The following is a 72,089-nucleotide window of genomic DNA, read 5'->3' as shown; positions in this document are numbered from 1 at the left end:
AATTCTGTGTCCCTGAGTAACAATTCTGTGGCCCTAAGTAACGGTTCTGTGGCCCTCAGTAACAATTCTGTGTCCCTGAGTAACAATTCTGTGGCCCTAAGTAACAGTTCTGTGGCCCTCAGTAACAATTCTGTGTCTGTCCCTGAGTAACAATTCTGTGGCCCTAACTAACGTTTCTGTGGCCCTAAGTAACAGTTCTGTGGCCCTCAGTAACAATTCTGTGTCCCTGAGTAACATTTCTGTGGCCCTAAGTAACAATTCTGTGGCCCTCAGTAACAATTCTGTGTCTGTCCCTGAGTAACAATTCTGTGGCCCTAACTAACGTTTCTGTGGCCCTAAGTAACAGTTCTGTGGCCCTCAGTAACAATTCTGTGTCTGTCCCTGAGTAACAATTCTGTGGCCCTAACTAACGTTTCTGTGGCCCTAAGTAACAGTTCTGTGGCCCTCAGTAACAATTCTGTGTCTGTCCCTGAGTAACAATTCTGTGGCCCTAACTAACGTTTCTGTGGCCCTAAGTAACAGTTCTGTGGCCCTCAGTAACAATTCTGTCTGTCCCTGAGTAACGTTTCTGTGGCCCTAAGTAACAATTCTGTGGCCCTAAGTAACAATTCTGTGTCTGTCCCTGAGTAACAATTCTGTGGCCCTAACTAACGTTTCTGTAGCCCTAAGTAACAGTTCTGTGGCCCTCAGTAACAATTCTGTGTCTGTCCCTGAGTAACAATTCTGTGGCCCTAACTAACGTTTCTGTGGCCCTAAGTAACAATTCTCTGTCACTCAGTAACAATTCTGTCTGTCCCTGAGTAACAATTCTGTGGCCCTAACTAACGTTTCTGTGGCCCTAAGTAACAGTTCTGTGGCCCTCAGTAACAATTCTGTGTCCCTGAGTAACGTTTCTGTGGCCCTAAGTAACAATTCTGTGGCCCTCAGTAACAATTCTGTGTCTGTCCCTGAGTAACAATTCTGTGGCCCTAACTAACGTTTCTGTGGCCCTAAGTAACAGTTCTGTGGCCCTCAGTAACAATTCTGTGTCTGTCCCTGAGTAACAATTCTGTGGCCCTAACTAACGTTTCTGTGGCCCTAAGTAACAGTTCTGTGGCCCTCAGTAACAATTCTGTGTCTGTCCCTGAGTAACAATTCTGTGGCCCTAACTAATGTTTCTGTGGCCCTAAGTAACAATTCTCTGGCACTCAGTAACAATTCTGTCTGTCCCTGAGTAACAATTCTGTGGCCCTAACTAGCGTTTCTTTGGCCCTAAGTAACGATTCTGTGGCCCTCATTAACAATTCTGTGTCCCTAAGTAATGCTTCTCTGTCCCTAAGTAACGTTTCTCTGTCCCCAAGTAACGTTTCTGTGGCCCTAACTCTGTCCCTAATACAGAGCGGTCTGCCTCTCTTGAATGACTGGAGGCAAATGAAGAATTCTAAAATGTCCGCTATTTATAGCTCGACCATTACACAGTGCTGGCTGGCTGGCTGCTGATTGGCTAATGCGATCACATGTCATTAAGGAATGCATTATGGGTCAGCGCGCCTTGTCTGCGCGCCTTCCCAGACATCCCCGCTCCGTCGCCGCACATGTCCGCCGCCATTTTAGGAAAATTTTCCAATATTCGACTCGAATTCCACTTCGCCTACTTCGATTCGCTCATCTCTAATCTTCAGCACCACAGTAAAGGCATGGACCAAGTTTTAGGCTACACGACCGCTCTTGTGGTGTGTTTGGCCTAACTACATAGGTTCTTCACATGCCAGTACAGTTGCAGAGGTAGGTTGATCAAGGGATTTCTGGAAAACAGAAGCTAAACAACCCACTGGGGGGTGATGGGGACCAGCCCTGGAAGCGGACATAGATTTGGATACTAAGAGCAAAAAAGTCATCCAGGGTGGTGGGTATGATTCTGCCAGCTGGTTTGTCCTTAATATGGTCTGTTAGACCCTTCCAAAAGGTTGCAGAAAGGGCCTCATTATTCCATGCCAGTTCTGAAGCTAAGGTGTGAAACGGAACTGCATATTGACCAACAGTCATACTACCTTGCTGAAGCTGAAGAAGAGCTCCCGCAGCAGATGACGTCCTGCCGAGCACATCAAAGGTCTTACAGAAAGCCTGCTGGAAGGCTGAAAGACTGGAGATAGTAAGATCTTGACGCTCCCACAGTGGCGAGGCCCAAGCCAGAGTTTCACCAGAAGGAGGAAAATCATGAAACGATCAGTAGGAAAATGGTGGGCTGCTAGCTCAAAATAAATTGAGCACTAATTGATGAAGCCCTGACAAGCTTTAGGATCACCAGAGAAGTGAGGCGGTGGAGGCAGCTGGAGTTTTTAAGGACTGTGTCCCATTGGAGGAACAGCGGGAGTCAGAGCAGCAGGAACTGGAACAGGAGCCGAAACAGAGGGTGAGGAATTGGACACAACCTGCAGCTGATCCAAATGGGAGGAAAGTTCCTTCAGACACTGCCTAATTCATTCTTGATAGGCCTGCTAGTCATCGACTTTCTGCGTCAAACACTGAAGTTGTTCCAGAAGAGGCTGTGGTTTCGTCGAGGTGCTCGTTGCCTGAGTAAACTGTTAAGTGTCTGTGGTAGTGAGCCCTTGTAGATCACCATCCCCAGATCAGTCTAAGCCCCAGCTTGCTTCTTCACCTGAGCCACTGTACACGAGTAGTCAGACACAGGATACAGGAGTAGCAACAAATGGTAGCTCAGAGAACTAAGAAGTTGCTCAGGAAAAGTGGCCTAGACTGAGCGTGTCTTATATAGACAAGCAAACTAGGAGGTGGGCCACAAAGTGATGGAAGGGAAGGAAATAAAACCCAGAGAATAGCAGATGACGCCCATAGGTGAACAAAGACAAACATACATGTGAAGGGAATCAGGGTAGGAAAAGCACTGCAGCAAGGAGGTAAGAATACACAAACAAGAAACCGCAGGCCAACTTGTGACACCCTCTAGTGATACTACAGAATTCTATTCACTTTTCCCACTGCCTTGCCATACTTTTTACTCATTTTGCAAATCTGTTTCCTCTGTAGTTCTGGCCAACACTGTACTCCCAACAGTCTACTCTATCAAGGGTTTTTTTTTTACACTATTTTACTTTTAAAAACACTGCAGCCACATGTGCTCAGAAGCAAAATGGCCCCTGGGAGACACCGTCATTTATTGTGTTTGTGTTATAGGAAACACAACAAGAGAAAAATATCAGAAAAGAGTCAGGAAATTGCAACCAAACACATTGAGGATTGCACATGTACTACGATGGAAAACAAGAAAAAAGGAAAACATTAGTCATAACAAATACAAAAATAAAATGGTAAAATTAGTAAATTAAAAATAATACAGAGGAACTTCTGCAGTCCTGTAACCATGGCTACCTTGTGACCCCATAATTCCAAGTACTGAATCAAAATTGCATAAAAGTAAAAACCAATAAATTGTTCGACGGGGACTGGATGTACCAAAATGCACTGACCCTCAATAATAACTGAGAGCTGCCAGAAATTCAAGTCTTGCTAGTGACAATAAAAAAGAACAATAAAAAATGCTAGAATATAAAGGAAACAAAACTCAAAGCAATTACAGTCCTGCCTGCACTGAGCATCAAACCTATGGAAGTGAAAAATTTACAAAAATACCTAAGAATACCAATCAATAGAAAGCACAACATACTGTATACAGTAAAATCATATACAGTTGCAAGAAAAAGTATGTGAACCCCTTGGGATTACATGGAGTTTTGCATGAATTGGGCATAAAATGTGCTCTGAACATCATCTAAGTCACAACAATAGAAGAACACAGTCTGCTGAACATAATACTACACAAACATTAGATGTTGCCATGGTTTAATTGCACATAACATGTAAACATTCACAGTGCAGGGAGGAAAAAGTATGTAAACCAGTCCTGGAGGCAGCAAAGCAGCCCCAAACCATGATGCTCCCTCCGCCATGTTTTACAGTGGGGATGAGGTTTTGATGTTGGTGTGTTGTGCCTTTTTTTCTCCACACATAGTGTTGTGTGTTCTTCCCAAACAACTCAATCTTGGTTTCATCTGTCCACAGTATATTTTGCCAGTAGTGCTGTGGAACATCCAGGTGCTCTTTTGCAAACTTCAAACGTGCTGCAATCTTCTTTTTGGACAGCAATGGCTTCCTCCGTGGTGTCCTCCCATGTACTCCATTCTTGTTTAATGTTCATTAAACAGCTCATGGGGGGAGATCTCTGATGGGGAGCACAGTCTCTGATGGGTGTGCTGCTTCTGATGGAGTGCGGCTTCGAAAGAGTGCGAAGCAGTTAAACACAGCAGTCTAATTATGCCTTCTCTACTTTCACAGGTAAATGCATCTCTCCTACCTCCACTCCTAACTCAAACGCATTGACTCCTGCTGTTTTCCCCCTGGGTAAATGCATCTCTCCTACCTCCACTCCTAACTCAAAATCGCTTTCACTCCTGTTATATTCAGAACAAATGGTGTATTTATATTTGTGTGTATGTTGAGCAGTCCTCACCTCCAGTTGCACCCAGTTTACAACTGTAGCCTGGTTCCTATGAGACATCCCCCACTATTCATGTGAGCCTTATCAGCTTCTAATTGGGGTGGAGTTGAATGCTCATTTGAGCATCTCCCTATAAATTTAGATCAGCTCATGGGGGGAGATCTCTGATGGGGGGCACAGTCTCTGATGGAGTGCGACTTCGAAAGAGTGCGAAGCAGTTAAACACAGCAGTTGAACTTAAGCAGCAGAAAGACACAACAACAGCAAGAAACTCTACTGCATGCTGGACAGACTGCAAGCAAACACCCTGGGAAACATCTCTTACATGCCTGAGTCCCACTCTGTGTACCTTTATATAATACACTCCTCTTCATACTACTATCCTCTGTTCCCAAATCTCATTTCTTTACCCCTCTGCTCCACCCCAAAACTTGCACATCTCCCCTTCATTGCTATCATCTCCCTACTACTGCTCTCATCACCCCCCAAAATGCCTCTTCTACTCCTTCTCATTTTCCTCTCCTCCATTCCCAAAATCCATTCACTATATCCCTCTGCTCCTCCTAAACATTTGTATATTGTGTCCTCACTGCTTCCTTCGCCCCTCTACGGCACCCACCACCTCCTCCTATTATTCCGCTCCCCACTGACCCGAACACCTCCACTAGGAGTTTCTCACGCTCCTGCACATCCCGCTCCCATGCCACCTTTCTCATTCTTCTCCTCCTCCTAGCCGCGGGAGACATCTCCTCGAATCCTGGCCCTCCAGCACCTCCCTCACCCGCACAACACCCTCCCGCCTCCATGTCCTACCGCAACCCCCGCAACCTAGTATCTGTCCCCCTGCCCCCTAAAATCTCCCCCCCGTTTTCATATGCACTCCTGAACGCCCGATCGGTGTGCAACAAGCTTACCGCCATCCACGACCTCTTTGTTTCCCGCTCCCTCAACCTCCTGGCGATCACAGAAACCTGGATCCAGCCCACTGACTCTACCTCCCCTGCTGCACTCTCCTATGGAGGTCTCACCTGGACCCACTCACCCAGACCTAACGGTCGTAAAGGTGGTGGGGTTGGTCTGCTCCTGTCACCGCAGAGCACCTTCCGAGTCCTCCCAAACCCCCCCTCCCTATCCTTCTCCTCCTTCGAGGCCCACTGCGTCCGACTATTCTCCCCAACCCCCCTGCAGATTGCTGTGATATACCGGCCTCCTGGATCCCTATCCCACTTCCTGGATGACTTTTCCTCCTGGCTACCCTTCTTCCTCTCCTCTGAGCTACCCACCATCATCCTTGGGGATTTCAACATCCCTGTCAACCTCGACAACCCGGACACAGCCCGTCTCCTCCACTTAACCTCCTCCTTTGCACTTGCACAGTGCATACAATCCACCACCCACTCCGACGGTAATATCCTTGATCTTGTCTTCTCCAACCGCTGCGCTCCCCACAACCTCACTAACACCCCCTTCCCTCTCTCTGACCACAACCTGATCACCTTCTCTATCTCCTCGTCCTCCAACGCCTACCCCTCCAAATGTCACACTACTACCAGCCGTAACCTCCGCAACCTTAACCCTGCCCCCCTCCACTCTGCAGCTGATCAACTCCACGACCGCACCCTCCCCCTGTCCTGCCCCGACTTGGCTATGACTGCCTACAACAACGCGCTGTCAGCAGCCCTTGACTCACTAGCGCCTTTAACCACACGCAACATCAGACTCCGACCGCTCCAGCCCTGGCAGACTGATCACACCAAAACCCTCAAACGACGCAGTCGTGCCCTGGAGCGACTATGGTGCAAAACAAAATCCCAACAAGCTTTCACCTGCTACAAATCTGCCTTCCGCACCTACACCTCCTCCCTCCACGCAGCCAAACAAGCCTACTTCCTGACCCTCATCAAGGCCCTCTCCTCCAATCCTCGCCGACTCTTCTCCACCTTCAACTCTCTACTCTCTCCACCCCCACCTCCACCCAGCACCTCACTCACCGCCCTTGAGATTGCCAATCACTTCAAAAACAAGATTGACACAATTCGCAAGGACATTGCCGCAACTCACACCCCCTCTCAACCCGTCCCCTCTCACACAGCTACCCCCTCATCCCCCCTCCCCCTCGACATTACCCGCAGGGACTTCGTCACTGCTCAAACTCCCTCCAACCCCGTTCCCCCTAACTCAGCTACCCCCTCATCACCCCTCTCCCACGGCCCCACCACTGCTCTGACCTCCACTCCCACCCCACCCTACATTCCTCATACTGAAGCTCCCCCAACACTCCACACCTTTGACCTTACTACCATCGAGGAAGTCTCCAAGATCCTCTCTGATGCCCGCCTCACCACCTGCCCCCTCGACCCTATCCCCTCACAATTCCTACGACCTCCCTCCCCCTCCATCCTACGCTCCCTCACCCACATCTTTAATCTCTCCCTCTCCTCCGGCACTTTCCACTCCCCACTGAAGCATGCACACATCACCCCCTTACTTAAAAAGCCCTCCCTGGACCCCAATGACCCGAACAACGTCAGACCCATCTCCCTGCTCCCATTTACATCTAAACTCCTCGAGCGCCTCGTCTACACCCGCCTATGCTCTCACCTCAACGACAACAACCTCCTCGATCCCCTACAGTCTGGCTTCCGCCCCCTACACTCCACCGAAACCGCCTTACTCAAACTCTCCAACGACCTTCTAACCGCCAAAGCTAATGGCCACTATTCAGTGCTCCTACTCCTTGACCTCTCTGCGGCCTTCGACACAGTTGACCACCCCCTCCTCCTCAAAATACTACACTCCCTCGGCCTCAGAGATTCTGCTCTCTCCTGGCTCTCATCCTACCTGTCACAACGCTCTTTCAGCGTTACCTATAATGCTACCACCTCCCCCTCACTCCCCCTCTCTGTTGGGATCCCTCAAGGCTCTGTCCTTGGGCCCCTTCTCTTCTCCATCTACACCTCCTCCCTTGGCCAACTCATACACTCTCACGGCTTCAACTACCACCTCTATGCCGACGACACACAAATCTATCTCTCAACCCCCCACCTCACCCCCTCGGTCTCTGCCCAAATCACACACCTACTAAGCGACATATCAGATTGGATGTCGTTCCACTTCCTTAAACTGAATCTCTCCTTGTCTTCCCCCCAGCCCGAACCCCACCCCCCATTGACTTCTACATCACATCCAACAACGCCAATATCAAACCCGCTCTGCAGGCCAGAGTACTTGGTGTCATTCTGGACTCCAATCTATCCTTCCAGCCCCAAGTCCAATCTTTAACAAACTCGTGCAGACTCCACCTCCGCAACATCGCCAAAATCCGCACGTTCCTAACCCCAGAAACCACTAAGCAGCTCATCCACTCCCTCATCATATCACGACTCGACTACTGCAACTCCCTCCTCACTGGCCTGCCTCGCCGCTGGCTATCCCCGCTTCAGTCGATCCTGAATACGGCTGCCAGACTCATTCACCTTTCCAACCGCTCCATTTCCGCCACCCCCCTCTGCCAATCCCTCCACTGGCTTCCGATTGCGCAACGGATCAAATTTAAAATCCTAACACTGACGTACAAAGCTGTCCACCATACTGCCCCAAACTACATCACTGACCTAATATCCAAGTACCGCCCAGCACGCACACTCCGCTCCTCACAAGACCTCCTTCTCTCTAGTTCCCTGGTCTCCTCCTCCCATGCCCGCCTCCAGGACTTCTCCAGGGTGTCACCCATCCTCTGGAACTCCCTTCCCCAACCCATCAGATTATCACCTACTCTCCTCTCCTTTAGGCGCACCCTGAAAACCCATCTCTTCAGGGAAGCCTACCTCACCCCCTGCTAACTTGCTGACCTCCTCCACTCTCCCTACCACTCCATCCCCCACAGCTATCTCCTCCTGTACCACTATCCCATCCCTTCTAGATTGTAAGCTCGAAAGAGCAGGGCCCTCGATCCCCTCATGTTTTGCATTGTATTGGTATTGTTCTGTCACATGTTCTGTCCCCCTTTGTAATGTACAGCGCTGAGTGAACTATTGGCGCTTTATAAGTACTGTATAATAATAATAATGTTTTCCTTATTGTAGATGTGTCAACAAAAATGTTAGCATGTGCCAGAGATTTCTGTAGGTCTTTAGCTGACACTCTGGGATTCTTCTTTACCTCATGCAGCATTCTGCGCTGTGCTCTTGCAGTCATTTTTACAGGATGACCACGCCTAGGGAGAGTAGCAACAGTGCTAAACTTTCTCCATTTGTAGACAGTCTGTCTTACCGTGGACACATGAACATCAAGGCTTTTGGAGATACTTTTGTAACCCTTTCCAGCTTCATGCAAGTCAACAATTCTTGATCGTAGGTCTTCTGAGAGCTCTATTCTGCAAGGCATGGTTCACATCAGACAGTGCTTCTTGAAACCAGTAAACCCAAAACAGGTGTGTGTTTTTTAAGGGCAGGACAGCTGACAGCAACACATCCAATATCATCACACTGATTGGAGTCAAGGTTGACTCACTCCTGGCTCCAATTAGCTCTGGGAGAAGTCATTAAGCTAGGGCCTCACATACTTTTTCCTCCCTGCACTGTGAATGTTTACATGTTATGTGCAATTAAACCATGGCAACATCTAATGTTTGTGTAGTATTATGTTCAGCAGACTGTGTTCTTCTATTGTTGTGACTTAGATGACGTTCAGAGCACATTTTATGCCCAATTCATGCAAAACTACACGTAATCCCAAGGGGTTCACATACTTTTTCTTGCAACTGTAATAAGCAACACTGTTTCTAATACGAGCAAAGTATGGTAAATAGCTAGAACAAACAACTGGACTATAAATGCAAACTGAGCACAATGATGGTATACTGGCAATGCTGCTAATATATCATATTGGAAAGACATAAGCTCAATTCCTGTTGAGTCTACAGGACAGGAAGTAAAGGGAAATCTCCCTAATGGGATGCAGATGGCAAAAAAATAAATAAAATTATCAATATTATTGGGCAATTTCCCGTGGATCACCCCATTTTGGGATGCTTTACTGAACAGGATTGTGGGCGATTGACTTCCCTACGTGTCGCAAATTACTGTGCCGTCTATGCTGCCAGGTTCCTACAAACAAATCAAAAAGAGCTTGATTAGACATTTCATTATTGCCGCTCAATCTATAATAGCCAGACATTGGCGACAAACCGAACCACCATTACTGGCTGAATGGGCTTGTGAAATGGAGAGAATTGACCAAGTTGAACACATGATAGCCTGGCAAGAAGACAGAACGGAGTCATACTCACTCACATGGACGGTGTGGTCCCATTTTCACTATTCCTCTAATTTCACATCCTTCATATCGGGTGGGGATAGGGTGTCTGGCTACTTCCGTGATCTCCTTCTTGTATCCCTCTTTTTTTTTATTTTCTTTCTCTTACCCTTGCCTTCTATATCTATCCATGCTTCTTCTACCTCATCGGCCATTGTGACTACGCACTACTCAGGAGAAATTTTATGGGGGGGGGGTCACCCCTCATTTGTAACTGATAACCCTCTGTGGTTTCTTCCAAGTATGATCCTGAATATCCCTCTCCTTCTCAAGATTATGATATTTGGAATTTTTGGATGTGTGCTATACTACTGTACTGCTGTACTCTTCATGCCTGTTCTGTTGTCACTTGGTTATAATACTCTTTTTCGGCCTGTATGTTCTGAAACCTCAATCAACAGATTAAACATAATAATAATAACAGTAATAATATTTTAGTGTTAACCCTCCCCAACACTATCCATTATAGATAAAAAGTTTTGGCTTTAGATAAACTTAAATGTTCCAATTCTCACTCAAGCACTAAGCTGTCAAATTGGGGACAGGATTGGACTGTTTATAGCTTCCATTCATATTATAGATTCTTGGATGTTCTTTTCCAACAAGATCTATGATATCCCTTTCATTTTACTTGTTATTACTTGGTTTCATCTTTTCAATGAATGCTAGGTACCAGCTTAGGTTATTTTATTATCTTCACTGAAAATAAGAGTCAATTTATACCTGCATTTCAAAGTCTAAGAGCCAAATCCCTGGTGGCTCAGCTACCTTTTTACCTTTACAAAGAGGGACTGTTGTTAAAAAGACTGCATTATATAAAACCAGGCCCATTCAAGGGTCTATTTTTGTAATTTGGTAATGGTAATACGATGGTTCCTCAAATGCTATCCAAACGTTAAAGCCTAAGTTTATATATTTTTTTAAATCAGCACAAGGGACCGTACTTACATTGAATGAGAAGTATCCCTTGTGCTGGTGGCTGCTCTCTTAATGAAATCTTCAGTCCTCTGCCCCCTCCATACCCTTGCAGCAGTAATCTTCTTGTGCTGTGGGGGTTAATACCAACCGACGGACCTGTCATATGTATTTGTCAAAAGTGTCAACTATGCTTGCCTTTTGTGCCCCCTCCTCGTTTCATAGAATCTGTACTATAGCTTTTTGCAATTAAAAATATTCTATGTATGGAGGAGGTGGAACTTTCCTTCAGCCCCTTATCCTCCATTTATAGATCAGGAAATATGAGTACATACCGTATATTTATTTCTTTATGTATTTATGTATTTATTTATGGTACTTCTATAGCGCCGTCAATTTCCGCAGCACTCTACATATATATTGTACATTCACATCAGTCCCTAACCCTCAAGGGGCGTACAATCTAAGACGCTTGTCCTTAGCAAAGGGCTTTACGAACAGCATCGACTCCTATGAATTACCCAAAGGGAACCATGACATTCCAACTACTAGTTTTGACTCTCCTAGCAGAGAGGAGACTGTCAGGGCAGGAGCTGAGGAATGGACAGGCAGGCCTAACAATGTAACACACTGGCTGACGACAACCACCACCCACAGACCGAAGTCCCTCAGGGCGCGGAGTCTAAGTCCCAGGCTGCCCTTCACCATGGCCCCTGATGGTGGGGATGGACACCTCAGTTGCGGTAATGGCCGCTGCCAATGGCGTGTAGCTGGTGGAAAGGACAAAAGAGTAGTCAGGCAGGCCGGGTCGACAACAACGTGACAAAACGGTACAGGACAGCAGACGAGAATCACAGGTCACGAGCCAGGTTCAGCAACAGAGGGTCAGATCAAAGGAGAACGCAAAGAATAGTCGAGTCACAAGCCGAGTCAGATTCCAGGAGAGTCATGAGAGTCAGAACAGAGTAATAGCAACACAAAGACACAAGACACAAGTGCAAAGAGCATGTGCGGACCACAGGCTTATATGTCATCAGCCACACCCCTCTGGGGGATGGACCTCAGAGACCTGAAGGCATAAAGGATTCCCACCATGCTCAGCAGAAATCCAAGATGGTTGCCAGCACATGGAGTAACATAACCTCAGGGAAAAGGTAGGACCTTGACAGAGACTATGATTTTGTTATTTCATAAACTGAAGCATACATTGGAAAAAGAGATGTCACAGTGGCTCTGAGGAAGAGGCAAGTCCTCGAAACGCGTCAGCCTATTGGATGTCTACATTCCCCATTACGGACTGTTACTCAGCGCGGTGTTGACCCAGCTGTTCTTTTATGATGTGCCTTGACTTTATTCTCGTTTGTGAGTACAACACCTATTTTATTTCTTATTAAACATGTTTTATGGTAATGCACTAGGCCTGTGAGCCCTCTCTTTGTTCTTTCCTCATTCACAATCTAAGGTATGTCTGACTTCAAAATATACTTTGGTTCAAATGGTATTACACTATGTGATATTTTTTCTTGTTGGTGGCAACACATTCCCCCTGGAAGCCCTGGACCGCAGTCCCCACAGGCAGTGGAGGGTTACTTCCCATTGAGCTCATATGTAGAGATGAGCGAATCGAACTTGGCGAAGTGGAATTCGTTTCGAATATTAGGAAAAATTCGAATTTGAATATTCGAATCCGAATATTAGCAAACTTCGGATGCGCGAATTGAATTTTTCCCGATCGGCCGATTATCATCCCTTCTACAGCCGGCAAAAAGTGTCCCTGCAGAGAGCTCCGCTATTTCTTACAGTTCTCTGACAGTTCCTTCACATTTACAGCGGTTGAAACATTGTATCTATTTGTTTCCATTTAGGATACAGATGTTTTTATTCGGAAACAAATAGATACAATGTTTCAACCGCTGTAAATGTGAAGGAACTGTCAGAGAACTGTCAGAAATAGCGGAGCTCTCTGCAGATACACTTTTTGCTGTACTGGAATTCTTCTTCTTTTCATTCTTCTTCTTCTTTTCATTCTTCTTCTTCTTTTCATTCTTCTTCTTTTCATTCTTCTTCTTCTTCTTTTCATTCTTCTTTTCATTCTTCTTCTTCTTCTTTTCATTCTTCTTCTTCTTCTTCTTTTCATTCTTCTTTTCATTCTTCTCATTCTTCTTTTCATTCTTCTTTTCATTCTTCTTCTCATTCTTCTTTTCATTCTTCTTCTTCTTCTTTTCATTCTTCTTCTTCTTTTCATTCTTATTTTCATTCTTCTTTTCATTCTTCTTCTTCTTCTTTTCATTCTTCTTCTTCTTTTCATTCCTCCTCTTCTTTTCATTCTTCTTCTTCTTCTTTTCATTCTTCTTTTCATTCTTCTTTTCATTCTTCTTCTTCTTCTTTTCATTCTTCTTTTCATTCTTCTTCTTCTTCTTTTCATTCTTCTTTTCATTCTTCTCATTCTTCTTTTCATTCTTCTTTTCATTCTTCTTTTCATTCTTCTTCTCATTCTTCTTTTCATTCTTCTTCTTCTTCTTTTCATTCTTCTTTTCATTCTTCTTCTTCTTTTCATTCTTCTTCTTCTTCTTTTCATTCTTCTTTTCATTCTTCTTCTTCTTCTTTTCATTCTTATTCTTCTTCTTTTCATTCTTCTTTTCATTCTTCTTCTTCTTCTTTTCATTCTTCTTTTCATTCTTCTCATTCTTCTTTTCATTCTTCTTTTCATTCTTCTTTTCATTCTTCTTCTCATTCTTCTTTTCATTCTTCTTCTTCTTCTTCTTCTTTTCATTCTTCTTCTTCTTCTTTTCATTCTTCTGCTTCTTCTTTTCATTCTTCTTCTTCTTCTTTTCATTCTTCTTTTCATTCTTCTCATTCTTCTTTTCATTCTTCTTCTCATTCTTCTTTTCATTCTTCTTCTTCTTCTTTTCATTCTTCTTCTTCTTCTTCTTTTCATTCTTCTTTTCATTCTTCTCATTCTTCTTTTCATTCTTCTTCTTCTTCTTTTCATTCTTCTTCTTCTTTTCATTCTTCTTCTTTTCATTCTTCTTTTCATTCTTCTTTTCATTCTTCTTCTTCTTCTTTTCATTCTTCTTCTTCTTCTTTTCATTCTTCTTCTTCTTCTTCTTCTTCTTCGTCGTGCCCCGTGACTGCCCAAATGAGTGAAGTGTGCGGTGATTCTAAGATCGATGGCACTCATCTGCATGTCATACTGACTGACAGTATTATTTCTCTTCCCCAGCAGACTCCAAGGGCATTTAAATTAAAGGTACAGTGTTCTGCACTAATATAAAGGCTCTCTGAAGCCTAGAAACCCTTTTAATAAGTTAAATTCGCAGCGAATAAATTCGCATCGAATCGAATTTCTTCCGCAAATTCGGCGAATCAGCCGAATCAAATTTTTGAATAATTCGCTCATCTCTACTCATATGCCTATCTTGAGAAAAACAAGAATAATGTTCTAGTGAGTCCTTATGCTTGCTGAAGGGGATCATGGTTACATAGTTAGTCTGGCTGAAAAAATACAAACGTCCATCCAGTTCAACCATAGAAAAAACAAAAGTTATAATCCTACACCCACAGCTGATCCAGAGGAAGGCAAAAAAAAAACAGCAAAGCATGATCCAATTTGCTCTTGCTGGGAAAGAAAATTATTTCCTGATCCCCCGAGAGGCAATCAGATATTCCCTGGATCAATGTCACCTATAAATGTTATATCCAGTTATATTCTGTGTATCTAAGGTTGGTTGGAAGCAGGGGCGGACTGACAACTCATGGGGCCCCTGGGCAATAGGGGATCATGGGGCCCCTGTGTCCTTGCCCAAACTCAAAAAAGCCTATGAAAAAGGTACCAGGGGCATCTCATGGGGCCCCCTACTGACCCCGGGCCCTAGAGCAGTGCCCGAGTTTCCAAATGGTCAGTCCACCCCTGGTTGGAAGTAATTGTGCTCCACCAAGAGAGTGTTAATAGGGTGGATTATGTGCATGGAACATTGATTGCACTGAAGTAATACATTCTTATAAGTATTTTGAAGCATTTGGAGGTTCACTGAAGAATGTGCATGGGCATATGGACACAGATTATGATTTAAGCTCTTATAAGTACTTTTGTGGACTCAAATATTAACCACTTCAGTAAAGAACACCTTCACCCCCTTCCTGTCCAGGCCAATTTTCAGCTTTCAGATTTGTCATACTTTGAATGACAATTACTCAGTCATGCCACACTGTATCCAAATGAAATTTTTATTTTTTTTTGGTATTTAATCACCACTGATTTTTCTTTTTTTTGCTATATAAATGAAAAAAATACTGAAAATTAAAAAAAAACATGTTTTCTTTGCTTCTGTTAAAATTTTGCAAATCTTTCTTCATAAACGTAGGCCAAAATATATTCGGCTACATTTCTTTGGCAAAAATAATCCAAATCAGTGTATATTATTTAGTTTAATCTGTTCTTTTAACATGTGCAAATACAACAATGCTCGTAGACAAAAGTTGGAATGTACCAATAGGGTACGAATATGTCAAAATATTCAGGAACTACATATCACAGGTACACACAACACGCACAAATACACAATTATTCACATATAAAACCAAAAGTATGTATCCCAGCGCCAAAAAAAGAAAGAAAAAACTATATGATTATGCAGCTGTGCACCAGTGAAAAACACCTATAATAAACAACACAAAAACAGTGCAAAATCTAAAATTAAAATAACACAAATAAATAAACACTAAATTGATAATAAGTGTCCATGAAAATATATATATATATATATATATATATATATATATAAGTCCTTATTCCCATCAAAACCAATAAAAAAATCAAAAAAATCAAAAATCTTCCAAATGTGCTTCCACCTATCCACCACGTGAGAAATAATGTTGACCGCACTCACCAGATGGAGGTGAGTAGTGAGCCTTATAGGATATAAGGGATCCTATAACGCCTCCAAAGGAACTCAAATCTCCTTCTTCACCTTGCTATGGTTTGGAACGCACGCCGGCTTATGCGGTTCAAGCGGCCATCTTGGAGGTGGAAGGTTGTTCATCCTCTGCAGTGACTATAGAAGCGTGAGATCCCTATATCTACATTCTGGAAATTGGTTATCTTGAAGCCATTGAGGCTATTAAACAAGGCTTTTAATTTTATTTAAACATGCGAGTGGCCTTATTCTATCTTTATATTTTATATGGAGTGGCAGTATTACACGATGTAGTTTTTTTCTCTGCACACCATTGAGGAATCCATGGAGGAATAGAGTGGAGACGAGGGCTATACCATAGCAGGGTGAAGAAGGAGATTTGAGTTCCTTTGGAGGGGTTATAGGATCCCTTATATCCTATAAGGCTCACTACTCACCTCCATCTGGTGAGTGCGGTTAACATTATTTCTCACGTGGTGTATAGGTGGAAGCACATTTGGAAGATTTTTGATTTTTTTGATTTTTTTATTGGTTTTGATGGGAATAAGGAGTTATATATATTTTTTTTTCACGGACACTTATTATAAATTATTCACATATGATAAGTGAGTAAACCACAGTCTACAAGATATCAGAACACAGACTAGGAACATCTGCTGTATGTTATACAAGTAAAAAACAAAACATATCCCTGCAGTAATATACAGTAGCAGGAGGGGACCCCCCCCTCCCTACAGATACCTAAAAAAAAGGGGGGGGCATGGGATGGGTTTAGAGGAAGAGTGGAAAAACCACAGATGTTGACAGAGCCAATGGAAAAGCAATACCATTCCCTGGGAGGATCCCAGAGTGACCCATGAGGCAGATAATGACTGCTGAGAGGGACAGGCGGGGTGCTGTACGTAGCTTCCTGAAAACATCACGACACCCTGCCTCAGCACTTTTCTCAAGAATCCTCAGTCCTGATCAGGGGCGGACTGACAACTCATGGGGCCCCCGGGCAATAGGGGATCATGGGGACCCTGTGTCCTTGCCCAAACTCAAAAAAGCCTATGAAAAAGGTGCCAGGGGCATCTCATGGGGCCCCCTATTGACCCCAGGCCCTCGGGCAGTGCCCGAGTTTCCAAATGGTCAGTCCGCCTCTGGTCCTGATGTAAACAGTTGGCTGGCTCTTGGGAGACGTTAGGCAAATATCAAAATACCTTGATGGGTGGGTGCAGGGGAGGACTGACAACTCATGGGGCCCCCAGGCAATAGGGTATCATGGGGCCCCTGTGTCCTTGCCCAAACTCAAAAAAGCCTATGAAAAAGGTACCAGGGGCATCTCATGGGGCCCCCTACTGACCCCAGGCCCTAGGGCAGTGCCCGAGATTCCAAATGGTCAGTCCGCCCCTGGGTGGGTGTCAATTTGGAAGAGTGGACATTCCTAGGCAGACTTTATTTACATGCAGACCGCACTAGGTAACACCCAAATGTGATGCTCCATAATTGAAAGAACTAAAATACAATGAATAAAAGGGGTGGGCCAGGAACAGTTTGGTTGGGAATGAAAGGACTAAATGATGCCAGGAATTAAAGCTGGTTCTGCCTTGCTGCAGCTGCTAATGCACATGCACATTATGAGAAGCTCACAGTGTGCAGTGAATTCAGAGGAAGCAATTTTAGTCCAGGAGAGGAGCCGGTACAACTACGCAAAGCTGAAGAGACGTCTGGAGTTCAGCTTATGAGTCAAATGGTATTGCTGAATACAAAATGTTTACTTGTAGTGCTGTTGAAAATAAATGGTGCAGCGCTAACTACAAAAGTGAATAAAAATGAATAAAAATAAATGTGTATCCATATATTAATAAAGTGCTAATAAATCAACAAACCAAAGGAGGAAGTCACAAGACCACGTGGCGTAACGCGTAGGTAACACCGACACGCAGCTTCCGGTACGAGTGACGCACTTCCGGTGGAGGATGCCATCTTAGCATACCCAGTACACCCAGGAAGTACCACATGGATGCAGCATACCCACATACAACAGGAGGAAGGGAATGCATTTTCATGTGAGTGTACTTCTTATGTTTAAATAAAGATTGCATTATTAATAATACTACACTATGGAGGATCTTTTTATTACTCACTGGGATTCTGAGTAATATACCCTACAGAGTATCCTTATAAAAGGCAGAGGAGGAAGCATTTGAAGGCTGAAGAGGAGACCGTTTATGATCCTTGGCTTTCTGGAGAGGTATTAGTCGGAGATATAAAGGGTCCAGAGTGATCCTGAATACTTGTTGGGCCTTTTTGGGTCACAGGAAGGAGGTGAGGAGGCACTGCAGCTGGAGTGGATTTAACCTCCCTGGCGGTCTGATTATTTCAGATTTTTGGTGCTGAAAGCGGTACCATTATTTTGCATGGAAATATGTAGTTTTTTTATTGTAGGCTGTAATTTTTAGGAATAACTCACTGAAATCTGTCCGAACAAGAGTCTAGTAAACACCCCGGGTATGATAAAATTTGAAACACGAAATCATAAATTATAATTTAATAAATAATCATAAAAAAATAATAATATAATAATAAATTTAATTCAATAATATAATCAAACCGAAAACACTGAAATGTGAAATAGAGCGCCAAGTTCGCACATCGCTGAGCAAAGTCGCAGAATCGTTTTCAGTGTCTGATGAGGAATTTCCCCCACGAATCATTATCACTCAATTCTGCAAGTGGTTCTGATTTACTATCGCTGTTCTCTAGCTGATCTAAACCCGCTTTTGACCTAAAGGGACGCTTTTTGGACGCCATGGACGTTTCTCAGTTTCCAGGCAGAAAGAACATTAAAAATGCAGGCAGGGCGCCGGACAAAGCACTCGGGACAAAATGTATGTGAAATGGGTTGAAACAGGAATGTTTTACTATGAAAAATGTGTTTTGAAAAAAATGACATTTTTTTTTATCTTCAAATTTCCCGCCACCGCCGGCGGCGCCCGTACGTCCCGACGTCACAGGGACCGGAACACGGAAGCCGGATGCCGGCATCGGCCGGAGGAGATGGCCGGGGAAGCTGCAGGGGACGCATCGCGGGAGCGAAGGACAAGGTAAGTGCTGCAGGGACCCCCTATGCAGCGCCGCATGGTAAGCCCGAGTGTAGCTCGGGGTTACCGCTTTTGGCACTGACATTTTACCCCGAGCTACACTCGGGAATACCGTTAGGGAGGTTAAAGTGTGCTGACACTTGCACAAAGTGTTCACGTTTAACACATTACATGGTTTTTTTATCACATTTTATCAGCACTTGCTACTTTATGGACTTATTAGTACTTGCTTCAAAAGGTTTTTTGATTATTACCAAGGACACTTAACACCAGTTTATTTCATTATATATTGTGTGTGTTCATCACTATTTTTAGGTGACCCATACACTAGTATTGTCCACTTTTGTGTTATCCTGGTTCTGATTAGCACTTTATTGCTATATGCATATTTTTGGTTTGTTGATTTATTAGCACTTTATTAATATATGGATACACATTTATTTTTATTCACTTTTGTAGTTAGCTCGGCACCATTTATTTTAATTTTTATTGTTCTGTTGGTATTATCATTGGGTGTTGGCCGCTATTGGTTAGGGTATTTCCGTAACAGTGCAGGAGGATTTTTAGTTTTTCTTTTAATCTACTATTGTTGTAGCCACATTTTTGGCTCCTAAGTCTTAAGCATACATATCAAAAGAGTATGCGCTAAAAATAAAAAAAAAATATATATATACATATGTATATCACCGTATATTAAGTGTCCAAAATAAATATTAAGTGTCCAAAATAAATATATATATTAATATCCAAATCAAGTAATCTTCTGTGACTTCATAACACTGTGAAAAATCCACCACCAAATGAATTAAATAAACTCACCAGAGGCATTAAATATTTATTTAATTCATTTGGTGGTGGATTTTTCACAGTGTTATGAAGTCACAGAAGATTACTTGCTTTGGATATTAATATATATATTTATTTTGGACACTTAATATTTATTTTGGACACTTAATATTTATTTTGGACACTTAATATATGGTGATATACATATGTATATATATATATATATTTTATTTTTAGCGCATACTCTTTTGATATGTTTGTTCACTTTGCCAGATTAATTTTCACACATATATAATTTTTTTGGTCGGAGTTGCTGCTGATACATAGTTTGTTTAGTGTGGCGCTTTTCTTTTTTATATTTTAGGTATTAAGCATACTCCAAGTGTCTAGTATCCATTTATTTTAAAGCAAATGAACTAGGAGGAAAGTTTTGCTTATTGTTGACTTTTCAAAGGCACACGGTGTACCTACTCTTGTTGATATGAAAAAAAAAAACTTTGAGTGTACCTTTCTGTTGTTGAGCTGACATAAATCCAAACTCATAAAAGACATAATGGAGATGCTTTTATTCTGTTGCCATGGCAGCAATCCTTTCCTCTGGTGCCCAGAGCGTCGCTCATGCGTCAGTCTTGCTGGGTTCCTTGGCACCTGCTTTGGTGCCAGGTCTTGTCAAAGCTTATCACACTGAGAATCCTTTTCATGTGCACTAAAGGGGAAAAGAAGGCATACAAAATAATCTCACCTGAGATTTCATTCAGATCGCTGGATGTCCTTGTTTTTTTTTTTTTTTATTTCTATTCCAAGTCTAGAGCTCGCCGTTCTCTAAGGCGTGTGCCTGACAGGCTTCGCATTGATGGAGCATTCAGACAACTGTAAAGTTAAGACTCATTTGCACTAAAGGTTTTGCTTTTTGTTAAAGTGTCCAGCATTGGCAAAACGCTTGGTCATGGGAAATTCCATTTTTATAGCAGGATTCTCTCCTTCTGCCCCTTCTGCTTTCCTTTTTATTTTCATACATTATCTTTCTTATACCCTATTTTTCTTAAGGGTGAACTTCTATACCCACCTTGCTCAGAAGTGGGTGCAGACCCCTTTGACCTTTAATCCCCACAAAATCTGGGCTTCCTCCACCTCCTGGGCTTCTCGATTGGCCCAGTGGATGTACATTTGATGGTTCCTACAAGGTCCTTCATTGATATCCCCGGCATACAGGCCACCTGGTTGGAGTACAAGAGTAAGCAGCTTTCTTTCAAGTCAAAGTCACTGCAGAGCATGTTGCACCCTGTCTCCGTATCCTTTTAGGAGGGACCCTTTCCTCCTCTGATTCAGTCACTGATCCACTGCTATCTATGGGTTCGTACGCTGAATCAAATCGGACAGTGAGAGCTCCCCACTACTCTCATCTGTCATACTTAGAATTTTGAATGCCTCCTCACTAGTGTAAATTTTTTTTGACATGGCTGGATCTGTTGGCACTGGGACAGGTAGACTGCTGATGTTGGCTGTAGGATGGGTACCCTGGTGATGGTGGCTGTGTGACGATACTGTGTGATGGTGGCACTGATGGACGATGTGCGACAGGTGCACTGCTGATTGGCATTAATGGGCGACAGGTGCACTGCTGATGGGCACTGATGGGCGACAGGTACACTGATGGGCAACAGGTACATTGATGGGTACTGATGGGTGACAGGTGCACTGCTGATTGAGCAACAGGTACACTGATGGGCGATGAGTACACTGATGGGCACCAGGTGCATTGCTGATGGTCACTGATGGGTGACAGGCACACTACTGATGGTCAGTGATGGGTGACAGATGTACTGCTGATGGGCACTGATGGGCGACAGGTACACTGATGGGCAATCTGTACACTGATGGGCACTGATGGGCAACAGGTACACTGATGGGCAACAGGTACACTGATGGGCACTGATGGGTGACAGGCGCACTGCTGCTTGAGCGACAAGTACACTGATGAATGACGAGTACACTGATGGGCAACAGGTGCACTGCTGATGGTCACTGATGGGTGACAGGCACACTACTGATGGTCAGTGATGTGTGACAGATGTACTGCTGATGGGCACTGATGGGCGACAGGTACAATGATGGGCAATCTGTACACTGATGGGCACTGATGGGCAACAGGTACACTGATGGGCAACAGGTACACTGATGGGCACTGATGGGTGACAGGCGCACTGCTGCTTGAGCGACAGGTACACTGATGAATGACGAGTACACTGATGGGCACTGATGGGCAACAGGTGCACTGCTGATGGTCACTGATGCATGACAGGCACACTGCTGATGGTCACTGATGGGCAACAGGTGCACTGCTGATCAGCACTGATGATCGACAGGTACACTGATGGGCAATCTGTACACTGATGGGTGTGATGGGCAACAGGTACACTGATGGGCAACAGGTGCACTGATGGGTGACAGGTACACTGATGGGCAACAGGTGCACTGATGGGTGACAGGTACACTGATGGGTAACAGGTGCACTGATGGGTGACAGGTACACTGATGGGTAACAGGTGCACTGATGGGTGACAGGTACACTGATGGGCAACAGGTGCACTGATGGGTGACAGGTACACTGATGGGTAACAGGTGCACTGATGGGTGACAGGTACACTGATGGCCACTAGTAACACTGATGGGTACTCTGACAGGGGCTGTGATCTATGTGTGCACTGTAAAGAACTGTAACTCACTGCTAGATTTCTCTCCTCACACAAGATCTGTATGTGAGGAGAGAAAGCTGGTAACAGCGAGTTACCGCTCTGTGTTTACATTTGTGAGAGGCTGTGATTGCACAGAGCCTGTCACGTGGTAAAGAACAGCAGCCAATGGCTCTTTACCTCGATCGATGATGAGCTGTGGGACACAGTTCACCAGCGATCACCATGCGGTGCCCCCCCCCCCTGGGGCCACGAATGAGTGGTTAGAGTGGGAGGACGTCATATGACGTCTTCCCAGATTGAGAGAACCATCGCCCATCTGTCATTTCCTTAGATGGCGGGCCGGAAGTAGTTAAAGGTATTTAGATTAGCATAGTGTTTTCTGTAATGCCAGCATTTTCATATAGGGGAAACTAGGGAAGTTCCACTCCAGTCCAGGGCTAGGCTGATGTGATGTCATAAGTCTGCTGTAGGCTGGAGGAAGCAATTCCTCTGTCTGCACTACCCTAATGGGAAGACTGCAACATTGTAACTTTGCAGCAATTCACAAGTTGAGTTGTCATCAAAGCTCTCAAAGTAGATGATGAGCATGGATGATACCTAGACAAAGATAGCTGTGTCCTCCTGAAGAGAAAAGCAGATAAAGGCATTGCCAGGGGGAGCACTCTAATCTCTGAGACCTAGAGGTAATAAATACCTGGAAGTGTTCAAAGTATCTACTATTTAACATAAAAAATACCTGATGATAGGTTCACTCTTTGGCGTTAGTGGCTCTAAATCAGGGGTCTCCAAATCTTCTAAGCAAAGGGCCAGTTTACTGCCCTTCAGGCTTTGAGGGGGCGGGGGGACTGTGATCAGTGGGAATAGAAAATGCCCCAACATCAGCGCCCCATCTTTGGTTTCAATGGAGAAAATAGTGCCCCATTGTTGCTATCAATGGAAGTATAGTGCACCATTGATGGTATCAGTAGGGTGCCCAATCATTGGTGCCAGTTGATGAAATAGTGCCCCAAGGGCCAGATAAAGGCAAGCAAAGGGCCACATCCCAGGCCACAGTTTGGAGACCACAGGACAGCTACATTGGTTAGTAATTTGAAAGTGTTCAACGGTTATGTACTAGGGGAGTGCTAGACATGGACCATCTCTCCAATATCAGAAGCAGATGGAGAAAAGTTAACTTTTAAAACTGTTAATAATGAGCTTTATCAAATCAAATATTAATAGCACAGTAATGGCAATTTATGGCACATGTGATAAATTGGAGTATTTGTTGTCTAAATCATCAGCAAAGCCTTGACTAGAAACATGGAGAAAAATAAGAACAATGTTATTTTTTATGACACCGCCGAATCGATACTGAATAAATGGTGACAAGATGCCGTAAACTATCCCGGCAATAAGGTAACGCGCGTTATTAGGAATGCACCGCAGTCAGCATTTCCAATTCCAAAGTTTTGAAGATCATTTTAAAATATTCATGGCTGACATTTATTAGAAAACAAGAGGAAAATATATGGGAAATTAAAAAGCTGCCTCTTCATCAGTACATATTATTAGGACGCTAATTTGCAGCAGAATCTTTGAAGAGGAACAAAGTGGAATATAAAATATCACCGTTCAGATTTGTACAAATGTAATGCCGATTAATCATTGCTAGGTGGTTTGATAACTTTGTAGGTTTTTATGATTTAAAAAAAAATAAAAAGATTGGTGCTCAAGGACTAGCTTTGGGGGTTAGGGGTAGTGGGGCCATTGGTCCATGCTTACTCCGGACATGATATACCTTCCAAGGCAGGCAAATATAAAAGACACATATTTATGCACTAATACGACAATAAATGTATAAACACTGTATATATATATATATATATATATATATATATATATATATGATGTAATTGGCGCAAGAGAGGTAGTGATGGGTATAGAGTTCACATAGAAAGTCTTAGGAGATATATGAATAGTTCAGTTATTGGGGGGAGCAAGTGATTTTTTCCACGAAATAAGAGGGGAAGGAGAGTATATATATATATATATATATATATATATATATATATATAGTGGGAGTGATGAAAGTATAAGGTTGTACAGGGCGGGTTATAAAGCTTAATTAGTATGAAGGGGGGGAGGAAGGAGTCTTGTAGTACAGGCAGTACTGAGTAGAAGGGTGGTAGGTAGGAATAGATTATATACCGTATTTTTTGCTCCATAAGACGCACCTGACCATAAGACGCACCTAGGTTTTAGAGGCAGAAAACAGGAAAAAAAAAATTCTGAACTAATGGACTGCAGACATAGTACAGGAGATGACCAGAGACTGCGGACACAGTACAGGAGATGACCAGAGACTGCGGACACAGTACAGGGATGACCAGAGACTGCGGACACAGTACAGGAGATGACCAGAGACTGCGGACACAGTACAGGAGATGACCAGAGACTGCGGACACAGTACAGGGATGACCAGAGACTGCGGACACAGTACAGGGATGACCAGAGACTGCGGACACAGTACAGGAGATGACCAGAGACTGCGGACACAGTACAGGAGATGACCAGAGACTGCGGACACAGTACAGGAGATGACCAGAGACTGCGGACAGTACAGGAGATGACCAGAGACTGCGGACACAGTACAGGAGATGACCAGAGACTGCGGACACAGTACAGGGATGACCAGAGACTGCGGACAGCACAGGGATGACCAGAGACTGCGGACAGCACAGGGATGACCAGAGACTGCGGACAGCACGGGGATGACTGCTGACCTTTGGGGAGGGGGGGGAGCGGGGATTATATACCGTATTTTTCGCTCCATAAGACGCACCTAGGTTTTAGAGGCAGAAAACAGGAAAAAAAAAATTCTGAACTAATGGACTGCAGACATAGTACAGGAGATGACCAGAGACTGCGGACACAGTACAGGAGATGACCAGAGACTGCGGACACAGTACAGGAGATGACCAGAGACTGCGGACACAGTGCAGGAGATGACCAGAGACTGCGGACACAGTACAGGAGATGACCAGAGACTGCGGACACAGTACAGGAGATGACCAGAGACCGCAGACATAGTACAGGAGATGACCAGAGACTGCGGACATAGTACAGGGATGACCAGAGACTGCGGACACAGTACAGGAGATGACCAGAGACTGCGGACACAGTACAGGAGATGACCAGAGACTGCGGACACAGTACAGGAGATGACCAGAGACCGCAGACATAGTACAGGAGATGACCAGAGACCGCAGACATAGTACAGGAGATGACCAGAGACTGCGGACACAGTACAGGAGATGACCAGAGACTGCGGACATAGTACAGGGATGACCAGAGACTGCGGACAGTACAGAAGATGACCAGAGACTGCGGACACAGTACAGGAGATGACCAGAGACTGCGGACACAGTACAGGGATGACCAGAGACTGCGGACAGCACAGGGATGACCAGAGACTGCGGACACAGTACAGGGATGACCAGAGACTGCGGACATAGTACAGGAGATGACCAGAGACTGCGGACACAGTACAGGAGATGACCAGAGACTGCGGACACAGTACAGGGATGACCAGAGACTGCGGACAGCACAGGGATGACCAGAGACTGCGGACAGCACAGGGATGACCAGAGACTGCGGACAGCACAGGGATGACCAGAGACTGTGGATAGTACAGGGGATGACTGCTGACCTTTGGGGAGGGGGGGGAGCGGGTACCTGAATTTGACAGATACCCGCTCCGACTTCCGCTGAGTTGTTCTTTCATCTTACCTGTTCCTCGATCCATCCGCGCGCTGTCTTCCCGGCTTCTGTAATGGCGCTCGGCATGACAGCCGGGTGCCCAGTGCGCATGAGCGAGAAGCACTTGCGCTTTGTGATTGGTCCGGCGGCTTCTGGGATCTGTCATGTGTCCCAGGTGCCGCCTTACCATTCACAAAGAGCACCGCTTCTTGCGCATGCGCACTTGGCACCCGGCTGTCATGCCCAGCGCCCACACTACAGAAGCCGGGAAGACAGCGCGCCGCTGGATAGAGGAACAGGTAAGATGAAAGAACAACTCCACGGAAGTCGGATACGGGTATCTGTCAAATTCAGGTACCCGCTCCCCTTCCCTCCCCAAAGGTCAGCAGTCATCTCTATAAGGTCCCGCTGCAGAGCTGAGCGGCCGGCCCAGTATTCTGACACAGCGGTGGTGGAAATACCGGGCCGGCCGCTCCATATTCGCTCCATAAGACGCACTGACATTTTCCCCCCTTTTTTGGGGGGAAAAAAGTGCGTCTTATGGAGCGAAAAATACGGTATATACAGTATATATACAGCTGCAATGTGGACACCGTCATGAGGCTTGCACTCTCTAGAGTAAACTGGACCCAGCGGGAGTAAAGCGGGTCCCAAAGAAGGAGCGAGGAGTTGCGGTGCAGGGAGGGACCCGCCTAGAGCGCCAGCCACTGTGAGAACCCTGGCCCCTGGCACTACAGCCATCCGCTCCTGATGTCTAGCTAAGATGATGTCCTCCCTCCTATACCTGATGCCTGATATATACCCATGTCTTGTGAGTTTTTAAATCTTGTGTGCAACTGTTACCAATTTACTACACTTAGTCTGGCGCACCTCTCTCTCTCTCTCTCTCTCTCTCTATATATATATTTTTTTTATGTAATTACCAGAATCCCTGTACAGCAGAGCTCAGGCTGGGAAAGTAAGAGGCATCGTGGAGAAACAGTTTTGTTGCAGTACTCATGTGATAACAAGGAACATGTTGGTAAGAACAGAGAGCAGGGTGACAGAGAGAGATGAGATCATTCTGCTGCTTCTTCTTTCACAGATCAGTCACAAGATGGAACCTGAATGGAGTCATTTACATTTGTTTTTCCCTCTTAAGAGCAATCTGCCTCTTCAAAGCTTGTTTTAACCCCTAACTGCAAGACTACCATGTCCCAACCACATGCGATGAGTGCCATTATAGTGAGTATCGCCTCCTCACTACCTGCTTTAACCCTTAAATGCTGGACTACCACATCACAACCACATGCATTGTACTTGATTGTAACCAACAGGGCTGTTTTAAAGCATTGGCACCCCTTGGCAATGCCCAGGGGCCCTAGGTGCATGCGGGCCCCATAATAATCTTTTATTACATCATACTTGCCAACTGTCCTGGATTTGCTGGGACAGTCATGCTTTTTAGTAAGCTGTCCCTGGATGGCCCGGGCAGCATCACAGAGCATGTACTGTGCCCTCCTGATCCCAGTATTGTGCCCCCATACTGTGCCCTTCTGCCCCCTACTGTGCCCTTTGAGATGATTAGTCTTTGATTTATGGCATGTTTTCTTATTGTTTAAAATAAATTGTATTGAAAGTGCTAATAAATATTAGTTTATTTCTGTAAACTATTTATACTTTAATTCTTGACAGTAGGTGTGTAAATTGGGGCAGGCTGGTAGGGGCCTCAGTGCATTACTTGATGATGCTATTAAGATGGCCCTGGTAACCAGTGCCTAATCACTTGGGGCTATAATTCCTGCCACAAAGCAAAGCATCACAGAGGCAGCATGTGCACACTCCCGACAACTGCCTTTCCAGCTATGGGGGGGGGGGGGGGTAGGTGGTTGAGGGATGTCAAAAACTAGGCTCTTTTTAACTCTTTGCTTGGAGTTTAGCAGTAGCATTAACAAGGAAATTGAATCCAAGTACAGTCAATCAGATTCCTATGTGCCCTTTCTGTGGTCCTAATGGCAACTAAGTGATATCAGGGAAAAATGTCAAGTTAGTTCCTGCTCTCCGGCGTTCCTCTTTCTCTCATTGCCAACTTCAGCATGTGTCTGACTATTCTTGTTCACTGCCTGTCCTGACCTTTTGCCTGTCTCTGTTTCTGATATTGGCTGTCAACTGCGTACCACTATCTGGCTCTATCCCTGGTCAGTTGCCATCTGTACAGGTGTGTCTATGGGCCACAACCTGGTTTACCCACCAGTAAAGTCCATCATTTATTGTGAGGTTCTCTGGTGAAGATCTGGTGGATTTGCTTAGATTCTGCTCCAACACTTTTATGGGCGTAAACCCTCTCCAACATGTGTGTAACAAATCCATAGGAATGGAGCTTTCATTAAAGCAGCTTACAAGGGATCCACCAGGCATAGTAGTCTAAGCACAAGCCAGTTTTCACCAGAGCTCCCTCCTGATAGAGGAGAGGGGTTTTGCTCTATGTTTATGGCAGGTCACAACCCCTAGAGTTCTCCCTGCTTGAGCAAAGAGAAAACCCTGCAAGTGGATATGGAAGTGAGGAAGGAGCACAAGTGGAGCTGAAACAGGCAGAGATCATAGGAACATTGAGGAAACAGGCCAAAGGAAACTGCAGGTGAGAGATAAATGAATCCAAGAGAAGAAGCTGAGGTCGTTACCAGGGGCGGACTGACAACTCATGGGGCCCCCAGGCAATAGGGGATCATGTGGCTCCTGTGTCCTTGTCCAAACTCAAAAAAGCCTATGAAAAAGGTACCAGGGGCATCTCATGGGGCCCCATACTGGCCCCGGGCCCTTGGGCGGTGCCCAAGTTTCCAAATGGTCAGTCCACCCCTGGTGGTTACACAGAAGATCAAACCACAGAGACAGGAAGCAGGATGAGGAGTTGGAAGAAGGAGTTCAAAGGCAAACAGGATGTTGGTCAAGCATTAGGCGCAACAATACAGTACGTGTGGCGCACAACATTGACAGGTTCTTTAAACAGTTTGTTCATGACACTGTCATTTCTATTGGGCACATTGCTTTGTTTATTTTAAAAGGGTAAAAAAAGGATTGGTCAATTCAAGCCTGTTTTGTATTGTCTTTTAACCACTTCAATACCGGATACTTTCACCCCTTCCTGCCCAGGCAAATTTTCAGCTTTCAGCGCTCTCACAGTTTGAATGACAATTGCGCGGTCATGCAACACTGTAAACTAAAGTTTTTTAATTTTGTTCACACAACTAGAAATTTCTTTTGGTGGTATTTAATCACCACTGGAGTTTTTATTTTTTGTAAAATAACAAAAAAAGACCAAAATTTTGGAAAAAAAACAAGTTTTTCTATTTCTGTTTTTTGCATTTTGCAAATAAAGAATTGTTCTTCATAAATTCAGGCCAAGATGTATTCTGCTACATTTCTTTGGTGAAAATAACCCAAAAAGTATTTATTATTTAGTCTGTAGGAAAGTTATAGAATCCACAAACTATGGTATAGATCTAAATATTGATCAATCCTGAAGTACTGATGGCCAATCTAATTTCTTGAAGCCCAAAAATGTCAGGACAGTACAGATATCCCTCAAATGTCAGAACAGTACAGATATCCCCCCAAATGTCAGAACAGTACAGATATCCCCCAAATGTCAGAACAGTACAGATATCCCCCAAATGTCAGGACAGGACAGATATCCCCCAAATGTCAGGACGGTACAGATATCCCCCAAATGTCAGGACAGGACAGATATCCCCCAAATGTCAGGACGGTACAGATATCCCCCAAATGTCAGGACAGTACAGATATCCCCCAAATGTCAGGACAGTACAGATATCCCCCAAATGTCAGGACAGTACAGATATCCCCCAAATGTCAGAACAGTACAGATATCCCCCAAATGTCAGGACAGTACAGATATCCCCCAAATGTCAGGACAGTACAGATATCTCCAAATGTCAGGACAGTACAGACATCCCCAAAATGTCAGAACAGTACAGATATCCCCCAAATGTCAGAACAGTACAGATATCCCCCAAATGTCAGAACAGTACAGATATCCCTCAAATGTCAGAACAGTACAGATATCCCCCAAATGTCAGAACAGTACAGATATCCCCCAAATGTCAGGACAGTACAGATATCCCCCAAATGTCAGGACAGTACAGATATCCCCCAAATGTCAGAACAGTACAGATATCCCTCAAAGTAGACAGTCCAAGGTATTTAGCAAGAGCCATGGTGAGTTTTTTGAGGTTATAATTTTTTGTCATAATGTTTGGTAAAATGAAGAAATTTAAAAAAATGTTTTCACCATTTTTTTTAATAAAACACTCTGACCAGAGTCATATAATGTTACTAAAGTAACATTGTACTACTCTGGGGAAGTGATCAGTATTTTTTTTTTACACATTACGATTGTCTATAGCAGTGAATTTCACTGCTATAGGCAAGCATTTAACTGAATGAAATTGATTCATTCAGTGTTGTTGTAATTAGCTGTGATTGATCACAGGTAATCACATGACACAGATAGGCTGTGATTGACCCAGTCTGTACCATGTGATCACTGTGACCAATCACAGCTAGCAGCACAATTGTATACTATAGATGGCATGAAAGGAAGCCATCCATTGTTTACAATTGTCATGTGACCTGCTGTGATTGGTCACAGTGGTCACAAGGTAACAGCAACGGGCTGGTACACAGATTGGGTATTGACTGTGTCCCATGGACACTGCCAGTGACAGATCTCACCGCAGTGCAGCCCCACGGACAAGGAGGCATTCCGGGAGGACATGATATGATGCCCACACGAATTGATGAAAGTTCCGCTAGGCAGTCATTTTACTATTGAGTGGGAACTGGTTAAAGTTCTTTTTGGTAAAAACAAGGAAACATAAAAACCACTGTAGTGTATTTATATGCCCTACAGAACAGAAATGTTGAAAAAAATTCACAGCATGCAAAATAACACAAAATATGCTTACAACATTCACAAGCTATCTATCCTTCCTAGCAATAAAGTGTGTACAATGTATTTGATAGGCGTACACTAAACAAATACTGAACTTGGTTCTTCCTGGTAATAGAGCCTTTTTCCTTTAAATCAGGATTTCTCCAGGCTGCTTCTTGGAACCCTACAAAACAACTTCTGATGCTCCTTTGTTTTCCAGCACATGGGTGTCCTCTTCCTGTCCTACTTTCTATAGCATCATTTCCTGCCTTGAGCTCATGAACCAGTCCATCTAGTTCATTAGCATATGATTAGGGGAACCCTAACTTCTAAAACAATACATGCTCATGATTCTATATTTATGCTATAAAAATCACCAAAATAGCTACAGCAACACAAAGCCAGGTGATCTGCTTCATGGGGCATATTGGCGGAACTGCCAATGGAAAGGATTTTAAGCTTTTTACTCTAGTCCATACGCTCTTTGGTCCACCTGTCCATTTTGGATTCTGTTTTATCATTCATTCATTGGGAAATAATGTCACTGGAATAGGTTGTGTGACTTAAAGATGAATTCCAGGCGAGTGGCAAATGACAATTCTCACATAGTTACATTGTTCCAGCTCAGATCCATTAAGTATGTATGTGATGTGTGGGATCCCCCTGGAGTCTGGAAATCTCCATTAAATCATTGTCCCCAAAGACCCTCTATCATGAACTGAACAAGTGGAAGTCAGAGGGGCTAAATCTGGGTTGTACAGTGGATGGGGGACTGATCAGCTACTGTCAGGGATGCAGGTGTGACCAGAAGTGTGTGGACTGACACAGGGAAACGCAAGCTTTAGATATGGTATAAATAAGACAATTTATTAAGACTAACAATACAAACATAAACACAGTGTACCAGACCCCAAGCTAACACAAATACATACAACAAGGTGAAACAAACCCAGACCTAAACTGATAAAGATACACAGGTACTGTCAGGGCTCCCGGGTATGACCAGAGGTGTGTGACTGACGCAGGGAAACGCAGACTTCAGATATGTGATAAACAATATAATTTATTAACACTAACAATACAAACATAAACGCAGTGCAATACTAAAACATAATACAGTGCAAACAAACCAAACCAACCACCCACAGATAACAGTACATACAAGCAAGCGTCGTCAGGAAGGCCGGGTCAATATCAATAGGGCAGGTAGGTACAGGGGGAGCAAGCGGAGATTGGTCGGGGTCACAGGCCAGGTTCAGCAGGTAGCGAGCAGCGTAGTACAGAGGGTCAGGCAGAGGGATGGTCAGGGTCACAAGCCAGGGATCAGAACAGGTAGCAAGCAGCGTGGTACAGAGGGTCAGGCAGAGGGATGGTCAGGGTCACAAGCCAGGGATCAGAACAGGTAGCAAGCAGCGTGGTACAGAGGGTCAGGCAGAGGGATGGTCAGGAGCGAGCCGGGATCAGAGCAGGTGAAGTCAGCAGCGGTTCAGATCAGGCAGGGTCAGCAAAGGAACAGAAACAGGATGCAGGACAGATACAGGGCCCAGGACAAACACAACACCAAGGCAGAGTCTGCAGATCTGGCCATCCCTTAAATACACCAGTATAATCAGTTCCAGGTGATAGCTGGCTGAAAGGTTGAGTCTCTGATTGCTGGGAGCACCCGCTGGCCAGCCCTGGTACTGCAGATCAAAAGGCAGGTGAGTCCCACCATTGCTGGCCAGTCCATTCCTGACAGGTACATACACATATAGAGCACAACGTAGTCAGGCAGGCCGGGTCGATAACTATCGGACAGGTAGGTACAGGAGGAGCAGGCGAAGAGAATGGTCAGGGTCACAAGCCAGGGATCAAACAGGAGAAGTCAGCAGAGGTAAGGATCAGGCAGGGTCAGCAACAAGTCGGGCAGGAACAGGAACAGGAATGCAGGTTACAAGGTACAGGGGCCCATGGAAAAACACACACCAAGGCACAGACTGCAGGTCTGGCCATCCCTTAAATACACCACCTGCAATTAGCCCCAGGTGATGGCTAATTGCCGAAGTGAACCTCTGGTTGTTGAGAGCACCCGCTGGCCAGCCCTGGTACTGCAGCCCACAAGGCAGGTGAGTCCCACCACTATTGGCAAGTCCATTCCTGACAGCTACATTTTTCGATTACCTGATATGTTACCACAATTTGTGTGGTTATGCATTGTCATGTTGAATGGGGATTTTCATTTTCATATTCTTGGTCAGTCTTTTCCTTCTAATGACTTATCTAAGCTTCTTAACTGTCTCAATGTACTGCTTGCTGATCAACAAGGAGAATGACGCTCTTGTTATATCAAAAAACAGTCACTGTGACTATCTGTGCTGAATGCTGGCTCTTTAACTTCTTAGTCACCAAAGATCCATTATCTCCTGCGCTCAAAGACTCAGATCAAACAGGCATTAGTAACAAACAGTGTGTTCATCCGCTGGCGATCAGAGGTTGTGCAGCTCTATCATGAAGCTGGGGAAGCTTGATAAAACTGTAGAAGAGGATGAAAGAAAGAGCGCAAAAACCTTGCGCATTACCTCAATAAATAGTGACTAATTTTATTTAATTTAGGAAATATACTCACAAAGGTGACGGTAAAACAGGCATAAGTAAACCATAATCCACACAGGGTTACAGGTAAATCCAAAGGGGGGGGGGGGTAAAAACTAACGCGTTTCGAAGGGTGCTTCCTTCTTCATCAGAGTTGGGTTGAGTAGATAGAAACTTCAGTATGGCAGAGTTCCCACTCAGGAGAATAAGGTGATCAATTACATTGTGGAATAGATTTCTGAGCTAGGAACTCGTGAACACTTAACACGTGCGCAGGAGCATTGTCGTGGTGAAGAATCCATTTGTCAGACCAGAGTTCCTGTCCTCTCTTCTGAACGGATTCTTGTAACCTTTTCATTTTCCACAATCACATCCATCCTTTGCATTTTCAGCTGCCTGCTTCCTACGTCGTCGTGGACATCTTTCTGCCCATCCTTAAACCGCTTATGCCATTCAAAACACTTTTTCATAGAATGTTCACCATAAGTCTGTTGTAACAGAGCTAAGGTTTTACTCGCAGTTTTGCGAATTTTCACTCAAAATTTGATGTTGATCTACCGCTCTAGATTCCTATCACTCATTTTCCACCGACAGCGCAACACACACACACACACACTGTTTCTCCTACTACCCCATAAAGGCTGAGTCCCCTGGTCTGCGACCCAGGCGAGTGCAAGTTAGATCATGTCAGAACACGCTTGAGTGCGAATGGCTATGTGACTTACCACCATAGTGCTATATCGCGGGCATTCCAGGAATTAAATTGTCAAACCTTATATATGGTATCACTAAAAAGTTAGTTACCAAAGAAATGTTCCAATAAATACAACACTTCTATTATACCAACATCATTGCGCCAATGTAATAAAAAGAGGAAATACACTCACTGGATGCTGCTATTATTAAAAAACTCAAAATAATAATAAAAAAATTTGCGCTATTATTTGTGATTTGTATATTTTTCACATTTTTATTATTATATATGGTATATTCAGAACAAAAAGAAAGAAACAAGAGAAGCCTATTATTTGAGATATATACATATCAATGGTTAAAGAAAAACATGGAGCACCAAAAAAATATTTATTTTTTATATATTTTTTTTTATGCTTTTTTTTAATATTATTTTATATGCGTACATTTGAACATCTATCTCTATGTCTTATGAAAATGTTCAGGTTATAGCAACTGATCCCAAAAAAATGGCTCCCTCCACTGTACATTATGACAGGCCCACTTTAAATTAATCAAAACTTTCACTGCGGTAAAACTTTGCCCTTTTTTCTTGCTCCTGGTTTAAAATAATTCTCATGAATTTCAATGACTCGGTAGAATTGTAGTCATAATCTCCGGAATTGATGCCCACCTGCTTAGAATTAATTGTCAAATTCTGTTTTAATTACATTCTTTTAAATTAGAGGGGGAGAAAAAAAAAATAATGCATTAGCGAGTAAGTACTCCAGCGGGTCTGCTGGGTACAGGAGAGCTTCATGAAATCCTATGCTTAATGATTAATAACCAACAAATATATGTGATCCAAAGTATTTAATCCCTGACTCAACCATTACAGATGTGAATACACCTGCTTAATTAACTTTCTAACTTAATAATTTAAAATCGGTGTGTGTGCTTTTTGTGGAAGAATAATTTTCTCGAGTCATGTTCAGTAATTCAATGTGCGTACTTAGGAAGGGGGTTGAAATTATTCCTTAGCTGCAAAAAGTTGATATACGCAAGATGTTTTTTAATATGAATTAAATTAAGTGATAGCATTACATTTTTTAATGAAAAGGTCATTTAAAGTAGTATTATTTTTACAAATAACTATCAACAGCCAGAGTAATGAATGACTGGCAATCGGTGGTGATGATGATGACGGCGATAATGATAATATTAATAATAAGCATTTTTCAAAGGCTATTACTCTAAGAGCCCCATAAAATATGCGGGGGTTAAAGTATATATAAACCTTAAAATATTTGTAAAGGCCCAAGGTTTTTTACCTTCATGCATTCTATGTATGAAGCAGGGGCGGACTGACAACTCATGGGGTCCCCGGGCAATAGGGGATCATGGGGCCCCTGTGTCCTTGCCCACACTCAAAATAGCCTATGAAAAAGGTACCAGGGGCATCTCATGGGGCCACCTACAGCCCCCGGGTCCTCTGGCAGTGCCCGAGTTTCCAAATGGTTAGTCCGCCCCTGGGGGGCACTGCTTAGTGGTTAATATTACAGCCACTAACTCAAAAGCTGTGGTTATTCTTGCAGACACGGACAATAGGTGTGAGGGTTATTATTGTGACCACTGACACCAATACTGAGGGTTATTATTGCAGTCACTGGCCTGAAAAGGGAAAGAAAGGAGGGGTGGGTTGAAGAAAGGAAGGGAAGCCTATGAAAAAGGTACCAGGGGCATCTCATGGGGCCCCCTAATGACCCAGTGCCCTCGAGCAGTGCCCGAGTTTCCAATTGGTCAGTCCGCCCCTGGTATGAAGGTAAAAAACCTTCTGTGTGCAGCTTACCCCACCGCCAATACTTACCTGTGCCTCATTGCCCCAGCAAGAGGCTCGGCTCTCCATGGACTCTCCCTCCTCATTGGCTGAGACAGAGAGAGGAAGGGATATAATACACAAAGTGCCAACTAACGAATACAAGGGGGGGAAAAGTCCTCTTTTTTGGTGGGACTTTAACGGCACAGCTCACAGCCATCAAGCATGCTTCTTAGGATAGACCTGGTATATTACCCCATATTGGGCTGTCTTTCACATCTCAGTCCTGATTTTTATCAGGTCATCAACACTTTCTCATGCAAATTCCTTGTGGTCATTGCTTCGCACTCATAGTAGCACTGCCCTATCAGTAGCAACCAGCAGGTAATCTTGTTGATGGTGCATTTGGGTGCAGGGGCAGACTGACCATTTGGAAACTCGGGCACTGCCCGAGGGCCCGGGGTCAGTAGGGGGCCCCATGAGATGCCCCTGGTACCTTTTTCATATGCTTTTTTGAGTGTGGGCAAGGACACAGGGACCCCATGATCCCCTATTGCCTGGGGGCCCCATGAGTTGTCAGTCCGCCCCTGTTTGGGTGGGGCCCCTTCAGGAAGCATTTGGCCTGCATATTTCATCCACTGGTCTCAATTTTTTCTTTATTCATTTTTGTTTCATCATTTTTGCCTGTGATATATGAGAAATCCGTGGCTGTGTTAACATAACAATTTGTTTTTAATATTTCCTGGCGGATTTTACCTCACATGGAATCATACGTCATGCCTTCTTGAGCACTTCCGAAGAAGAGATTTTTGTTGATGTCGAAACGCGTCAAGTGCGAACCATGCATGATCCATGATTAGATTTGTAATACTATCTCTGATGACACCGCCGCAATATGTATTGTAGCTTTATATTTATTGTTGAAGATTGTAAAAATAAAATTTCATACTGTTTTTATAAAAAAATCTCTTTTGAATTGTTGAAATTTATCATACAAGTAAATTGTGCCATTAAAATCCCACCAAAAAAAAGGGCTTTTCCCCCCCCTTGGCTGAGACAGTAGCGGGAGCTATTGGCTCCCGCTGCTGTCAATCACAGCCAATGAGCCAATGAGGGGAGAGAGGGGGCAAGACAGGGACCGAGCAAGCCTGCTTGGGTTCTCCCATGGTAAACTCCTTTATGGAATTCGGCTTGAAGTTTTCAAAGAACCACCATGGTGCTGTGGAGTGCTAGTTGTAGTAGCAGTTCATTGAGTCTTCCTGCCAGTGTTAAACTGCTTGTATAAGTTGCCTGCATGATTTGATAATCACTTGTGCAATACTTTACAGGCTTCAAAAATAAGTAAATAAATAAATAAAAGATGTTGGGCTTTTTTTACCTGCAAAAAAATGTGCATTTTTAATTTTTTTTAAAAAGTAAACAAAGAACTTCTGGTAGTTGTCCCGTTTTCACCTGGTAAATATACTGCTGAAAGTGTTTTGTTTTATCTATTTGATAAGTGCAAAATAATACCTGTTGAATCTTGTAACTTCCTATGCAGCTCTTAAGCAGTGTTATCAGTCCTTAGTGCTCCAACCAAGAAAAATTTTCTCCTTTAAATATGTGCTTCCACCATCCACTAGTGCTGCAACCAACATAAACCGCACTCACCAGATGCTGGTGATTTGCACGCCTTTAGGAATTTTAGGGATCCTATACCCCCTCTACAGCCTCCAGGACTCCATTCCACCAGATATGGATCAGATTCTCACTTCAATCACTCCTGATGTATCCTTCCTCCCTACGCCAAAATAGTGCAAGAAAAGAATGTATATAGTGTAATATTGCTAATACTTTTTTTATAGTAGTAATAATAATACCAGGCCACTCACATTTTACAAATTCAATAAAAGCATTTGTTTATTTGCCTTCAAAACGGCCAAACATCGTTCCCATAGAGTCCACAGACAGCTTCAGAAACCTCACAACCTTCTAGCAGAAGATGACAGAGTGTCTCGCTAACCATTCTGAAAGATGGCCGCTTGGAACGCACCCCTCCCACAGGGGAGGGGCGAAACGCGTCGACGCACTTCCGGTCTGCCGTCTATCCGTCCTACGTAACTTCTGGTGAGTAGAACGCACGCTGAGTTTTTTTGAGAAGAAGGACTCTATATGTGTGTGTGGACACTTTATTTTTATTTTTTCATATTTTTATTTTTTATTCATATTTATATGTATATTCATTGTTTTTTGCACTTATTATTTGAAGTTATTATTTATATGATTTGGGGTTTTTTATTTGCGTTGTTTATATTGTTTTATATTATTTGGTGTGTTACACTAGTGTACAGCAGCAGTTCATACCTTGTTTGGGGATTTTTTGTGCCGCTGGATTTTTTTATATAAATAAGTGTTATCAGTCCTGCCCAGTTTTTATCTGTGAAATTAAAAGGGGAAAGAAGCCAAAATAATTAAGCAGACAACGCATTTCTGGATTTATAAGTTTCAATACAGCAAAATAATTATATCTGTAGCACAGACCCAGGACACGCCCCAATGATTTGTGCCAAGTTCTCTTCCCAATCGGGTGTATGTGCAGTCAGGAACACATCCACTTGGACGATCTCACAACTCAATGACAAGGCAAGGAATGTCTTTTGATGGTTAATGCATGTTGAACTTTGTTGGGCTGTAGGGTGTGCTTTGAGATACTCCAAATTCAGTGCACAAAGAAATCAGAGGACACTCTGCCTTGTCTACATTCTTCAGGACAATTCCATTCTTGGCAGACAATAGGAGAGCAAGCAACCCTGGGACTCCAAGCAAAGGAAAGGTCCCAAATCAGCAGCACTAGAGCAGATGATCAAAGGGTTAGAGCAGTGAACAGTCACTTGAATCTCACACTCAGGTATATACTCACAATGTCCCCGTATACTTGGATACCTTTGTCCAATATCGACCAGACACTTCTGTGAATTTACAGGCCAGATCATCGGTGAATCCCTTTTGATTTGGCTCCAGCTCCTGTTAGAAAATAGGCCCCCAAGCTCTCATTGAGCTTGGACCTCAATGAACTCAATGAACCCCTTGTCAGGGCTCTGTCCTCAGCAGAGGTGTTAGGAGACCTGGCACCCCTGCCAGTACCTCGTATGGCCTCAGAAGTTCACATTGGCTCAAATGTGGCGCCAAATGGCCTATATAAGGAAGCCCTGCACTAGTCTCAGGTGCTGGTTGATCTCTGGCTCCCTAGTACCTTCGTTCCCTTGCTATCCTGACTTGTGATTTCCTGTTAATGACTCGGCTTGCTCCTGGACCTGTCTGCTGCTGTTTAACCCCGACCTGACCCCGGCTTGTCTAACAGATCTTCTCTCCTGTGTATGACCTCTGCAATCCTTTTGACTACATCTGCTCCGATCCCCACCTGGCACCCAACCTTGGCTCGAATTAGTTATCCTGTGATCCTCTGTTCTCTGAAAGACCTGCATAGCTTGCACAGGAGCACCCTGCCTGCATACCTCGCACAAGCGCCCCCTGCCTGCAGAACCCATCTCAGCGCATCAGCCCTGCTCCTGGGTAGACCACCAAACAAGCACTCCCACAGGCGACCTGTGCTACTCTGAGCCTGACTCCTGCTGTCCCACCTTCAGGGGAGTCTGGAACTTAGCCGCAAGGGAAGCCCTCTCTCCATTGGCCTTTGTCACCAGGTACATGATACCCCTTCACAATGGGGCATTCTACTCCTGGGCAAGAACCCTGCTACTCCAGGTACCAGATTATTTATCTACCCCTCAGTCCCCTACTGGTCATACTCTTCACAGGGATTGGCTCACACTATATGAATATTCAGGCCCAGGGTGTGCTTCTTCCAACCCACTACATTCTAGAATCCACTGGAAGGCAGAGGGAAGCAGCTGAGCCTGCAACCAGTGGGACCCAGAACAGCCAAAAATAATCACTCACCATTCCAATGATTACAGAGGAGCTAAAAAAAACAAAATTTACCTCTCTAACAATCTATTCTAATAATTAAATAATAATATTTAATAATGTAATCTATATTTAATAATGTTTTTAAACATACAGTTTGAATAACTATGGAGGTAAATATGGTTTGCTTTAGGAAGGGTCAGTAGATTTCTAAGACACCTAATAGTTCTTGTGCTAAAAAGCAAGAGAGATCAAATTATGTAGATTTCCAAATGACTTGGAGGAAGGACAAGTCCCTTTCCATTTCCCCAGCAAAAAAGGTGGCAGAGATGGATTAAGGAGCAATGAGGTTCTAAGCATGGTAGCAAGTGGCATGAGCTCCACCATCTCTTCAACTGTCATAGGTACAGAGAAGCTACTCCCTGTGCATTGTCTGCACTCCCATGGCCCTACCATGTGCTTATAACGTCATCCACCTTGGCTACGACCAATTGCACCATTATCCTGGCTTATTGAAGGATTGTCAAGGTTTGGTACTTTGACATCTTGCATAGGTTGCTAGCGTTTGCTCCAACTCTGAGGTAGGGCTATCTAAATTAGTAAGTCGTACACACAGGGGCAGATTGACCATTTGGAATCTCAGGCACTGCCCAAGGGCATCAGTAGGGGGCCCCATGAGATGCCCCTGGTACCTTTTTCATAGGCTTTTTTGAGTTTGTGCAAGGACACAGGGGCCCCATGATCCCCTATTGCCCAGGGGCCCCATGAGTTGTCAGTCCACCCCTGCGTACACAGAATAGCAACAAGCATGTAGGTGGGGCTGTTCCTTTGTTATAGAAAACCTAACTTTCCTTGTAAATTGATTATCAGTGATGCACCCTGTATCACGTTTTGTTTTAAAATAAAGATTTAAATTATTATTATAATATATACTGCATATATTACAACTTGGTTTATAGAGTATTTTCTCAAATTTTTAAAAGAAATGTTAAAAAAAAATTGTTCAAAAACCATTCTACCCTTTAACCCTTTGGCCTTCTTGAAGGCTTAACATTCCATTGTTGGCTGACAGTTGCTAAGCAGAGAACGTCCAGTTTATTCTCAATTAAACACGTGATATATTGTTAGAAACTCCAGAGAGACGAGACCTCACACTATAACTCTCAAATTCAATTAAAGCCACTAAAGGGCTCATTTATAACAATATCACTCTCCCTTTTACTCTACAGGGTTACTTCATACAGGGGACTGCATGTTGCATCTCATTCATAACATGCAGGTAGCCCTGCCATCCTACAGAGCTTTCTCTGCTTACGTCAGCAATATCTATGACAGGAGCAGACCGGGTCACATCACTTTGCCAAGTCATGTGACCAAACTCCCCTTCTGGCTTTTTTTAAAAATAATTTTTATTCCACTCAACCAGCTTTAGAGCCTGGAAACCAGAGTCGCATATGTATAAAGCTCAACACTGTGCCCCATATGTGGTGGTCTTTTTTTTTTTATATATATACAGTATATTCATTGGTCAAATAAGACAATATGGAGATATTTGCCCCAGAAGACGTGTTTTTGATGATGAAACACATTGATCAGAGCCTCATGCTGACGTCATCTCGCTTCACCACGTGTAGGAAGTGTTTGGATGCCGGTCTGGTATATCCTATTACATGCACATGAGTTATTTTTATCAAGTGACCGCAATGTGTTGATCATAATAAAGCTTTTAAAGATGTTTTTACGCTATGGAGAGGTTCTCTCTTTTTTATTCTGCATAACGGATATGGTGTCTTTCACTTTATTTACTTGTGAGTGATGGTGATCCTGGATGCTATTGTGATTGACATTGAAGGGGACCTGGATTCCCTAAGTGATCTTATAAGCGTCTTGAGACTTCTCTTAGGAGCATTCTTCTCACTGACCATCATACAAATGCATCATGAGTGGTAGATATAGTCATTTTTAGAAGGGATTCCCTGAGACCAGGGAAGTATTTCAGGGGGTTCCTCTGTGTTGAAAAGATTATTATTATTATACAGTATTTATAAAGCGTCAATAGTTCGCTCAGCGCTGTACATTACAAAGGGGGACAGAACATGTGACAGAACAATACCAATACAATGCAAAACATGAGGGGTCCGAGGGCCCTGCTCTTTCGAGCTTTCAATCTAGGAGGGAGGGGATGGTGGCACAGGAGGAGATAGCTGTGGGGGATGGAGTGGTAGGAAGAGTGGAGGAGGTCGGCAGGTTAGCAAGGGGTGGGGTAGGCTTCCCTGAAGAGATGAGTTTTCAGGGTGCGCCTACAGGAGAGGAGAGTAGGTGATAATCTGAGGGGTTGGGGCAGGGAGTTCCAGAGGATGGGTGACACTCTGGAGAAGTCCTGGAGGTGGGCATGGGAGGAGGAGACCAGGGGACTAGAAAGAAGGGTGTCTTGTGAGGAGCGGAGTGTGCGTGTTGGGTGGTACTTGGATATTAGGTCGGTGATGTAGTTCGGGGCAGTATGGTGGACAGCTTTGTACGTCAGTGTTAGGATTTTGAATTTGATCCGTTGCGCAATCGGAAGCCAGTGGAGGGATTGGCAGAGGGGGGTGGCAGAAACGGAGCGGTTGGAAAGGTGAATGAGTCTGGCAGCCGTATTCAGGATCGACTGAAGCGGGGATAGCCAGCGGCGAGGCAGGCCAGTGAGCAGGGAGTTGCAGTAGTCGAGTCGCGATATGATGAGGGAGTGGATGAGCTGTTTAGTGGTTTCTGGAGTTAGGAAAGTGCGTATTTTGGCGATGTTGGGGAGGTGGAGTCTGCGCGAGTTTGTTAAAGATTGGACTTGGGGCTGGAAAGATAGGTTGGAGTCCAGAATGACACCAAGTACTCTGGCCTGCGGGGCGGGTTTGATGGTGGCGTTGTTGGATGTGATGGAGAAGTCAATGGGGGGGGGGGAGATTGAGAAAGGCTGCCTTAGATCAACAATAAAGACTCACCCAGGGGAAAACTGACCATTTAGGCACTCGGGCATTGCCCAAGGGCCCGGGGTCAGTAGGGGGCCCCATGAGATGCCCCTGGTACTTTTCATAGGCTTTTTTGGGTGTGGTTTGAGTGTAGGCGAGAACACAGGGGCCCCATGATTTCCTATTGCCCAGGGGCCCCATGAGTTGTCAGTCCGCCCCTGGTCACGGGGAGTCAGTAAGAGACCATCTATATACCACCTTGGGCGCACAATTGGTGTTGGTGGCATTTCAATTGCAAGGATTCAAAAAGTGTGTTTTCTATTACTCTGCACATTCTGTATGGGACTATTTGTGGACTTTTCAATTTTTTGTATTGGAATTTTTTACTCTACTTAATATTTTTGTTTTAAGCAAAACACAGTTTATTTGTCATTCATATGGAGATAAACTGATTGTTGCCCAGACATATTTACACTGGTTTATAGCATTTTTTTTCTCACGTTTGGCTCCTTCAGGCATGAAATTGTTGTTTGCCGTTACTGTAAAGTGCAGCTGTGCCCAGATCATGGAAATTAAAGCGTTACTGAACACTCCTTGGTGAGTTGTACCTACAGGTAAGCTTCTAATAAATGAATCAAAAAGCAAGGTGTCTCGCTCCATTGACAATAAATAAGATGGGAAATATATAAATAGACACAAATAAGAATGATTGAAAAAGATATATATTAACCCCTTTACGCCGGCCGCACACAAATGTGCGGCCACCCGGCGTCTGGGCCTAGACGCCCAGCGGCCGCACATTTGCATTCATGTAACAAAAAACATATGTACTGAGAGCGTGCGCTCCCAGCACACATGTCCGGTACTCACGGAAAGGTCCGGTCCGCTCTTTCGATCGGGACCTTTCCCGATCATGTGACCGACGTGATGACGCGTCACGGCGGTCACATGATCCCTAAACCACGCCCCACCCGCCCCGCCCAGCCTCCCGGCGTCTGAAACTCTTAAAGGGCAGAAGGTGCCGGCGGGAAGGGGTTAAATAAAATAAATTAATAAAATAAAGTGAGTCCAACATTAATTCAGCAGCATGATGTTGCAATCATACTGATGCTGCGTGCGTATCTTTGAATAATCTGTGACTTTGATGTGTCTTTAAATGGTGTAATAAAATGAGTAGCGTATAGTCCACCAATCTTTAACTTATGTGCTCCTTCACCAGTTGTGCTCTCACCTGACGTATATGACCAAGCTGTGTCTGTCAAGGTCCTACCCTTTCCCAGAGGTTGTGTTGCTCCATGTGCTGGCATTCATCTTGGATTTCTGCAGAGCATGGTGGGAATCTTTTATGCCTTCAGGTCTCTGAGGTCCATCCCCCAGAGGAGTGTGGCTGACTACATATAAGCCTGTGGTCCGCACATGCTCTTTGCACTTGTGTCTTGTGTCCTTGTGTCGCTACAGCTCTGTTCTGACTCTCCTAGAATCTGACTTGGCTTGACCATTCTTTGTGTTCTCCTTTGATCTGACCCTCTGTTGCTGAACCCGGCTCGTGACCTGTGATTCTCATCTGCTGTCCTGTACTGTTTTGTCCCGTTGTTGTCGACCCGGCCTGCCCGACTACTCTATTGTCCTTTCCACCAACTACACACCATTGGCGGCTGCCATTACCGCAACTGGGGTGTCTCGGGGGCCGCGACCTGGTTCCTGGCTGCGTCAAGTCCATCCCCACCATCAGGGGTCCAGGTGAAGGGCAGCCTGGGACTTAGACTCCGCGCCCTGAGGGACTTCGGTCTGTGGGTGGTGGTTGTCGTCAGCCAGTGCGTTACATTGTTATTAGGCCTGCCTGTTCGTTCCTCAGCTCCTGCCCTGACAGTGTCCCTTTAATTAGACTCAGAGATGAGTAGATGAATGTATCCCTGTTTCCCGGATGGATGAGTGGAGTGTTTCCCTTTTTCCAGCAGGGGGTCTCGCTACTTCCTAGAAACCTATTTCCTGAAGGCGGATGGATGGATGGAATTATCCCTCTTCTCACTAAGGGGTCTCTTCATTCCCTTCAGGTTTTTTCTCTCCATATGCATAAGTACCATGCAATTTAAAAAATAGAATATAGTGCTTTATCTTCTTTTTAAAATATGTATTAAACACATGTAGTGCACTCACATGATATATGAATTAAATCGCTTTTTACACAAAAATACAGGATCCTCAGTGTGTTTGCCACACTCCAATATACTTGCTGTGTAGTTGCCTTTAAGCGTCATGACGTCAGAGCCCCTCCCCTATGCGTTACGCCACCGGGTCACGTGGCTTCATCATTTCTCCCTGAGTGCCACTGGAGGGCTTTGTTTTACGACGAGTCTTTCATAATGTGATAGTATGTAATACATACTAGCATATTATGCATTTAACTTGCAGACTTTACTACCACTTTAAGCCTTCTTTCACACCTTTGTAACCTGAATTCTGTGTGTAGGCAGTCCATTCATTTCAATGGGCTTCCCTACCTGCAGAAACATAAGGGAAAAAGTCCAGGACCCTTTTTTTAACTACTTCCAGTCCGGCCCATGTACATAAACGGACAGACGGGAGCAGTGCAGAAAAGGGTTACCGTTTATAAACATCCTCCCACATTCCCTGCCTGTGCGCGCTCCCTCAAACACCGATCTCTGTACGGGACTTCTGTGTGAGGTCCCGATCATGTGTTCACCAATTGGCCAATTAGTGATCAGATGAATAGTAGTAAGCAAGATGTCACTTCCTGACATCATTGCTTACTACTAGTGACCACATGGTACAGGGCTATTCACAACAGCCTTGTACCATGTGACAAGCTGTGACCAATCACAGCTCTCACAGTATTTCTCAGTGGCTGCAACAATGCAGCCAGAGAGAAGAAATTATTGCTTTTACACCCTTTATGGGTGTAAAAGCAATCAGTGTAAAAACAAAAAAAAAAAAAATCTTCATCACCCCCCACAAGTAGTACAGTGTCATTATGGTGACACTGTACTGCTAGGATGACAGTATGTTTGAAAAAAACCCCATAAATAATAATATAAAAAAAATAAAATACAAATGTAAAAAAAAATTTTATAATTATTTTTGGTTATAAAATAATTTGGGTTATATTTTTTTTGTATTTCAATGATTTTTATTAGTTTATAAACATTTAAAAAAAACAGGAGCAACAAAACATGTCCACGCAGGGGCCATCAATTGCACATAAAAAAAATAAAGAAAACAGTGCTCTAACACCAACAGAGCAAAAGGTGCGCCCACGCAGGGGCTATCAGTGGCACATCAATGGCAAAAACATTGGTATAACATCGACAGAATCTCAAACCAAAGGCAGCTATCCACCGCCACACCAAAAACAAACAGAAATAGAAAATGAAAGAGGAGTACAAAAGGAAAAAGATGACAAGACCATGAGCAAGCGTCCGGGAACGCCAATAACGAGCAACATGACATCCCCAGACTAGCCGGGGGTAGCGTGGGGAGGGCATACTGCAACCATGGCTCCCATATTTTCAAACATTTCTGTTGGGATTTGTTACAAATACTCAACATCTGTTCATTAAGCATCATATTGGTCATACGGTCCCACATCCCCTGAAGAGAGACAAATGGGTGCTTCCATGCCTGAGCAATTGTTCTAGTGGCCGACAAAAACAAATAGGAAGCCAACTTCTGCTGGTGAGCCAAGAAACCCGGTATGGGACAATGAAGCAAACCGTACTGAGCATCTCGGTGTATGGAGAGATGGAACAAGGTGAAAAGGATACCAAACACATGAGACTAAAAACCAATCAGTCTTGGGCACGACCACCAGATATGCAATACATCACCACGATGGCCACAACCCCGGAAGCATCAATCACTGCAGACAGGGTTTGCCTGGGCCAAATGAGCTGGAACCCAATACCAGCGAAACAATACTTTGAATGCCACCTCCAGCGTGGCCGTATCAAATGAACATTTAGCTATAAACGACCAGGCCCTATTCCAGTCCTCCAGATCCATGACTGCCCCCAGGTCGCACTCCCATTGAGCAACATATGAGAGAGAAGTATGTGTCGAGTGTCTGTTCAAAGCTGCATAAAGAAGGGAAATAAGGCCAGGAGCACCTGGATGCTGTTGGCAAAGCTTTTCAAAGGCGGATGTCCGATACGGGAAAGCAGAAGTGCCCCACAGTGAGGTCAGCCAATGCCGCAATTGAAGGTAACGAAAAAATTCCGCTGGAGTGACATCCCGTGACACCCGAAGAGAATTCCAGGTGGGGAAGGATTGAGAAGTCAAAAAGTGGCGCACCTGCGAAAAACCATTGGCCACCCACCAAGAAAATGCCCTTGGTTGATCTAAACCTGGTGGAAAAAGAGGGTTGTTAACAATTGGGAGCAAAGGTACGAAAGGGACATCAGGCCACTGGAGTAGCATACCGAGTCCCACACTTGGACCATGGAGCTAAATCGGACTGAGTGTCATAGGGCGTAGGGCAGGGGGAAGCCATAGAAGCATTGTTGTCGCAATAGGGGCACAATTAGGTAGTTCCAGCAGGACCCAGAGAGGAACATCAGAGGAAGCATGCAACAGACAGCGGGGCAATCTGGCTCGCCTGATAATACTTACATTGTAAGTACATTGTAATAGTTACATTAGGCACCCCAAGTCCACCCTGGAGTCTATGAACAAAAAGCGTATTTCTGGAGACTCTGGGGTGCTTATCGGCCCAGATAAAATGCATAATCTTCGCCTGAAATAACCAAAGGAAATGCGGAGGAACCTGCACTAGAAGGGTATGAACAAAGTATAACAATTTCGGCATAAGAGTGCATAAGAGAGGACACAGAGAGAAGCAATGGATAATAATTTGGAGCAAACAACGAGTCATAGGTAGGGGTCAAGCGAATGCCTTGGTATTCAAGAGTAGAGGAAGCCCATTTGTAAGGGAAGTGGGATTATAGGCGCAAAACCAAATCTGAGGCCAAAGTAATATTGAGAGTGACAGTCTTATCCAAATTAGTACGGAGACCCGAAATCAAGGCGGAGCGCACAAGAACCTGTTGCAAATTTGGAAGCGTCATCAGGGGATTAGTGAGAGTCAAGAGGGCATTGTCTGCAAAAAGGTTCAACTTAAACTCCTGCCCCATGTATGGAAAACACGATACATTACAATTGGCGTGTTAAAGCCAGCGGCTCAAGCGCCAAGACAAAGAGCACCGGGGATAGGGGGGAACCTTGTCTCACCCCTCGCCAAATAGGAAAAGAATCTGAAAAATACCCAGCGTATTTAACGGAAGCCGAGGGGGGAAGAATACAAGGCTTGAATCCAAGAAAGAATAGAATCCCCAAAATCCCAACGAGATAGCACAAACCGCAGATATTCCCAGGATAGAGAATCAAAGGCTTTATATATGTCTAAGGACAGTAAGAATCTCAGGATTTTCCGCTGTTGTAGAAAGTAGGTTTCTGCCTTCCAGGGACAAAACCTACTTGGTCCCTGTGGACCAGACTATGTAAATATTTATTGATACGAAGACTAAGGATCTTGCCCAATATCTTCAGGTCTTCATTAAGAAGAGATATGATCTAAGCGTGTCCAGAGAGGGCAAAGAGCCCTGTCGTAACTCATTGAAATAATCAACCAAGAAGGGCGCCAACAGGGTTGCAAATTTCTTATAATAGAGACCGGAAAAGCCATTGGGACCTGGGGCCGTGGTGGACCCTAGAGATTTGATAGCTTGAAGCACTTCTGATACGGTGGCACCGGTGTTGAGGGCCATTTGCACTGCCTCGGATAATCTAGGAAGTTAGAGATCTTGGAAGAATGCCTCTGCTTGAGTCACAGGGATGGGATCTTATCTAGTGTAAAGGCGCGAAAGGAAGTTTGCGAAACGTTAAACAATCTGCTGGGGATTAGAAGTACAGCCACCCGCGGGAAGTCGCAATCGGATCGGTTTGTGGAGTTTCCCCACAGAATTGAGTTTCCTGGCCAGCATCGGACCCGGCTTAATAGCACAGGAATACAATTTATGTTTGGTCCAATGCAGGGCTTGTTCCGCCTCCAAAGAAGCAAGTAGGTCCAACTCTGAAGCCAGAGCGTTCAATGCACGTTTATGGGCCGTGGATGGAAATGACTTCCAACGAGCATTCGCAGAGGTCAGTAGAGAATGAAGATCCAAATGTTGACGCTTTCGCTCCCGCTTCCGAGCTTCCGCCAGCTGTATATTGTGACCCCACACCGTGGCTTTATCCGCCTCCCACAGGGGCACTGTGAAGAGACAGATCCCGAGTTTTCCGTAAAGTATGTACGTAAGAAAGATTCTTTTTGCTGGCAGGTAACCTGAGTGGTCAATAGAGATTCATTGATGTGCCAGTGAAAAGGGCGCCGTACCGACCCAGAGAGGAAATGAGGAGTACCAGGGGATCGTGATCCGACCAGGGCGAGGAGGGAATAGATATCCGCTTGACCACAGGAAGCTGCTGGACATGCATGAATGTTCCATGAATGAATCAATTCTACAAAAACTGTCATGAGGATTGGAATAGAATGTAAAGTCACTCCAGACGTCCACCAGTCCCATTGTCTGCAAGAGAGAGAGCATACGTTCCTCTAGCACTAAGTCATGAGAAGGGGCCGTCCCCCCGGGCATAGCGCCTATCCAAAGCGGAATCCAAGGTGACATTTGAATCTCCAAAAAGAAGAAGAAGACTCTTGGAGTGTCGGGAAACGATGGTGCAAAAATGAGAAAAAAATTTATGCTGAAAGTGATTGGGCGTGTAGTAAGAGACAAAAGTAACCTTCTGGTTCCAGAGGGTGCCCTGTAGGAGCAAATACCTGTCCGTGGGGTCCACTATATTCTGAGCACAGACAAAGGGGAGATTGAGTTTAAAAGCTACCAATACACCCCGGCATTTCTAAGAAGCCGAGGTCATGTAAAAAGTGGGATAATGGGGCGAAAGATACCGTGGAGAGGAGGACTAAGAAAAACTGGTTTCCTGCAAACACACCACATCAATTTGTTGCGATTTGAGGTGATGAAAAACTTTAGCCCACTTGAAAATTGAAGCCTTGAACATTTTGTGAATGCATTTTCAAAAAGAGTGACACCATGGCAGTATTAGCACAGCACGTTCAGCAGAAAAAGCATAAGTCAGCCAACTATTTCCACTCCCAATGGCGGTCAGACCATGGTGTCCCGAAACCTTGCATAAAACAAAAACAGAAAAACCAGAGAAGAAAAGAAAACACAAAAGACAAGAAGAAGATGACACAAGAAGTATGCACAATAGTACAATCGTATCATGCCAATGGTGACATGCATCCTACACTTGAAGGATACCACTTGGGGGTGGCTCTACCACCGGACGCATTGCTGCAAATGAAAACATCAAAAACATAAGCCCTCGGGGGGCAAAAAGGCAATAAACACAACATAGTGGACCTCCCCATTGGAGACCAAGCTAAACTTGGGGGCCAACCCCCTCTAGGAGGATGACTACAGACTGCCGTGGAACTCCACAACACAGCCCAAGTGGTCCCCCACCAACCTCCCAGTAGGACCAACATCCTGGCACCCAAATAGGGCCCACCCGGGCCAACCTCCTACCATGGAGCCCGGGAGAAAATCAGCCCATTCCACTAACGTGAACTCGAACAACGCCACCTGGACCCGTAGTAGGCCACAATGGCAAAAAGTCATAGTCCTCAAGTCCAGGAGGTGACCCCCCCTCAAGGATGGAACCCAAGGGAACAGGCCAGGCCAGGCCCAATCCTAGAACACTAACAAACTGGGGATGCCTTAAGGGCCAAACTCACGGGCCCATGAGGAAACTCCAATGGTGAGACACAGCGTGGGAGGTCCAAGATCAGCTTCAGCCTGGAGAGGAGCAGGATGGACTGGGTCGTAGAGGGGTTTGAGGGAGGGCCCTCTTCCTGTTGGACGACCTCTCCCAGAGGCACCCCAGAGGAAGCAGCCTCACCGGAGATCCAGATGATGGTGCTGGGCTCTGAGTAGCGCCTTCCGGTGAAAGAAGGTGTAAAGATTCCAGGAGAGAGTGTGCTTCCTCCGGCATGGCAACAGAGTGGCTGCGGCCCTGGCAGTTGAAGGAGAGGCGGAACGTAAAGCCCCATGCATATTTAATGCTTCGGTTCATCAGGACAGAAGTGAAGGGCTTCAACTGGCGGCGCAAGAGTGGTCTGGAAGAGGTACCTGAAGAGCAGGTAGCGATAGTAAGTGAATTTGATGATGTCTCTCGGGGGCCCATCCGGTCGTCTTGGGCCCAATGCACAGTGTATGCAGTCAGATTCGAGCAAGTCAATGGGAATGGCAGATGTCAACTCCTGAAACAGCATAGCGGTTGAAGTGAGATGTGTGAAAGTTTCTGGGATACCCCTTAAAAGCAAATTTCTGCTGTGGGAATTGTTTTGAAATCCTCAAGCTGGAGCAGCGCGTCTGCCAATTCTTTCTTGAGTTTGTGACTTTCAATGACCATGGCCGCAGCATCCATTTTATCTTTGAGATCGTTTGTCCAATTGCCTAACTCCCGGATTTCTTGCAAAAGACGGTCAGCCAACTTGAAAGTAGCGAAGGAGAATTGTGACTGCAGCATGAACTTGAAGCAGTGCAGGAGCTCAGCATCCCTCAGAGCTGGAGTGGGTGACCCCAGGGATGCCTCTGATGCCAGGTCATCAACACAGTTGGGATCTGGCCCATCCATGGGTAGCGGCGGAGACCCGAAATTGAGGCAGGGGCTTCCGATGCGGCCTCCGGCGGGTGACCCAAACTCTAGGCTGGGGCTTTGGATGGAGCCTCCGGCGGGTAGATCCGCAAGTCCTGGCGCAGCTCGCTGAGCGCTGGAGGGGCGGGCAGCTCCAGTCTTCTTGCCCTTCAGGTAGCGGTGGACAGTTAAACAGGAGAAGCTAGAGGGAAGGTAGGTGAACCCCCGAGAGCTAGCGAATTGGCTGATGTGCCGAGCAGCGGGCCTACAATGTGGCCATCATAGCTGAATACATTTTGACCAGGATTTAAGAAGAAAGATTATTTATTTGCAAAATTTTAAAAGAAAAACCCTTTTTTTTCAAAATGTTTGGACTTTTTCATTTATATAGCAAAAAAATAAAAATCACAGTGGTGAATAAATACCACCAAAATAAAGTTTTATCTGTCTCAAAAAAATTCTAAAAAATTCATATGGGTACAGTGTTGCATGACCGCGCAATTGTCATTCAAAGTGTGATAGCGCTGAAAGCTGAAAACTGGCCTGGACTGGAAGGGGGTGAAAGTGTCATGACTTGAAGTAGTTGAATGTTGCAGCTCCATGCATTTTCGGGCATGCAAAAACATGGGCGTTTTGCATGAGATTGCCATTATGAATTAATAGCACCCCCGCGTGTTTGCTAAAGAGCAGCGTGTTTCTTTCATGTGTTCGGATTGCATACAATTGTCACTTCTGACGTGATAATGTGAACCTACCCTAAAATCTTTCAAAAATGTAATCCCTGACCTCTATAGCTGCTTATACTGTGAAGCAATTAATTCTCAAAGATTTCAACAAAGACCAAAGTCAGGTTTTAGTTGGTTTCTAGAAGCAACTTGCTAAGTTTTTACATTAGAGGGCTGGCAGATTGCCAAAATTCCAGGGAGAAGCCTGTGATTTCAAGACCTCTTGTCAGGGACCATCACGACGCATGGGTCTACACAGGCGTAGGTGTCTGCCAAGACGTGTAGGTGGCAGGGCACTAGGACACAGGCACACCTGTCGTCTTGACAGTACTAGGCAGGCACTAGGACCTAGGCTGCACCTGTCAGGTGCAGGGCGGGCTATTTAAACCAGCTCTGCACAAACACTTGTTTCCGAATGGTTTTTGTATGCTGTTACCTGTGTTGTGAGTATCTTGATCTGGATTGTTTGACCTTGCTGCCTTCTCCTGTCCTGACCCTTGGCCTGCCTGACTCTGCTCCTGGATGTTCCCCTTTAAATCTGATCTTTTGGTATTGACCCTGCGTGTGACCCGACTATCCTTTGCCTACCGTTTTGTACCTCACCGACCCGCTAGTTACCGACCCGGCCTGTATGACTCTGATTTAGCTCATCCATCCATCCATCCCGCAGGGATCACTAGGCTCCCTCACATCAGACTCTTAGCCCCCTGGAGCTCCTGTCAGACTCCTCTACCCCTGTTGGAGATACCTAGCAGTTGCGACCCGGAGCGCTCCAAGTCCATCCCCACCATCAGGGGCCCTGGTGAACAAGTGCTCCGGTGCTTAGACTCCGCACTCTGGGGAGGCTCTGCCAGGGGATTGATAGAGGTGCTGTCAGGCGGTCCATTACACCTCTGCTGTGAAATTTGAAGATGAATTCCTCCACAATGCTTGCAGATACATAAATAAATAGGTAAATAATGTTTTTTTTAAAGAAATCTTTACTGCTAGTTCAGAATATGTACTTAAAGTGTTACTAAGCCCCAGACCCTTTATTCACTATATCCAGTCTCCCACAGTACACAAAACATGGAAATGCAATTATTTTAGTAAATATAAACTACTAAATACCTTACATAATCAGCAGTTAGAGCAGTCTTACAACTTCTATCAGTGTCCAGCAGAGCACTAGTTAAAGCTTGAAGGAGGAATTTTCACGCTCCCCTGATTGTCCTATGAGGCTGTAGGACCCCTGGCCTTCTGTCTGGTCAGTGCTGATTGGCCCTGTGCTGATCATATACACACGCCCACGAAAAAAAAAACTTTCTAGCAATACACACCAAACTGAGAATTTGCAGCTTGCCTCCAATGGGGCAGCACAATGGCTAAATGGTTAGAACTTCCACCTGGCAGTACTAGGGTCGTTGATTCAAATCCCAGCCACGGCAACTATTGCCTGGAGTTTGCATGTTCTCATGGGTTTCCTCCAGGTACTCCAGTTTCCTCTTACATTCCAAAGACATGCTGGTAGGTTAATTGGCTCTGGTCTAAATTGGCCCGTATGTATGAATGTGAGTTAGGGACCTTAGATTGTATGCCCCTTGAGGGTTAGGGACTGATGTGCATGTACAATATATATTTAAAGCACTGCATAAATTTACGGTGCTATATAAGTACCTGAAATAAATAAATAAGGCTCTGTTCTATCAGCAAATAGATTTGGGACAGTAGAAGAAGGGGAGTATCAGAGAAGACAGGATCAAACATTATTTTTACACAGTGCAGAGGATTAACCCCTTAGGTTCCACAGTGAGTATAACAAGCATGCTTTACTGCATATACCGTACAGACCGATTTTACTGTTGTGGGTTCAGTAACACTTTAACAACTTTACCCCCAGGTCAATTCTGACATTTCTCTCATAAATGTAAAACTTTTTTTTTTCTTGATAATTATTTGAACCCCCAAATATTACATATATTCTTTTAAGCAGAGACCCTGGAAGAAAAAAGATGAAATGGTGGATATTGCAATTTTTTTTAACACAATATATGCAGAGCGGTTTTTCAAATGCAAATTTGTGGGAAAAAAATACACTTTAATGAATTTTAGTAAATACAAACACAATAAAATACCAAATTTTGGTAAAATATAAAAGATTATGTTATGCATAGTAAACAGACAGTGGTGATAACTCAAGCGTGGAAAGATTGCTGTTCACATATATGTGCAGGACCTACCTGCGAGGTCGCCTTTTTGTCTTGTTTTTTTTTTTAATGATTTATTTTATTGAAATGTATAATATATATATATATATATATATGTTTTTTTTTTTACAATGTCTCTTTATTAACTTTATTGCTATCACAAGGAATTAACAGCATCCCTTGTGATAGCCTGGGCTTTGACAGGTCTTATATATGGAAAGATTTGGGGTTTATGAGACCCCGTATCTCTCCCAGGGGTGGACTGACAACTCATGGGGCCCCCGGGCAATAGGGGATCATGGGGCCCCTGTGTCCTTGCCCAAACTCAAAAAAGCCTATGAAAAAGGTACCAGGGGCATCTCATGGGGCCCCCTACTGACCCTGGGCCCTTGGGCAGTGCCTGAGTTTCCAAATGGTCAGTCCACCCCTGATCTCTCCTCAGGCCTCTACAGCAGCCAATCACACTGAGATCAGCTTTGATCAGCTGCTGTATGAGCCAGTACTGGCTTGAAACTAAACAGACTCGAACCAGAAGTGACATAAACCTCATAACTTTCAGTTTCTGACATCACAGAGTGGGAGGTACGTCAGTTCTTTTCACTCTGTGTACAGATTCTGATGCAACTGGCCACATCAGTCTGGTCTCCCCAGTGGGACTGGAAATCGTGGAAAAGGAGGAGGTGGTGGTGGGGGTGACCTCCTTCTGCTGCCTGTAAAAATGATCCAGTAGCTGTATAATAGGAACGGTGGTCCACCAGGCCTTTTGGCCAGGAGGACCAAATGGGAACCTTGTCCCCGTCAGGAGCTTCGTGCCCCGGGGGATCAGGGTAGTGGTCCAACCCCTTCGGGGGTAGGACAAAGCACACCCATAAGTGCACTTTTTGTGTGGTGTTCGCACTTGCACTTTTTTGTGATCACTTACGGGTTTTTCGTTGTAGTTTGCACGTTTGCGGACTTAAAAAAAAAAGAAATTGGCTGCTAAAAATGATGGTACTGGGATAATGGTTGTAACCTGAACCATGATCCGGGTATAACCATCTCAGTACTGAGTTTGGGCACAATTTCCCTTTAAACATGACCAACAAAACAAAAGAAAATGAAATAAGCAGAAGCAAAAGCAAAAGTAAAAGTAGAAGGTCAAATAGGAGGCATCATGAAAAAAATGGCCCCAAACATGCAACAAGTCTAGCCTCAATGAACTTGCCTGACAGTTTAAGTCAAAATCTTAAAGAATTGTAATAAACTATCTTTGCCAATACAGCTGCTATCAATGCAATGTTAAAACCATTATTTTAGGAATCTTCTTGTGTTTGACAGCCAGAAAATGTCAAGGTATTTGCAGTTGTCCTTGGTTGTGGAAAATATTGAAAGACCATAAATCTTGGTATAACATCTTAAAACTATGCATTCTTCATAAAATCATAAAACTATAATGTGTCATCTTTCTAAAATATAAAGGATAACCACTGAATCAAATTCTTCATCGTTGCCAGCAGGATGAACCAAAACATGCTTGGGTTTAAAGAGCACCTGTAGACCTATAAAACTTGTTGACTTGTCAGTTTACCGTAGACCAGCGGTCACTAAATGGCAGACTGCGGTCTGAGAACGGCTCCAGCAGCTCTCCCTTTCGGACCGCCAGCCTGCAATGACAGATCCGCCGCTGAGCAGGGCGGTCTTCATGGCAACATGACATCAAAGTGTGCACCCCACCCTTTTTATCAGGGGTATATAAGGGGGAGGTCTTAACCCCCGCAGAGGAGAGTTGCCAACCATCCCTGCAGCCCTAGAAATTTCCACTAACCCTCGAGTGGAAATAAGGTAAGGGCAGAGAGCAGTGTCGGGACTAGGGGTGTGTGGGAGGGGTGGCGGTGGAGGCAGTGATAAGCAGCGATCTCCTGTATGGCTTTCAATGAAGCTGCTGGAAGCCGCAGGGAGGGAGAGGAGGAGCATCAGCTTCCAGCTGCTTCATTCAAAGTCATACAGGAGATCGCTGCTTGTCACCACCCCCACCGCTGAAAAAAACATACCTGATGGCTCAGTTTTCTTTCTACCCCCCTCCCCATCCCTCCCACTGCCTCTGTGTTCTTCTCAATGCCCAGCCCCTCCCTCCATCCTCCACACAAATTGGAGAAGAGGGGAGAGAGGCTGGATCTGCTTTTCCTCCCCCTGTGCCCATCCACACTCCAGTCCGTGCAGCTTCATAGGAGGCGTGGGTAGGAAACTGAACACAGCAGCCGACAGCTCTGATGAATCTGAATGAGTCACCTGAGTCCAACCTACCTTACACCCACCCCTCCCTTCCTTCTTTCCAACCCTCCCTTCCTTCCTTCTTTCCACTCCTCCCTTCTTTCCTTCCACCCCTTCTTATTTTCTTTCCACCCACCCTTCCCTTCCTTCCTTCAACCCACCCCCCCTTTCTTTCCCTTTTCAGGCCAGTGACTGCAATAATAACCCTCAGCATTGGTGTCAGTGGTCACAATAATAACCCTCACCCCTCTTGTCCTTGTCTGCAAGAATAACCACAGCTTTTGAGTTAGTGGCTGTAATATTAACCACTAAGCATTGGTGTCAGAAGCAGTGCCCCCCAGGGGCAGACTGACCATTTGGAAACTCGGGCACTGCCCGAGGGCCCGGGGTCAGTAGGTGGCCTCATGAGATGCCCCTGGTACCTTTTTCATAGGCTTTTTTGAGTTTGGGCAAGGACACAGGGGCCTCATGATCCCCTATTGCCCGGGGGCCCCATGAGTTGTCAGTCCGCCCCTGGTGCCCCCATTTCACTGATGGTCACTGGCTGTGCTGTTATCGTACCCTTGCATTGCTGGTCAGGGGCTGTACTGCTAACCCCACCTCTTTGCACTTCTGGTGAGTGGCAGTGCTGTTAAATAGTTAAGCCCACTCCTCCACCCCCCAGCCCACTCCTCCAACCCCCACTCCCATTTCTAGTCAATTACAGTGCTGTTAACCCCCATGCAACTTCCATTGCTGGTCAGTGGCAGTGCTGTTATCCAGTTTCCTCCACATTCGTGGTCACCATTCACTTATCTGATCACATGATTTTGTACCGTTCTCTCTTTTTTGCCCATCTGGCGTAGATTTCTTTCAGTGCCATGTACTGGAAGGAAAAGAGTGTTCTGGCACCCTGCTGCCACCCTGAAAACTGCCCAAAAGGTGCCAAATAGGTGGGGGACCCAGTTAAGAACATGGCAGGCTGTACTTAGAGAGCTGACGAGCTGCATGTTGGGCACGACGATCCTCTTCTGTCAGATTCTCACCGCAAATGACAATTCCCCAGTGCTGCTGGAATATAAACAGCATCTCCAGTGAACTTGGCTGTCATTGACCAAATATGACTATGGCCTTTTTTTGGTCAATCATGCCATCTGGAATGCCCATCAGCTTGTTTACAAATTGAAACAAGCTTGCGGGCAGACCATCAGAATCTTAAATTAGTGGCGGTAATAATGAATGAATGACTTTTGGCTGCACTAGCTGGATGTTCGAGCAGGTGGCGAACTGACCAGATCTGGACATTTAGCGCATCCTTTTGTCAAACTGCAAACAACACAGGTTCAGGTCTAAGTCATGGTTGATGAAACCTGAAACTCATCCTCAGTTGCTATCTCTATGTTCCCATATAGCACGATGAGCCTAAACACTTTGATACTTCTATGCCTGAAAATGAGCATAGTGCACGCTTGCTGCCCCTCACTTTCCTGGCCAGACAGCCTGCATACCTAGATAGGGGTCTGGCTTTCAGAGGGGACCGCATGCCAGTTTTTTTGCTTTTGTATGCAGTAGGGGAGGGTTTGAACCTTTATTAGATTTTTATGATGGTTATGTCTCCATTGCTCTTCACAATATGTCCCATCATTTCTTAAATTCTTGAAAACCTAAAGAGTGGGTTTTACAGCAGTTAGGAGTTCAGCAAGTCCTAAAAATTCCATCCATTCTTTTGACCTTTCAGATTTCGAGTGATTCTGTATTCATGCAGAGTAGTTAGCTCATCTATAGCCATCAGTAAATCATAAAAATTCTTTCCATCCGTAATTCATGACAGGTAGAGTCATGGGGACTCATGTTTGTTTGTATAATGTATAAATGACGTTAGACAAGGGATTCAACAATGATTCATTTTCCCAAGAGATTCAGGATCGCAAACATCAGTGTTAAGTAATGACTCCCTATATCGCTCTGTAAGTCATTATTGAATCCCAAATTTACTTTGCGAAAAAGCCAAGTACGAGCAAGGTTGCCAACTCATCCCTTTAATTATTGACAAATTAAAATTACATGGGTTCTCCAGCTAATTAGATTCAGTCAGCGTCTTATCTGGAATTAGCCACAGAACCTGTGCAATTCATGAGTGTCAATAATTAAAGTGAGACAATTGTGCATTTTCAGCAAGCTCATATTTAGTTACTGTTGCAGTGCTTGTCCTAAAGTCATTTTTGATTTGATGATTTTCATACCTGCTCTTCCATATTTGAGACCAGGTCTCGACCCCCGAGAAATACCAGCTGTGGTAAAGGCATTTTTGATTTCATGATTTTCATACCTTCTATTGTATAGAATCAGATAGCTGTAGAATAACCACTAGAGGGGGATCTGTATGGCATTATTCTTGCCATTTCTCTTGGCACATACAAAACGCACAGTAAACAAAACCAACCTTCAACTGATATCAAAATGTGCAGGAATACAGGCGTAGTCAGGGCTGGAAAGGTGGAATGGTCAGGCAGGCCTTATGGTTCTGTCACGAGCCAACTAGCGGTAGCCTCTAGTGGCCCACAGGTCGGAGTCCCTCAGGGCGTGGAGTCTAAGCCTCAGTCTGCTTGTTCACCAGAGCCCCTGATGGTGGGGATGGACTTGAAGCAGCCTGAGACCAGGTCTCGACCCCCGAGAAACACCAGCTGTGGTAAAGTCATTTTTGATTTCATGATTTTCATACATGCTCTTCCATATTTGTGTTATTGTATAGAATCAGATAGCTGTAGAATAACCACTAGAGGGGATCTGTATGGCATTATTCTTGCCATTTCTCTTGGCAGCTTTTAAGATATCAGCTTTCCCAGGGAGAAGTGGTAGAAAGAAGAGGAGGCAGCCTTAGCCAAACTCTGGATGCTGTGCTTGGCCAATACCCTACCAAACCACCACCAACCTGTTCAACATTGTGTTCACATTTGTATATCTAATATTTAGGAGCATGTGGCAAAACCACCCTCCAAACCTGCCTCCTTTTTCTACAGTGTAAAGAAGCCCTTAAAACTGAACTGTATCACATTTGGACTCCCCCAGACCAATGTTAAGGGGCCCGATGATCATTTAGCTTAGGGGGTACCTAGTAGAAAATATGACTTATCTTATCCCTCAGCTCCAGGCTTCCACCTTGATGGAACAAGTATTCACAGTCATTCTCTCTTCTTCTTCATTCACCAGCTTACCAACATCATCACGTACAATGTAGATCCTGCATTGTAGGTGAAGGAGTTAGGGGCCCATCCATATTTCAAGGCTGCAAAAGTAGCAGAGAAGAGCATCGGTGATTCCACATTTAAAGATCTCCAGTAAATGTATCAGAGCTAGATAAGAAAAAACCTAAAAAAAATAGTTGTAAAATATTGTTTTAAAAAATTCCAAATATGAATATCTTTACAAAATTACATTGGTCCAGCTTGGATCAATGTAACATATATATATATATATATATATATATATATATATATATATATATATATATAATTCCTGTAGAATCCCTCTAGAAACTGAAAATCATCGTAATAGACATTGCTACTCCAATGATCTCCACTATCTTCCAGGTCCCGTGCCGAGTGGCTACCCTGCTGCATTCTAAACACAGGAGGTTAGCTGCTTGGTATGGGCACCATTCAGAGATTGTTTTGCATTTTTTCAATGAATGAAAGCATTTGTGATAGGATGATATGGAGAGATGGGACAGTGATGTCACATTCTCCATCTCCTCCAATCAGAAAATGTTTGCAAGCCTTGAGAAAATGAAAAGAATTCTGTGAATTGCACCCATGCTGAGTGGTTCACACTATAACAGGGCTGGTGCTCCACATGGATGGTCTTCAGCTGCAAGACCTCAGGATGCTTCAGTCTACTCATCATCATTGTCCAAACCTATACTGTGGTCGTCAGCTGCAGGGAAATGTAGGGTTCATGTCAGGGGCGGACTGACAACTCATGGGGCCCCCGGGCAATAGGGGATCATGGGGCCCCTGTGTCCTTGCCCAAACTCAAAAAAGCCTATGAAAAAGGTACCAGGGGCATCTCATGGGGCCCCCTACTGACCCCGGGCCATCGGGCAGTGCCCGAGTTTCCAAATGGTCAGTCCGCCCCTGGTTCATGTACACTGCAGCTGATAAAGTCATGTTTAGGAGATGTTCAGTGTTTTTGCCAGCAGCCCCTGAACTCTCCCTAATGTTTTCCTATGTGTCCATGTACACATCTTCGTTTACAGTCATTTACAGGCAGTCGAGTTTACAGTCGTTTTTTTGAACGCACCAAACTTGCGTTCAGCAGTCGATGTTATCAGCGTTTCAAACGCAGAACGCTTGTAAACGCTTGTAGACACGGAAAATCGTGTTTAGAAGTGTTTGCGTCTGAAAATTCTTTTTAACTCTTCCAGTTCCCGATGCTGTTCAGAGCCTTTTTTCATCATGAAAAATGCATGCAAAGAGTTTTCAAGGTACTCAGATGGACAAAACACTTAAAACAGGATGTTCCTATGAAGTGTGTCACACATTGTAATGATTAATTCACTCCTTAGACCTCTCCCACCCTTGGAAACAAAAGATATGTTAATGACTTTTGTCACCTCAGACCTCTCCCACCCTTGGAAACAAAAGATATGTTCATGACCATGCACACCTCAGACCTCTCCCACCCTTGGAAACAAAAGATATGTTAATGACCATGCACACCTCAAATTGCTCATGAAGACCCCCTGCCAGATGGCTTTAATGACTTCACCAGACACCTTTCCCACCCTTGCAAACAATAGAAATGTTAATGAGCAACTCACACCTAAGCTAATCTCAACACATACTGCTGTCTCTGCTTCTACTCTCTGTATTTCTCTGAAACAGTCTGAAATAGTTAATAATTTACCACTTTTCAGTGCATTCTGGGCATTTGGGAGGTTCTCCTGTGCTTATCTTTAAAAAACGCTTCTAAACGCTCATAAATGCATTATGCAAACGTGGCTAAATAGACGTTTTTTAACCTACATTTTCCAGAAGTCAGTTTCCATCATTCAGAAGTGTCTCGTGTACATGGGGCCTTAGACTGTTCCAGTCTACATACATGCTCTACCCATGCTCTAATGTTCTCCTGGTCTACAGCTTGGATTGAAACAATGCTTTGCTACTAGCTAGTGGAGAGGTGCCTCTGCTAATTCTGAGCCTAATATTCTCCTGGTCCACAGCTGGGAGTGAAAGACTGTGTTGCCATCATCTAGAGAAAGTGTCCTCTGAAAATGTTTACTTTCACATTTTGGAGTATCCCATACCTCATTGTTCTCCTCAAGTACAAGTTTCAGCAATAAATCCAAAAGCAGACATAGGCTTTTTTGAGTTTGGGCAAGGACACAGGGGCCCCATGATCCCCTATTGCCCGGGGGCCACATGAGTTGTCAGTCCGCCCCTGGTGTGCCCACTACCCAGAAATGCAACATCACATATATACACGTGATTTTGCACAACCGTCCTGCACTGTAGCAGTAAAGCTGCAGTGATCTGTTGGCAAGCGAATAAAGATAGAAATCCTTTGGCAGGCAAAATGGTGTATTATCTGTGTTTTTAGATGTTGACCTGGAATTCAGCTTTAAATCTTTAGTCTCTGCAAGCTACCTGGACATTTCTGACATTACATTACTCCATCCCTCAATACAGTTCACCACATTTTTCTTGTCCTTTAAGATTCACACTTTGCAGGCTGTAACATTCAAGCAGCTAACACACACCGTTCATTGGATTAGGCCACCGCTAATAACAGAACTGTTGAGAGCACTGGCTCAGATTGTGTTTTGATGCTGATATACTGTACTGAGTGATCAATATGAAATGTCATCATATAAATCAATGTGTAATATAGGACTAAGCCTGAGCTCATCACTCGCCACTTCATCGCTGTCTCTGGAGGGAAAAGTATCGATGAATTACATGTGAAAGAAAGTCTTTGGGTCATCGGTTCCTTGAGATGTATTCTCTGCCGAAGTTCCAAAGTTAGACCCCTAAGGCGATTGAGTTATTCAGCAGTATTTCATCTGTTTTACATCTGCACTTCTGGGAAGAGAAACCATACGAAATGTGCTTTTCCTTTGAAATAACTGAACCGTATGGAGCACGTCTGGCAATTAAGAGAGGGTACACTCAATATTTATCCAGGAAAATTGTACTGAAGAAAAAGATGGAGATGCCATTGATGCCTTCTAAATATACAACTTATCTAACTGTCTCTGGCTTCAATAGTGTCTTCTTATCTCAAACAAGTATACAGAATATCTAGTACTAATCTTGACCTGCGGAACTGCTTTGGGTCTACACCATCAACCACTTCACTTCCAGAAGGTTTTACCCCTTTCATGACCTAGCCATTCTTTTCTATTCAGCACTGAGCTACTTAAACTGGCAATTGTGTGGTCATGCAGTGCTGTACCGAAATGAAATTTTTATCTTTTTTTCACACCAATTCCTTTGGTGGTATTTGATCATCACTGTTGTTTTTTTTTTTTGTCAGGGCGCAGTGCATTGTAGGGCATGGGGGGATGAACAGGCCACCGAATTCCCGTACCGTTCATGTGTTCACCGAAGACACGAATGGCCCATGTTCGAAATGAACTTACGTTCGACTCAAACATGCAGCCCATAACAACCCCCAGCGCAGTTGGGCAGAGACACGCAGAATGCCTATGCATGAGCTGACATTATTATTAAGTGTTCTTCCATGGCGACCACTTACTGTTATCTCACATATATATTCTTATTATTATAGCCAAATTTACCACCCTAACTCCTCCCACAGTTTTTACACTACATAGACAGTAATATAGCGAAACGTGCAGATTGTTCCCCGATTGGTGTGCTATTACTTTGTGGAACGTTTCGCCAAATGGTTCACAAAATATCGGCGTTTTTGTGGTGAAATTGGTCCCATAGGAATGAATGGCGGAATGTTTAAAACTAGAGTGGGAGCTGAAAAATCAGGACATGATTTCTAAACTGCCATCACTCCCTCATGTTCAAGCCCACCTACACAAATCTTATATCAAAACGTTCAACTGTCCCTGCTGCCACTAAAAATGTCCACGGCTAAGCCATAGTCCTGATAGTTTTCACAATATGACCTTTTGTTTGCAACTCACGCCGCCCATTGACATTCATTGAAACTCCACTCTAGCCACCTGAAAGTTGAAGGGCAATTTCTAAACTGCGACTGTGCCTTCATTTTTAATATTTCAGAGACATACTATGCATAAAAAAAAAACACTGACACTGTACTAATGGCACTGGGGAGGAAGGGGTTAACTTTATTATTAGTAAAAGGGTTAACTGTGTGAAGGGAGTGTTTTACTAGGGGGCGGCGGTGTGTACTGCAGGGAACACCACTGATCGGGACAGATAAACTCTTCTGTCCTGATCAGCGTGTCAGGAGCTGTCAGGGAACTGACAGAAAGCACAGCTACTGCAGCTGTGCTCTCTGTCACTGATTGCCGCTAATCGCCGGGACATAGTCGGTAACAACCAGCTGTGACCCGGCGACTGACACCGCGGCCGTGATTGGTGGGACAGGTAGGGCGGCGGCGCGCCTTGTGCGCGCCCCCTACCTGTTTTAAAAACACACGTTTTAAAACGTGATTTTGCCCAGCCGTTTTTGCCCTGCGCGGTATTTCTACAGTGGCTGGACGGCATGTGGTTAAAAAAACTTGAAACAAACCACACCACGTTTTTAGTTGTTTACAAATCTCCCTATTAAAATATATGTCATTAAAATATTACCACTTGAAAAAGGGCTCCTCTAAAAAAATCTCTCTAAAAAAACTCCCCAAAAATATATAGATTAAAGTGCTGCTGCTATCCTATTGGAATTAGACCAGCCCAAAATGTGAAAAATATATAAGCGCTGAGATGCCTTATAAGGGTGTCAATATCTATTCAACATATTTGTAAATTAAAGTGCAATAAATATAAAAGATAATGTTCTTTAAATAAAGTTCCTTTTTAAAGTCAAAGTATTAGATGGACATCAAGTCAATTAGCATTTTCAGAATGAGGTCAGAAATGGCAAACCAAGATATTCTCTTAATATTGTTTTTTAAGCCCAGTTCTATCTTCTTTTTCATGTTTTAGATACATTCAGGGTGTAAAAAAATGTTAGTTTACAACCCTGATACTCCCTGCCCAAGCAGAACGCTGGAGATCAAGACTGCTGTTGTTCTGTTTGAGAATACTTGTTCATCTCTAGTAGTTCAACATTCTCCCTGCACAGGTACAACCACTGTGCTCCGATCAACAACGCTCATACCCAATGTTCAGGAATTATGATCTAGTCACCACTGATTGGCTGTAGTATTACTGGCATTAAATGACAGTTTCCGGCCATCTGGCCAATGGAGTGCGAGAAATGCACCCCTTCCCAAAACATGCAAGGACACATGCCGTCAACATGGGGAGGGTCTTCCCTGCCTGGCACCTTGTCCTCATTTTCAAAAATTTTGTCCATGGGTGCTTTAAATTGTCACTATGGGTTTTATGGTGTGTACCAATAGACTCTGGACCAGGAGCAGTTTTCTGTTTATGTCTTTAGTTGACTATCATTGACTATCAGGTGTCACAACACTTCATATGCACATGTTTGTTCTAGGTCATTGACTCATTAGCTGGCATTGAAAGGATTGTACACCTTCAAAAACAAGTCAGTTATAAAACATCCATATTTCTATTGTGAAATATATCTTAGAGATAGTAATTACACATAGATTCAAGTTTTATTTATATATTTATTACTGTTAACACACATTTATTAATTTCAGGTACTTATATAGTGTTGTCAATTTATGAAGCACTTTAAATATATATTATACATTCCCATCAGTCCCTAAGCCTCAAGGGGTGTACAATCTAAGGGTCTTAACTCACATTCATACATACACATACTAGGGGCAATTTATACAGGATCCAATTAACCTACCAGCATGTCTTTGGCGTGTGGGAGGAAGCTGGAGTACCTGGTGGAAACCCACGCAAGCACAGGGAGAACATGCAAACTCCAGGCAGGTGGTGCTGTGGTTGGGATTTGAACCAACGACCCTAGTACTGCCAGGCGGAAGTGCTAACCACTAAGCCACTGTGCCGTCCCACATTTAAAATATTACTTAAAGCTATCTGATTTTTCTACATGTATATTAAAAAAAAAGTATTATAAAAACAAATTGCACCTTCACACCATTCCAGATATTGTTATCTCTCACTGACCTTATTAATAACGAAAAGTTCTTGCAATATTAAAAAATAATTGAAAATCATATTTTTCAATACATGTTTTTTTTACATATATAACAATTTAAACTAAAACACAAAAACAATAATCCATCCTGTACAATGACTTCTTTAATCCCTTCTCATTCAATCCCAGTTCTCAGGCCTAACAGTTGGAAGAAGGAAATGCCATCAGTGCACCTCCCTCCTCCCTGGATTTCTCCCCCTAATGTCCGTTTTCTTTTATCTTTTTTTTTTTTAACTTACCTTTTCCAAATGCTTTCAGGCAGTTCATGTGGTGTATAGGGTCCTTTTTTGATCTTCTTCCGGTGGAAGTTTATCCCTAAAGTGTAACTCAAAAAAACTAAAAAAAAAAAAAAATCACAGATACTGTAGGCTTCATGATTCAATTCTAATTGTTCCATCTCATTAAAATTTTGTGTACATTTAGTCCCGATATATACTTTAGTATTATTCCAGTGCCCCCCATCCACATCCCTTATGCCTGTGTCTACTATTTATTCTACTTTCTCAATATCTCCCTTTATCTATCTATCTATTCAGTCGTATCTGACCCTTGGCGATTGCATGGACTATCACTCATAAGCGACTTTCTCCATGAATTCTCTTAGCAATTATTTTACAGGGTAGGTTGCCAGGTCTTTCCCCAACCCCTACCATGCAGGAGATCCAGTGTGGCCAGGGATGAAACTAGGACAATTTAGACAGGAGCCAATTAACCTACCAGCATGTCTTTGGTGTGTGGGAAAAAACTGGAGTACCCAGAGGAAACCCACGCAAACACAGGGAGAACATGCAAACTCCATGCAGGAGGTGCCATGGTTGGGAATTGAACCTATAACCCAATTTCTGCAAGGCAGAAGTGCTAACCACTAAGTCACCGTGCCAACTATCTCCCTTACTAGTCATCTAATTAAAATGCACTGAAAGCATAGAGCAGGGGTGGACTGACAACTCGTGGGGCCCCCGGGCAATAGGGGATCATGGGGCCCCTGTGTCCTTGCTCAAACTCAAAAAAGCCTATGAAAAAGGTACCAGGGGCATCTCATGGGGCCCCCTACTGACCCCGAGCCCTCGGGCAGTGTCCGAGTTTCCAAATGGTCAGTCCGCCCCTGGCCTTGTACCATGTGATCTCTGTGATAATTCACAGATTTCACACCTAGTAAGCAATGATATCAGAAGTGACATCTTGCTTACACCTATTCATTTGATCACTGATTAGCCAATCAATGATCACATGATCGGGACCTCACACAGAGGTCCCATACAGCTCCGGACACAGCGGGCACCGGATCGCGGTGCCGCGCGCTCCCAGGTAGCGCGCACAGTCCAAAATGACAGGCGCCATTTATGAACGGCATCCTGCCCATGCACTGCCACCGTCCAGCTGTTTATATACAACGGCCGGATGGGAAGTGGTTAAAGGAGCTGAGTGGAAAATTGTTGGATCTTCTGCAGCCACGGGTTTCTCCAGCTGCTGAATACAATAGCCGGCAGGGAAGATTCCTCCACCCACACTGGGGCTGAACAAGAGAAATCTAAAGGTGTATGGCTAGCTTTAATATTAGGCTTTTCAGCATGTGGGAAACTGTATTGATTGGTCAATTGGCTCAGGGAGTCCAGAAACAATGGTGCACATATAGGTCTGGTGCAAAGTAAGGAACCTATTGCTTCCTAGTAACAGTGCCAACCGCTGTGCCACAAGGGTACACTTTCTATATACATGCGATATGCATACCATATAGTTTATATAACAAAAACAATGGTTCTATATTGAAGAGCCTTAAATCCCTTTACAGACTTTCCCCCTTGCCGTAATATGTATTCACAGCTGATTTGAAAGTAATAAGCAATCTCTGCGTATCCCTGGCGTTATCTAATAAAGTCAAGGTTTTCAGCAACAAACTGTTTCCAATGCAAGAAGAAGCAGGTGGATAGCTGAAAAGTTTATTAGCCGATCAGCATGTCTTGGAAAGTCGATGAGCATAACCCTTGGGTGGCTTTGAATAAGAGATATATAATGTTATCTGCACAACGCCAACTGTGGAGAGATACAAAAGATTCAACGTGCCAGTTAGCAAAAGGATACAAAAAAGAGAAAAAAAAAACCCTGGCATTATTTCAGCTATGATACCCAGAAAATATTAACTACTGCTAAACCACAAGCTAGGAAATTCATAGTCAGGAAGGCAGAGAATGTTGGAATGTGCAAAGCCTGAATTTATCTATAAGGTTTGGTTATACTGCTGAATAGAAATGATTGATGGTAAACTAAATATTTTTTACATACATATTAACATAATTAAATAAAAAATATAATATTTTGTGGTTTAGAAAGCTGATCAGTGTAAACACTCTTAGATTGTAAGCTCCCAGGATCAGGCCCTCCTATCCCTCTTGTATTGAACTGTATTGTTGCTATATTGTCTCCCTTTATATTGTAAAGCACTGAACATACTGTTGACCAAGGGCGGACTGACCATTTGGAAACTCAGGCACTGCCCGAGGGCCCGGGGTCAGAAGGGGGCCCCATGAGAAGCCCTTGGTATCTTTTTCATAGGCTTTTTTGACTTTGGGCAAGGACACAGGGGCCCCATGATCCCCTATTGCCTGGGGGCCCCATGAGTTGTCAGTCCGCCCCTGCTGTTGACACTATATAAATCCTGTATTATAATAATAATAATAGTAATAAAAAAACAAGAATGGCTTAAACTAATGCATTGGTATTTACTAATCTGGCAAATTCAACAGAAAGGAACACAAGGAAGGAGATGAAGGAAGGGGGGAGGAAGAAAAGGAGAAGGAAGAAGGTAAAGAGGGAAAATGGAAGGAAAACTGAAGGCAATGATGGAAATAAAGGCAGGAAAAAAATATAACATAAGAAAGGAAGGTAAGGAAGGAAAGAAGAAATAAGTTAAAGAAGGAAGGCATACAAGAAGGAAGAAAGAATGGAAGAGGAAATAAAGTAAGGAAGGGTGGCAAGAAGGAAGAAAGTTGGGAAGGAAAGAAGAGGCAAAGTAAGTAAGAAAAGAAGGCAAGAAGGAAGAAAGTAAGGAAGGAAAAATAAATAAACTAAGGAGAGAAGGCAGGATGGAGGAAAGTAAGGAAGGAGAGAAGGAATAAAGAAAGGAAGGAAAACAAGAAGGAGGAAGGTAGATAAAGAAAGGAGTAACTACGCAAAGAAGGAAGGCAAGAAGAAGAAAAGTAAGGAGGTAAAGTAGAAATAATGTAGGGAAGTACAGACAGCAAGGAGAAAAGTAAGGAAGGAAAGAAAAAACAAAGTGTCATGTTTGACATGACTGTCATATTGACTGTCATATGCCTTTGTTTTCTATATCTTGTCTCTGCTCCTCCCTTTCCTTTGGTTTAGTTAATGCTGTATAGATATCCCACCCCTTTTCCCAGTAAGGCATTGCAGCAAGCCTCATGGCATGGAGCAGGAAACATTATGATCTTTTGACCTATAGAATGTTCATTGTTGTAAGAATCTTTCAGTTTATGGAATAAACTTCACAAGATCTACAAGATGTCTTATCGATTGAGTCACTGACTGTGGTATCCAACTGAGGTTGAAGTTATCGCTGTCTCATCACAACAACTGTAAGGTACAGAGATCACACTATCAATGTTAGATTGGAGAGACAGAACACAAAGCAAGGAAGGAGGTAAGAAGGATGAAAGTAATGAAGATGAAAAGAAATAAAGGAAAGAAGGGAAAAAGAAGAAGGAAAGTAAGGAGAGAAAGAAGAAATAAAATAAGAAGCGAAGGCAAGAAGAAGGAAAGTAAGGAGAGAAAGAAGAAATAAAATAAGAAGCGAAGGCAAGAAGAAGGAAAGTAAGGAAGAATTGAAATGCATAAAGGAGGAAAGTAAGGAGAGATAGAAGAAACAAAGCAAGAAGGAGGAAAGGAAGGAAGGAAGGAATGAATGAAGAAATAAAGGAAAGAAGAAGGCAAGAAGAAGGAAGGTAAGGAAGGAAAGAAGAAAAAAAGAAAGGAAGAAGGCAAGAAGGAGAAATGTAAGGAAGGAAATAGAAACAAAGCAAGAAAGGAAAGTAAAAAGAAGAAAAGTAAGGAAGTAAAGAAGAAATGAAGTAAAGAAGTACAGACAGCAAGAAGGAGAAAAAGTAGGGGAGGAAAGAAGAAACAAAGCAAGGAAGTAAGGTAAGAAGGAGGAAAGTAATGAAGTAGAGAAGAAATAAAGAATTGAAATGCAAGATGGAGGAAAGAAAGGGGAGAAGGAATAGACAAAGCAAGGAAGTAAAGCAAAAAGGGGGAACGTAAGGAAGGAAAAAAACAAAAAAAGGAAGAAAGGAATGCAAGAAGGAGGAAAGTAAGGAAAGAAAGAAGAATAAAGGAAAGAAGAAGGCAATAAGAAGGAAAGTAAAGAAGGAACAAAGTAAGAAAAGAAGGCAAGAAGAAGAAAAGAAAGAGAGAAGGAAAGGAAAGAAGAAATTAAGGAAGGAAGAAGGAATTAAAGAAGGAAAGTATGGATGACATTAGGAAAAGAAGGATGAAAGTAAGATGGGAAGTAAAGAAGAAAAGAAAGTAGAAGGGACAGTCTGAAGAGGAGAAGGAAGAAAGTAATGAAGTTCCAGATACTGAATATTGGGTGTCATAGAATTAGGGTATACTAAAGTTAAGTAATAGCCAGTATCACTTTTTATGGTTTTAAAAATGTAATTTTTGTGTTATTATCATATAGGATTTATATAGCGCCAATAGTTTGTGCAGCACTTTACCAAATAAAGGGGGGCAGTGAAGTTACTATGCAATCCAAGTTACTATGCAATGCAATACTTTGCTTTTTTTTATTAATTACTTTATTTAAACAAAGTTCATATTATTTTTCATTCTCATTTTTTAACCATGAATAAGCAGTCAAACATTTTATCAAGAAGTAAACACTAAAATATATGTAAAATATTCTTAACGCTGTTAAATTGTATATCACAGAGGACATCAGTATATTTATAACATCTTCTTGATGCTTAATATGTATATATTCTAGTTTTCTAATGTAGCTGCAATAATCCTCTGGCCTACAGGGTTAAACTCCAAATCTCCAGTGTGTGTGATGCGCTCATCAAGGATATAGAAGCCCCACGAATTGCTTTACACAGCCTAAGGGCTCGAGCAGAAACCTTCGCTTTCAATCAATGTCGAGACCCTCAAGTGAAATTCATTCAGAAAACGGTAGGAAGTCGTCGGCTTTCCAAACTGCAGCCAGGCACACGCTCCCTATCACAAACTGGTGGCACCACAGTGGGAAACTTGACATTTTGCCGAACTGACATTTGTTTGGGAACTGATAATTAAACACCATTTAAAAGTTATGGGCATGACTGAGCCTTCCTTCCAGTAACCTTGACAGGTTCTTCTGGTGCCACTTTCTGCATCCCCCCGTGATAAAGCCTTCTGCGACGTCTGCAGTAAACTAATCGGCTTTACTTGTTTGTGTAATAAACATTACAAGTGAAAATGATCATGTTGCAGAGGAGAATGTAATTAATGCAAACAGGCTTATTCAGTAAACCAGAGCAATGACGGTGTGAAAATGGCCGTAACCCCTAGAAGCCAATCTAAATTCAGTTTCCTAAATTTTTTTTAATGTAGCGAGATGCTTCTCATGGGAAAAAATATTAATATGATCCTGTTAGGTCCTAAAACACAAAGTATAATACAAGGGCCTTACCAAAAGTAAAGCAAAAGTGAACATAACTTTTTTTTTTACCTTACATAGGTTGTTAAAATTTCATATGGTGGTAGAGTAACTCTTCCTCTGTAGCAACTCATCTTCTTCTTTTTCATTGCAGATAAATAATAAATTAAAGCAGACGCAACATGCCATTATTGAATTCTTGATGAAGTAGGGGCGCAGGGTTGTCCAACATCCACAGAAGGCTACAGAATGTTTATGAGATATCCATTGACAAGAGTCATCTATGAAAAGACATTGTTGTTATCGATGGTGTCATCTCTGTACACATTGTGTAGCTTTCTGTGGATGTTGGACAGCCTACATCTCTCCTTCAAAAATCACAAAAATCATAAAAGACCAATCATGTGAGCTGCTATGTTTGAATGAAAGTGAAAATACCACTCTACTTTACCCTGGGAATGTTCTATAAACATCAAATAAAGCCACTGTG

This window comes from Staurois parvus, unplaced genomic scaffold (genome assembly GCF_062004578.1).
Source record: "Staurois parvus isolate SC_StPar_1 unplaced genomic scaffold, SC_StPar_1.0 ptg001184l, whole genome shotgun sequence".
Taxonomy (NCBI): Eukaryota; Metazoa; Chordata; class Amphibia; order Anura; family Ranidae; genus Staurois; species Staurois parvus.
Note: the sequence above shows the minus strand (reverse complement) of the source record.